A 60,948-nucleotide genomic window follows, 5' to 3' on the forward strand; every position below is an offset into this window, starting at 1 on the left:
AAAATGTATGTTGTAAAAATAGTTGCTAAAGTATTTTATTCGTGAAAATAGTTGATGAAGTGCTTCTTTTTTATTTCTGAAAATTTTGGCTAAATCATTTTATATTTGTGAAAAATACTGTTGTACTGTAAAATACTTTCCCATAAAGACAGTTTGTTAAAATACGATATTATTCATGATAAAAGTGGTTAAAGTATGATGCTACTTGTAAAAATAGTTGTTAAGGTATGTTGTTGCTAAAAATAGTTTTTGAAGCATGTTATTGTTGCTGAAAATACTTGTTAAATTATGTTGTTAGTTGTGAAAATAACTGTTAATATATGTTATTGTTGAAAAACATATCTTAAAGTAAGTTGTTACTCATGAAAATAGTTATCTAAAGTTCATTATTGCTGAAAATAGTTGTTGAATTATGTTGTTACTCATAAGGACAGTTGTTCAAGTACGCTGTTATTGCTAAAAATAGTAAAAATTAAACCTTGTGGCCCCACTTTTCCACCTCAGAGGAAACCAGGGCCCACTCAATTATTAACACTGCATTTTTCATCTTACTCCTTATTTTTATCATACTTAATAGTAATATCCAACATACTTGCAGCTTACAACCTTCTCAAATTATTTGAAACCATGTGTTGATTACAATTATTTTTATTCATTTAACACAGATATTAGGATTAGGTCAGGCTAATTATGAAAATAAGCACTAATGAAATATAGTGAATAAGAAGGGACTCATAGTGCTAAAATAAATAAACTCATTAATTAATTAATAATGAATATTTATCAACTAAATTAAAGTGCAAATGAAAATACAGCTTGACCTCTTTGGTCATATTGTTTGCGCTAAATAATCTTCTCTATGACTTTAGCTCCAGACTTCTTCTGTTTGTTTGATGTTTTCATTACTGCCACAAGTGGTGGGAAGGAGTATTGCAACTGAGTACGGCTGGGGCACATGCGAACCACAGCTGAGAAACAGATATTTTTTTCTGTCCCGCTAGGGGGCGCATGTTGCCCAACACTCTGGTAAAGAAAACTGTCATAGTACACTATTATTACTGAAAATACTTGTTTAAAGTATGTTATAAATGCTGAAAATTGTTGCTATACTGTATTATTATTGCTGAAAGTAGTTGTTAAAGCATGTTATTATTGCTCAATATACTTAAGATACAATATGTTTGCGTACATATTGTTAAAGTATGATATTACTTGTGAAAATAGTTCAAGCTCGTTGTTTACATTATCATTACAGCTGGATATATTGTTAAAGTGTCTATCTGTGTTGGCCCTGCGATGAGGTGGCGACTTGTCCAGGGTGTAAACCGCCTTCCGCCCGATTGTAGCTGAGATATGCACCAGCGCCCCCGCGACCCCAAAGGGAATAAGCGGTAGAAAATGGATAGATGGATGGATGTAATTTGTAAAAATTGTTGGTAAAGTAAGCTATTTACAAAGTTGTTTTAGTATGTTGTTATTCATGAAAATAGTTGTTCAAATGTGTTGTTTATGAATATAAATGTGCAATATATTTATATGTACAGTAATCTATGTATATGTGCACTTTATTTTGTAAATGCAAACACTCTGCACCTTATGGCTCTTTTATCCTGCACTACAACGAGCTAATGCAACAAAAGTTTGTTCTTATCTGTACTGTAAAGTTCAAATTTGAATGACAAAAAAAGGAAGTCTAACTCCAAGTCTAAGAAAATAGTAGTTAAAGTATGTTGTTATTTATGAAAATAGTTAAAGTATATTGCTATTTATGAAAATAGTTAAAGTGTGTTGTCATTTATGTAAATAGTCATTAAATTATGTTCCATCCATCCATCCATCTTCTTCAGCTTATCCGAGGTCAGGTTGCGGGGGCAGCAGCCGAAGCAGGGAAGCCCAGACTTAAATTATGTCAATTATGAAAATAGCTGTTTAAGTATGTTGTTATTCATGAAAATAGCAGTTAAAGTCTGTTGTTATTATGAAAATAGTTGTTAAAGTAAGTTGTTATTTATGAAAATAGTAGTTAAGATATGTTGTTACTTATGAAAATGGTTGGTGAATAATAATATTGTTTATGGAAATAGTTGTTTTAGTATATTGTTATTCATGAAAATAGTAGTTAAAGTATGTTATTTATGAAAATATGTATAGTAAAGTATGTTTTTTAATTTTGAAAAGCTGTTTTAGTATGTATTATTATTAAAATAGTTTTTAAAGTATGTTGTTATTTATGAAAATAGTTCCAGTATATTGTTATTTATGAAAATAGTAGTTAAAGTGTGTTGTTCTTTACGTAAATCGTCATTAAATAATGTTATTAATAAAAATTAAATCGTTAAAACTTGTTGTTACTTGTGAATTAATGTTAAAGTACATTATTATTGCTGGAAATATTGTTAAAGTATGTTATTTGTAAAAATGGTTGTTAAAGTAAGTTATTTATGAAAAGTTGTTTTACTACATTGTTATTCATGAAAATAGTTGTTAAAATATGTTGTTTACGAAAATAGTATAATGTGTTGTTATTTATCTAAATACATTCAGTTATGTTATTTATGAAAATGGTTGTTAATGTATGTTGTTATTCATGAAAATAGTTGTTAAAGTATGTTGTGATTCATACAAATAGTTGTTAAAGTTTGTTGTTATTATGAAACCAGTTGTTTAAGTATGTTGTTATTCATGAAAATAGTTGTTGACGTATAATGGCTGTTTATGAAAATAGTAGTTAAAGTATGTTGTTATTTATGAAAATAGTAATTAAAGTATGTTGTTATTCATGAGAATAGTTGTTGGAGTATATTGTTATTATGGAAATATTGATATTCCTGAAAATATGTTTTAGTATGTTGTTATTCATGAAAATAGTTGCTAAAGTATGTTGTTATTTACAAAAATAGTAGTTAAAGTATGTTGTTATTTATTAAAATAGTTGTTGAAGTAAATTATTTTTTATGAAAATAGTTCTTGAAGTGTATTGTTATTTATGAAAAGTTGTTTTAGTATGTTGCTATTCATGAAAATAGTTGTAAAATGTGTTGTGTATGAATATAGTCGTTAAAGTATATTGCTATTTATAAAAATAGTAGTTAAAGTGTGTTTTTATTTATGTAAGTAGTCATTCAATTATGTTATTTATGAAAATGGTTGTTAATGTATGTTGTTATTCATAAAAATAGTTTTTAAAGTTTGATGTTTTTATGAAAATAGTTGTTAAAGTATGTTATTCATGAAAATAGTTGTTCAAGTATACTAGTTAAAGTATGTTGTTTAAGAAAATAGTTGTTGAAGTATATTGTTATTCATTAAAATAGTTGTTAGTTTATGTTATTTATGAAAAGTTGTTTCATTATATTGTTATCCATGAAAATAGTTGTTGGATTATGTTATTTATGAAAAGTTGTTTCAGTATGTTGTTATTCATGAAAATAGTTGTTAAAGTATGTTATTTATGAAAAGTTGTTTTACTACATTGTTATTCATGAAAATAGTTGTTAAAATATGTTGTTTATGAAAATAGTATAGTGTGTTGTTATTTATCTAAATACATTCAGTTATGTTATTTATGAAAATGGTTGTTAATGTATGTTGTTATTCATGAAAATAGTTGTTAAAGTATGTTCTTATTCATAAAAAAATGTTGTTATTAAGAAAATACTAGTTAAAGTATGTTGGTATTTATGAAAATGGTTGTTATTTATGAAAATAGTTGTTTTAGTATATGGTTATTTATGAAGATAGTAGTTAAAGTATGTTATTTATGAAAATATGTATAGTAAAGTATGTTTTTAATTATGAAAAGTTGTTTTACTATGTTTTTATTATTGAAATAGTTTTTAAAGTATGTTGTTATTTATGAAAATAGTTCAACTATATTGTTGTTTATGAAAATGGTAGTTAAAGTGTGTTGTTATTTATGTAAATAATTATTAAATAATGTTATTCATGAAAATGAAATCGTTAAAACTTGTTCTTACTAATGAATTATGTTAAAGTACATTATTATTGCTGGAAATATTGCTAAAGTATGTTATTTGTAAAAATGGTTGTTAAAGTAAGTTATTTATGAAAAGTTGTTTTACTATATTGTTATTCATGAAAATAGTTGTTAAAATATGCTGTTTATGAAAATAGTATAGTGTGTTGTTATTTATCTAAATACATTCAGTTATGTTATTTATGAAAATGGTTGTTAATGTATGTTGTTATTCATGAAAATAGTTGTTAAAGTATGTTGTTATTCATACAAATAGTGGTTAAAGTTTGTTGTTATTATGAAAATAGTTGTTTAAGTATGTTGTTATTCATGAAAATAGTTGTTGGCGTATAATGGCTGTTTATGAAAATAGTAGTTAAAGTATGTTGTTATTTATGAAAATAGTAATTAAAGTATGTTGTTATTCATGAGAATAGTTGTTGGAGTATATTGTTATTATGGAAATATTGATATTCCTGAAAATATGTTTTAGTATTTTGTTATTCATGAAAATAGTTGCTAAAGTATGTTGTTATTTACAAAAATAATAGTTAAAGTATGTTGTTATTTCCAAAAATAGTAGTTAAAGTATGTTGTTATTTATTAGAATAGTTGTTGAAGTAAATTATTTTTTATGAAAATAGTTCTTGAAGTGTATTGTTATTTATGAAAAGTTGTTTTAGTATGTTGATATTCATGAAAATAGTTGTTAAAATGTGTTGTGTATGAAAATAGTCGTTAAAGTATATTGCTATTTATGAAAATAGTAGTTAAAGTGTGTTATTTATGTAAATAGTCATTCAATTATGTTATTTATGAAAATGGTTGTTAATGTATGTTGTTATTCATAAAAATAGTTTTTAAAGTTTGATGTTTTTATGAAAATAGTTGTTAAAGTATGTTATTCATGAAAATAGTTGTTCAAGTATACTAGTTAAAGTATGTTGTTTATGAAAATAGTTGTTTAAGTATGTTGTTATTCATTAAAATAGTTGTTGGATTGGATTATTTTATTTATGAAAAGTTGTTTCAATATATTGTTATCCATGAAAATAGTTGTTGGATTATGTTATTTATGAAAAGTTGTTTCAGTATGTTGTTATTCATGAAAATAGTTGTTAAAGTATGTTGTTATTTATGAAAGGAAGTACATTATTACTCGTGAAAACAGTTGTTATGTTGTCTTGTATAAAAGAAGTGGAAGGATGGTGTATAGAACTTTGAATAACTTTACTGCTATAGTTGTTTTAAAGACCTACTGAAACCCACTACTACCGACCACGCAGTCTGATAGTTTATATATCAATGATGAAATATTAACATTGCAACACATGCCAATACGGCCTTTTTAGTTTACTAAATTACAATTTTAAATTTCCCACTGAGTTTTTTGTTGAAAACGTCGCGGAATGATGACGCGTGCGCGTGACGTCTTGGGTTGGAGGGAACATATTAGCCCAGCACCAAACACGGCTAAAAGTCGTCTCTGTTCATCGCATAATTACACAGTAATTTGGACATCTGTGTTGCTGAATCTTTTGCAATTTGTTCAATTAATAATGGAGACGTTAAATAAGAATGCTATTGGTGGAAAGCGGTGTATTGCAGCTGCCTTTAGCACCGAAACAGACGATTTTTCTTAGTTTGTTGTAAAGCTTTAACACAGAGCGGTCAAGCGAACATGTTTCTCTACGTCAACCAGCAAGTTTTTGGATGGGAAAATTGTGATGATAAGTCAGCTCTTACCGGAGACTTCAGTGGATTATACGACCTCCTTCTGCAGCTCAAAAAGGCAGCTGTGATCTTGGCTCCTCGGCTTCTCTCAGAGACACTGGCGTTCACCGCAGCCCTCCGACTTTCAGGTATGACTTTACAATCTCACTAAAACACTATTAAAACAAGCAGATAGGGGATCTTACGGAATTATCCTAGTAAATTTGTCTAATAACATCTGAAACGGTCCCACTGCCGTCCCTTTTTTTTTTCTTTTCTTTTTTTGGTGCTTCACTCTAATTTTCCTCATCCATGAATCTTTCATCCTCGCTCAAATTAATAGGGAAATTGTCGCTTTCTCGGTCCGAATAGCTCTTGCTGCTGGAGGCTGATTATAAAAAATGTGAGGATGTGAGGAGCCCTACAACCCGTGACGTCACGCGCACATCGTCTGCTACTTCCGGTAAAGGCGAGGCTTTTTTATCAGCGACCTTAAAGTTGCAAACTTTATCGTTTATGTTCTCTACTAAATCCTTTCAGCAAAAATATGGCAATAACGCGAAATGATCAAGTATGACACATAGAATGGAGCTGCTATCCCCGTTTGAATAAGAAAGTCTCATTTCAGTAGGCCTATAAGCTGACTCCGTCATTTATGTTCCAACATGGAGGACAGCACCGTGCACGTGTGCCGATGTCAGGTGTGCACGCTACTAGTGGAAGTCAAATCTGCTCCTTCACCATCTCCCCTCCCCCAATTTGTTTGGAGCGCGGCTGACCCCCTCACCACCTCTGCCTGGCCCCGCCCACTCGACTCAGCGAGACGCCATGAGTGGCAGGAGTGGCAGAGACGCCATGAGTGGCAGGAGCTCCACCAATCAGGAGTTTCCCTTGTAAAGGTAGAGAACACGAGATAGTGTGGGCGGGGCTTACTACACTGATGGCTGCTTGTCATATACTGTGAAATTCTTTATAAATGTGTTCATGGTGTCGGACTAAAAAAATAAAGAAGCAGCACAAACTAACTGAACACATGAATCCATATTCAATACTGATGTTAAACTTGTGATGATATGAAGTATGAGCGCGGCCTGCAGCGGCGACATCGCTGCCCTGTGCACGTTCCCCTCCCCCACCATGCCGAGGATGCTGCTTTGCATTTCACGGCTGAGCGGTGAAAGTGTGCAAGGCTTTTCTTGGTGGAAATGCTTCAAATGGACTTGGACGCTTTCCATGGGGCCCTGGACAACATCAGCTCCAACACATGCACAGCCCAGTGGCTTACACGGCCCGCTGGGTTGCTCCAGATAAAAAAAAAGTCTGCACATACTTCAACGCCATGGTTAGTCCTCCAGGATGGCGCTAAAAGAAGAGTAAAACAAGAACCCAGTGATCCATACTTGTGTTCTTGTCCTTGCAGTTCATCCGTCTTATGAACACCAGCTGGTCAAAGGTCTCCTGCTGCCGTTTTGGACCCACGGCTCACTTCCGGGTTTGCCCGGCACCTGTTCCTGTTTGGCATGGCCACCTGGCTTCTTGGAAGCTTGGAGACCAGCCATCTGCCTCCAGACTTTTTATCATGCGTTTCTATTTTTTGTAATACTGCAGCTAAGATAGGCTGCAGCAACCCCCCGCCACCCTGAGAGGGACAAGCGGTGGTAAAATGGATGGACGGATGGAATACTCAGTGGCCTAGGTCAGTGGTTCTCAACCTTTTTTCAGTGAAGTACCCCCTGTGAACATTTTTTTTTTTATTCAAGTAACCCCTAATAAAGGGGTTGTACTTGTATAACGCTTTTCTACCTTCAAGGTACTCAAAGCGCTTTGACACGACTTCCACATTTACCCATTCACACACACATTCACACACTGATGGAGGGAGCTGCCATGCAAGGCGCTAACCAGCACGCATCAGGAGCAAGGGTGAAGTGTCTTGCTCAGGACACAACGGACGTGACGAGGTTGGTATTGGTGGGGATTGAACCAGGGACCCTTGGGTTGCGCATGGCCACTCCCCCACTGCGCCACGCCGTCCCCATAATAAGACCAAAGCATTTTTGGTTGGAAAAAAAAGAGATAAAGAAGTAAAATACAGCACTATGTCATCAGTTTCTGATTCATTAACTTGTATAACAGTGCAAAATATTGCTCATTTGTAGTGGTCTTTCTTGAACTATTTGGAAAAATATATATAAAAATAACTAAAAACTTGTTAAAAAAATAAACAAGTGATTCAGTTATAAATAAAGATTTCTACACATAGAAGTAATCATCAACTTAAAGTGCCCTCTTTGGGGATTGTAATAGAGATCCATCTGGATTTGTGAAATTAATTCTACAAAATTTTTCACAAAAAAAGAAATATTTATGGAACATGTCCACAAAAAAATCTAGCTGTCAACACTGAATATTGCATTGTTGCATTTCTTTTCACAGTTTATTTTTCTAAAGTATTATCCAATAAATATATTTATAAAGGATTTTTGAATTGTTGCTATTTTTAGAATATTAAAAAAAAATCTCACGTACCCTTTGGCACATCTTCAAGTACCCCCAGGGGTAGCGTACCCCCATTTGAGAACCACTGGCCTAGTGGTCAGAGTCCCCCCACCCCTGATATCGGTAGGCTGTGAGTTCCAACCTCGGCCTAGTCTTACCAAAGACTATAAAAATGGGACCCATTACCTCCCTGCTTGGCACTCAGCATCAAGGGTTGGAATTGGGGGTTAAATCACCAAAAATGATTCCCGGGCGCGGCCACCGCTGCTGCTCACTGCTCCCCTCAAAAGGAACAAGGGGATGGGGACAAATTTCAATACACCTAGTGTGTGTGTGACAATCATTGGTACTTTAACTTTAAAGGCCTACTGAAACCCACTACTACCGACCACGCAGTCTGATAGTTTATATATCAATGATGAAATATTAACATTGCAACACATGCCAATACGGCCTTTTTAGTTTACTAAATTACAATTTTAAATTTCCCGCAAGGTATCCTGTTGAAAACGTTGCGGAATGATGAGGCTTATGTTGAAGCGTGCTTGTGACGTTATTGGTTGGAGGGGACATTTTATCCCAGCACCACTTACAGCTAAAAGTAGTCTGCTTTAATCGCATAATTACACAGTATTTTGGACGTCTGTGTTGCTGAATCTTTGGCAATTTGTTCAATTAATAATAAAGACCATAAAGAAGAATGCTGTTGGTGGAAAGCGGTGTATTGCAGCTGCCTTCAGCAACCGAAACACGGCCGGTGTTTCTTTGTTTGTTGTGAAGATTTAATATGGAACAGAGCTGTCAAGCGAACATGTTTCTTTACCACATGTCAACCGGCAAGTTTTTGGATGAGAAAATTGTGATATTAAGTCAGCTCTTACCGGAGACTTGAGCGGAGTTTGCGTCCTCCTGCAGCAGCTGTCAAAAAGGCAGCGGTGACTTTCCTGGCTCCTCCTTATGGCTTCCCTCAGAGACACTGGCGGTCACCGCAGCCATCCGACTTTCAGGTATGACTTTATAATCTCACTAAAACACAAGTAACACAATAAGCAGATAAGGGATTTTCCAGAAATATCCTAGTAAATGTGTCTAATAACATCTGAATCGCTCCCACTGCCGTCGCCTTTTTTTTTCTTTTTCTAGTGCTTCACTCTGACTTTCCTCATCCATGAATCTTTCATCGTCGGCTCAAATTAATGGGGAAATTGGCGCTTTCTCAGTCTGAATCGCTCTTGCTGTTGTTGGCTATGATTATAAACAATGTGAGGATGTGAGGAGCCCTACAACCTATGAAGTCACGCGCACATCGTCTGCTACTTCCGGTACAGGCAAGGCTTTTTTATTAGCGACCAAAAGTTGCGAACTTTATCGTAGATGTTTTCTACTAAATCCTTTCAGCAAAAATATGGCAATATCGCGAAATGATCAAGTATGACACATAGAATGGACCTGCTATCCCCGTTTAAATAAGAAAATCTCATTTCAGTAGGCCTCTAACGAGGCCTTGTGCCTGTTTAAAGCTAAGGAATCCTTTAGCAGCTATCATGCAAATGAGTTGTTCAAATAAATCTGTGTTTTTGTTTAAATTAGTTATCTTATTTGGATAAAAAAAGAGGGAGATTATGGAAATAATATTTCGTAAATATTTCAGTTTTCCTCCCAGGGTTCTGTGCAAGGGCTTTACGGTGGCAGAGGGGTTATAGTGCGTCTGCCTCACAATACGAAGGTCCTGAGTAGTCAGGGTTCAATCCCAGGCTCGGGATCTTTCTGTGTGGAGTTTGCATGTTCTCACCGTGAATGCGTGGGTTCCCTCCGGGTACTCCGGCTTCCTCCCACTTCCAAAGACATGCACCTGGTGATAGGTTGATTGGCAACACTAAATTGGCCCTAGTGTGTGAATGTGAGTGTGAATGTTGTCTGTCTATCTGTGTTGGCCCTGCGATGAGGTGGCGACTTGTCCAGGGTGTACCCCGCCTTCCGCCCGATTGTAGCTGAGATAGGCGCCAGCGCCCCCCGCGACCCAAAAGGGAATAAGTGGTTGAAAATGGATGGATGGATGGGTCCTGTGCAAACAGACTGGTGTCGCCACCTGCTGGATATTTTGAAAAAAATTGCAGAGCCGGTATCACGGTTTACGTCAGGCCCCTTTCAGCCGCGGCCTAAACTCGCATGGGCGCATTGGCCACAGGCATGTAAATGGCATGGAGCATTGCAAAATACGCCGTATAGTTGAAATAAGCACACAGGGAATACTTTTTTACATTGTCAAAGTCAGGGGTCACTAACCTTTTTGAAACCAGGAGCTACTTCTTGGGTACTGATTAATGTGAAGGGCTACCAGTTTGATACACACTTAAATAAATTGCCAGAAATAGCCAATCTGCTCAATTTACCTTTTATATATATATATATATATATATATATATATATATTATATATATATATATATATATTCATGTTTGTCATTCCGTTGTACATTTTTTTTCCTTTACGGAAGGTTTTTTGTAGGAAATAAATGATGAAAAAAAACAACTTAATTGAACATTTTAAAAGAGGAGAAAACAGGAAAAAAATAAAAATTTAATTTTGAAACATAGTTTATCTTCAATTTCTACCTTTTAAAATTCAAAATTCTACCGAAAAAAATGAAGAGAAAAACTGGCTATTTCGAATCTTTTTGAAAAATTAAGAAAAAGAATTCATGGAACATCATTAGTAATTTTTCCTGATTAAAATGTATTTTATAATTTTGATGACATGTTTTAAATAGGTTAAAATCCAATCTGCACTTTGTTAGAATATGTAACAAATTGGACCAAGCTATATTTCTAACAAAGACAAATCATTATTTCTTCTACATTTTCCAGAATAAAAATTTGAAAAGAAATTCAAAAGACTTTGAAATAATATTTAAATTAGATTCTACAGATTTTCGAGATTTGCCAGAATATTTTTTTTGAATTTTAATCATAACAAGTTCGAATAAATATTTCACAAATATTATTCGTCGAAAAAACAGAAGCTAAATTGAATAATCAAATTAAAATGTATTTATTATCCTTTACAATAAAACATACTTGAACATTGATTTAAATTGTCAGGAAAGAAGAGGAAAGAATTTAAAAGGTGTTTAAAAATCCTAGAATCATTTTTAAGGTTGCATTTTTTTCTTTAAAATTGTCTCTCTGAAAGTTATAGGAAGCAAAGTAAAAAAATAAAATGTTTTTTTTAAACGAGTGAAAACCAAGTCTTTAAAATATTTTCTTGGATTTTAAATTCTATTTGAGTTTTGTCTCTCTTAGAATTAAAAATGTTGAGCGAAGCGAGACCAGCTTGCTAGTAAATAAATAAAATGTAAAAAATAGAGTCAGCTCACTGGTAAGTGCTGTTATTTGAGCTATTTTTAGAACAGGCCAGCGGGCTACTTATCTGGTCCTTACGGGCCACCTGGTTAACGCGGGCACCGCGTTGGTGACCCCTGGTCAAAGTGAACCGCATTAAAATCCTTACTGGCCCCTACTAATGCACGTCGCGAACAATGTCTGCTCCAGCGTGCTGACGTATGGACTTGTATCGCATGACGTCATTGAACTACAATTCCCAGAGGATCGCGGCACACACGCATGCGCAGAAAAGCGCCCGGGCAAACTCATGCGGATGTGTTGCTCCATGAAATGGCGGCGTGAGAGCCTCCTTTAAGTCACCGCAGTGCCACAGTTGATGCTTGTTCGTGTGCGAAGGCTCGCCAGGAGCGCTCCACCGTTACGAGGCACGACACGGCACGGGTGGCCTTTCTGCTTCCACAAAACGGTACGTCACGAGCAACAATCTGTTAGCCGTCTGGTGCTAATGTTAGCAGCTAGCTGTTGAGTGACAACACTGCTTTCCCGCACATTACACACCTGTAGCTTGTTATTACTTATGTTCTTCATTTAGTTTGCTTTTATCAATCAATCAATCAATTATTATTTATATAGCTCAAAATCACTAGTGTCTCAAAGGGCTGCTCAAACCACAACACAAACCACAACGACATCCGAACATAAGCTACCTATTTCGGACTAATGTGTGTGTGTGTGTGTGTGTGTGTGTGTGTGTGTGCAGCGTCGGTTCTGTTGGTTCCGGGCGAACCTCGGACCCACAGGTGACCTGGGAGGCAGGTGGGATGGCCAAGCGGATTGCTGACAAAGAGCTGACGGACAGGAACTGGGATCAGGAGGAGGAGGGCGAGGAGGTGACGTCATCTCCTCAAAGGCTCTGCAGGACTTGCATCTAACTCAACTTTTTGTTTCTTCAGGCCGGAACCTTCTCTGTGGCAAGTGTGGATGTGCTGAAGAATCGCGCCATCAAAAAGGCCAAGCGGCGAAACATCGGTGCTGAGGTAAGAACATGCGGATGACCTCATCCCCATGATCAGTGATAGTAACCTGCTTAGTGGTTAGTGTGTCCGCCCTGAGATCGGTAGGTTGTGAGTTCAAACCCCGGCCGAGTCATACCAAAGACTATGAAAATGGGACACATTACCTCCCTGCTTGGCACTCAGCATTAAGGGTTGGAATTGGGGGTTAAATCACCAAAATTGATTCCCGGGCGCAGCACCACTCCTGCCCACTGCTCCCTTTACATCCCACAGGGTGATCAATGGTGATGGGTCAAATGCAGAGAATAATTTCGCCACATCTAGTGTGTGTGACAATCATTGGTACTTTAAAGGCCTACTGAAATGAGATTTTCTTATTTAAACGGGGATAGCAGGTCCATTCTATGTGTCATACTTGATAATTTCCGCGATTATTGCCATATTTTTGCTGAAAGGATTTAGTAGAGAACATCCACGATAAAGTTTGCAACTTTATGTGCTTACAGAAAAGCCCTGCCTTTACCGGAAGTCGCAGACGATGACGTCACATGTTGATGGCTCCTCACATCTTCACATTGTTTTTAATGGGAGCCTCCAACAAAAAGAGCTATTCGGACCGAGAAAACGACAATTTCCCGATTAATTTGAGCGAGGATGAAAGATTCGTGTTTGAGGATATTGATAGCGACGGAGTAAGAAAAAAAAAAAGTTTAAAAAAAAAACGCGATTGCATTGGGACGGATTCCGATGTTTTTAGACACATTTACTAGGATAATTCTGGGAAATTCCTTATCTTTCTATTGTGTTGTTAGTGTTTTAGTGAGTTTAACAACACCTGATAGTTGGAGGGGTGTGTCCACGGGTGTGTTGACGCGCAGTGTCTCAGGGAAGTTGACGGCAGCTTTATGGGCGGCACAAGCTCAGCTGATCTCCGGTAAGAAGTGACTTTTTACCACAATTTTCTCACCGAAATCTGCTGGTTGACATCCATGTTTGCTGTGATCCATAGTAAAGTTTCACCTCCGTGAATTTTTAACAAGGAATCCCCGTGTGTTTGTGTAGCTAAAGGCTAAAGCCTCCCAACTCCATCTTTTTACTTGGACTTCTCAAATATTAATTGAACAAATTGCAAAGGATTCAGCAACACAGATCTCCAAAATACTGTGTAATTATGCGGTTAAAGCAGACGACTTTTAGCTATGTGTGTGTGCAACGCTCATATTTCCTAACAGCCCGTGACGTCAAGCATACACGTCATCAGTACGTGACGTTTTCAAGAAAAAACTCCCGGGAAATTTAAAATTGCAATTTAGTAAACTAAAAAGGCCGTATTGGCATGTGTTGTAATGTTAATATTTCATCATTGATATATAAACTATCAGACTGCGTGGTGGGTAGTAGTTGGTTTCAGTAGGCCTTTAACTTTTTAACTTTAACTTGATATGTGTGTGTGTGTTCCAGGGTGACGGGGCTGGAGCCTTCAAAGGCTTTAAAGGGTTCTCGATGAGCGCAGCAAGCGGCGGCTCAGCGGAACCTTCTTTCCCTGCTTTTGGAAATGGCGGCGGATTTAAAGGCCTCGGGGGTTTAACCAACGGAAATAGCATCATGCCATCTTTTGGTGGTTCATTATCATCATCAACTGCCTCGACTACACCCTGCATGACGCCTGGTGAGTCATGTGACCTCAGCACGCCATGGACGTCCTGGTCTCCATCCATTCATTTTCCCTCGCTTATTCCCTTTGTGGTGGCGGGGGGCGTTGGTGCCTATCTCAGCTACAATCGGGCGAAAAGCGGTGTACACCCTTGACAAGTCGCTATCTCATCACAGGGCCAACACAGACAACATTCACACTCACATTCACACACTAGGTCCAATTTAGTGTTGCCAATCAACCTATCCCCAGGTGCATGTCTTTGGAAGTGGGAGGAAGCCGGAGTACCCGGAGGGAACCCACGCATTCACGGGGAGGACATGCAAACTCCACACCGAAAGATCCCGAGGACTCCTCAGGACTTTCGTGAAGCCCTGTCCTGGTCTCATTAAAGTTAAAGTTAAGGCCTACTGAAATTAGATTTTCTTATTCAAACGGGGATAGCAGGTCCATTCTATGTGTCATACTTGATCATTTCGCGATATTTTCCATATTTTTGTTGAAAGGATTTAGTAGAGAACATCGACGATAAAGTTCGCAACTTTTGGTCGCGAATAAAAAAGCCTCGCCTTTACCGGAAGTAGCAGACGATGTGCGCGTGACGTCACGGGTTGAAGGACTCCTCACATCATCACATTGTTTACAATCATGGCCACCAGCAGCTAGAGCGATTCGGACCGAGAAAGCGACAATTTCCCCATTAATTTGAGCGAGGATGAAAGATTTGTGGATGATTACGGTAAGAGCCGACTTATTACCACAATTTTCTCACCAAAACCTGCCGGTCAACATGTGGTAGAGAACCATGTTTGCTTGACCGCTCGGTTCCATATTAAAGCTTCACAACAAACAAAGAAACACTGGCTGTGTTTGTGTTGCTACAGCCGGCTGCAATACACCGCTTTCCACCAAAATCTTTCTACTTTGACTTCTCCATTATTAATTGAACAAATTGCAAAAGATTCAGCAACATAGATGTCCAGAATACTGTGTAATTATGCGATAAAAACAGACTACTTTTAGCCATGATCGGTGCTGGAAGAACATGTCCGCTACCACCGGTGACGTCACACGCACGCGTCATCATTCCGCGACATTTTCAACAGGATACCTCGCAGGAATTTTAAAATTGCAATTTAGTAAACTAAAAAGGCCGTATTGGCATGTGTTGCAATGTTAATATTTCATCATTGATATATAAACTATCAGACTGCGTGGTCGGTGGTAGTGGGTTTCAGTAGGCCTTTAAAGTACCAATCACTGTCACACATCAGGTTCCTCTTCTTCCTTAGGGCTGGCATTCAATGGCTCCGCCTCTACGGACAACGGAGGGACGTCGTCCAAGGGCCCCGCCCCCGGCAGCAGCAAGGAGTACAGCCGGCAGCTGACGGCGCTCAACTGCTCCGTGCGTGACTGGATCACCAAACATGTAAACGACAACCCTCTGTGCGACCTCAACCCCATCTTCCGTGATTACGAGCGCCACCTGGCCAGCATCGAGAAGCAGTACGGCGGCGCCACCGCCGCTGACGGACCTTCGGACGAGAAGAAAGATGGTGGAACTTCGCCGACCGCCACCTCTTCTTCCGCGTCCAGCAGCAGCAGCAGCTTGGCCCCGTTTTCTTTCACCAAGCACAAAACGGAAGAGAAGGGCTCTCCGGTTCCGCCTGGCGTCACATTCAACATAGGTCAGAAGGTGGACGGCTCGGTTCTGGGCGCCTTAGGGTCCAAAACCACGCCCCCCACCTTGTTCACTGGACAGAGCTCCTTGTTTGGAAACTCATCCTTCGGTGGGACAAAGAGTGAGGACGCCAAGCCGGCAGGTAAACACAACACACACACACTGGCAGGAGCGGGAAGGTCATGTGATCATGTTTTTGTAGATGACAACGCCGGTGGTGACGACTCCTACGAGCCACCCAAACCAGAGGTTCAGGAAGTCAAGGAGGAAGACGCCTTCTACTCCAAGAAGTATTTGATGTCATGACACCATCCTTTGATTGACATCTTCTAACAGTGTGTGTGTGTTAGGTGTAAAGTGTTCTACAAGAAGGAGTCGGAGTTTAAGGAGAAGGGCGTGGGCACGCTGCACCTCAAACACACGACGGAGGGAAAAACTCAGATGATCGTTCGAGCTGACACGAACCTCGGTAAGGATGCACACTTCCTGTGTAATGTAATCCCTTCCTGACACGGCGGTCCCTGCGCAGGAAACATCCTGCTCAACATTTTCCTGCACGCCACCATGCCGTGCTCTCGGGTGGGCAAGAACAACGTGATGGTGGTGTGTGTCCCCAACCCGCCCGTGGACGACAAGGACCCAACCAGCCCCGTGCCGCTCCTCATTCGCGTCAAGACCACGGAGGACGCGGACGAGCTCCACAAGACCCTGGAGGAGAAGAAGGGATAAAGCCGAGCACGGCGCCGCCCTGCTGGCCACCACCTTCTCCCACACGTGCAGAGGGTTCTAGAAGATGGTCATACTGTGAAGCGCTAGGCGACATTCCATCCAGCTTCTATCCCACAGCGGTAAACTTTTACTTTTTTTTTTTTAATTTGCCGTTTTGTCGTGCAAATGTTTTTTGTGCCAGGGACATTTTTCTCCCATCATGGACTCTTATGTGGATATTGTTTTGCAAGTGTCCTTGGCTCCGCCCCTTGCTGTTTATTCCTAATGGGAATAAAAAGAAAACAGGAAATCATCGGCTCTTGTTTTTACTTTTAGTGTGTGTGGTTAAAAGAAGAATAAATTGATGCTCGTGTAAAACACTAAAAGTCTCACTGTGGACTTGAAATAAACAATCGTCACGTCTCCACACTAATAGTGCGTGTGTGTGTGTTGCTGTGACAAGGCCAAAAGCAAGAAGTGGCGAGAAATACGCTGCCACTTCCTGTTTGGCGTACGCTTGTTCTTCCCTTTTCAGCATCAGTGCTGGACACTCACGTCTGCTGGTTCCAAAGCAGCAGAATATTTACAGCACGTCACTTCCCGGTCAAAGCCCGCTGCCTTGTCACGCTGAGGTCAAGTGATCCTGGCGCCGTATCCGTGGAGATGAGCGGCAGGAACGTAAAGAAGACGAGGAGGCACTTCTTGGACAGCTGGTTTGTGGTTCTGGTGGCGGCGGAATCGGGGTCCGGATTCGGCGTGATGCAGGGAGGCACTTGCTGATGACGCGGGTGCGCCGCTACGCCATCAGGATGGGCTTCTGACGCACCTCCAGGATGTCTGCCCGTGCACGACATTGTCACATGGTTAGTGACCGCCACTGCTAGTGCGTAGGGGGGCGGGGCTTACCTGCGGTGATGCGGTGCAGAGGCAAGGTGACGTAGGTCAGGTGGGAGTAGAGCAGGAAGTAGTCCTCAGTGCGGTTCAGTTTCAGCCAAGACCCGACCAGAGAACGACCAGTCCCCGACAAGGAGCGTGAGCGCAGGTTGGTGGCGCTGTGGAGCTCTGACACACACACACACTCAGTCATCTCTCATGACAGAGAAACTCTTTGAACTTTCACCTTTACCTTCATCGTCATCCTCCCGGAAGAATTCCTCGCTGTCGTTGGCGGAGTGAGATTTCTTCATCTCGGCCATTCCGTGGCGAGGGATCTTGCGCCTGAGCGACGGCGAGAAGAAGGAGGGGCGGGTCCTCTCGGGAGTGGGAGGCGTGCTGAACGACGTCACCTGGAGAGCGAGCACGCCAACGTCCACACATGCTCAGAGAGTGGCGACTTGAGAATGTGGAGCGGGGGCCAGATGGCAGCTCACCCTCTCGTGCAGCGGCGTAACGTGATCCTCCTCGGTGTTGCAGGGCGAGGTGTCGCCGGTGGGCACTCTGCTGACGGCCATCTCGGCGTGACCTTTGCCCTGCGGACCCTTCATCCTCACAAACTCCATGTTGTTGTACTTGTAGAAGCCAAAGGACATACGCTGCGCCATCTTGGCCGCCACGCTCACCTGCACAGGTTGCACCTCCGTGTTAGCCCGGCTCCTGGCGTCACACTTGCCAACCCTCCCGGATTTTCCGGGAGACTCACGAAATTCAGCGCCTTTCCCGAAAATCTACCGAAATTCAGCAGAGCTGGAGGACACGCCCCCTCCAGCTCCATGCGGACCTGAGTGGGGACAGCCTGTTTTCACGTCCGCTTTCCCACTATATAAACAGCTTGCCTGCCCAATCACGTTATAACATCTACGGATTTTGATTAAAAAAAACTGCACACACAAGGAGACGAAGCAGAAGAACGAGGAAGTTACAGCCATTGCGACGCCGCCTGTAATAGAGTGATTCTATGTCATATGTCGCCATCTCCTGGTGAATGTTGGCTATAGCGTTATGGGGTTGCTTTTTGATTGGCCAACGATTTACGTGGCGTTGCCAGTACGCAAATGGCAGAACAGAGGTTACTCAAATAGTGAAAGGTAAGTGTTGTTTTTTTTTAGTAACCAGCAAGCACAGTACAGTTAGTAGAACTGTGTTTTTATTACTGTGTATTTGATAGGTGCCGTCTGAAATTCAACTATTTATTTTGTTTATATCTGTAATAAAATAAATATATATAGCTAGAATTCACTAAAAGTCAAGTATTTCATACATACATATATATATATATATATATCTGGGGTCGGCAACCTTTAGCATACAAGGAGCCATTGGAGCTCATTTCCCCCCAAATAAAACCCGCCTAGAGCCACAAACTTTGTTAGATTCCTAAAATGACGATAACACCACTTTTAGTTTCCTTACACCTGTGTTATAGGACTTATAAAATCACATATTTTATTTATTTCTGGGTATAACGAAGCAAATCATCAAATTATTTTGCACATTAGAAACAAAACACACTCTTCCTTCCCTTATTAATGAATAAAAAAATTAAAATCGACTCATTCCAATATTCTGGAGCCATACGACTACGGCATATTCATTTGACAAAAAATTTAAAAGAACTACTAAAAATGTAAGTAAATAAAATGTTTCTCTTTTTGATCCGTCCATTGCTAGGCGTTGACCGCTAAAAACAATTCAATTGCATGGCGGCAAGAGATGTCGCATAAGAGCTGTGACGTACATTTCCATCGACAATATATTCAAATGTGTTTTATTTTCCTATGACAAGATCCCAGAACTCTACAAAATAACTGTTAAATTCAAATGAACTAACTAAATAAAATTAAATGAAATAGATCAAGTAACCATTATTTGTTGACATTCGGTTTCAAAGCCAAAGGGAGCCACGGCAGAGGCATGAATGAGCTGTGGGTTGCAGACCCCTGATTGTATATATATATATATATATATATATATATATATATATATATATATATATATATATATATATATATATATATATATATATATATATATTAGAGATGCGCGGTTTGCGGTCTCATCCCCGGAGTCACCGGATAAACCGCGGGTCGGGCGGGTGACATGACGAAAAAATTGTTTTTAATTAGATTCGGGCAGGTGGAGGTTGAACCATCCAGAAATATTTGACATGCATGGTTCTGGGATCGGTATCCTTTACCGTTCAAAGAGCCATTTAAGACCCGTGTCACAAAGTGAAGAAGACAATAGGAGACGCTAATATTCTCTATAATGACTGCCGGCAGTCACCCAGATAATAAGTATTAGGGCGTGCTAGGAAATCATTTATTTTGTCGCATTCTACAACATGTACGATCTGCTTGTTAGTCCAGCAACATGTTGTGTGTGGCTTCCGCGGCAACACGCACACGACTGCAAGGCATACTGGGTGACACAGACTACACTAATGGTTGTGATATAAACAATTTTAACACTCTTAATAATATGCACCACGCTGTGAAGCCACACCAAAAAAGATTGACAAACACATTTCGGGAGAACATCCTCCCAGTAACACAACATAAACACAACACAACAAATACCCAAAATCCTTTGTATCCATGACATGCCCTGACTATTTATACACCCAGCTAGCAGCAAACCCTGCCCCCCCCTCTCCCTGCTTCGGTAAGGTGGGCGGGGTTGGGGGCACGGAGGTGTAAAATATATTCAGGATGTATCACGGATACAAAGGATTCTGGGAATTTGTTTTGTTGCGTTTATGTTGTGTTACTGTGAGGGTGCTCTCCCGAAATGTGTTTGTCAATCTTGTTTGGAGTGGCTCCACAGCGTGGCGCATATTAGCAAGTGTTAAAGTTGGTTATATCACAACCATCAGTGTGCTCTGTATCACCCAGTATGCCTTTCAATCTCCTACGTGTGATTGCGGAAGCTGCACACAACATGTTGCCGGACTAACAATCGGTTTGTACATGTTGTTGAAGGTATCAAAGGCAATGGCTTCACAGCACGCCCATATTCTTGTCATCAAGATGAACGCCATTGGATATTCGCGAGAACGTTAGCGGCTCCCATTGTCTTCATTACTCTGTGAAACGGGTTTAAATAGCTCTGTGAGTGGTAAAGGTGGCCGACCTCTGATGTATTTCAGCGGGCGGGTGGCGGGCGGTTGTGGTTCTGATAAAATGTTGGTTCGGGTGGATGACGAATTCGGTGATGCGGTTGCGGATGATATAATTGCCTATTCGCGCATCTATTATATATATATATATATATATATATATATATATATATATATATATATCAAATCAAATCAACTTTATTTATACAGCACATTTAAAATTTACCACAGGGGTAGCCAAAGTGCTGTACAATGGGCAAGTTAAAAGGTAATACGAGGACCGAGCAAAAAACACAACACAAACAGAACATGATAAAAAATAAATAAATAAAACATAAAAACAGGTTCACAGCAGGTGTCTAATGGGGCGCCATTGCAGGATGGATATCACTCAGTGTTAAAAGCCAAGGAATAAAAGTATGTTTTAAGAGAGATTTAAAAACAGGAAGAGAGGAGGCTTGTCTAACACTCAGAGGTAGGTGGTTCCAGAGCCTGGGAGCAGCAGCGGCTAAAGCTCCATCACCTCTAAGCTTCAGTCTTGTGTCAGGGACCGTCAGTAGCAGCTGATCGGCTGATCTTAGGGATCGGGTGGGGCAGTAAGGCTGAAGGAGGTCGGAGAGTTGGCGTGAGGTTGTTTAGACATTTAAAAGCAAATAGAAGGAGTTTGAAATTGATTCGATAACGCACAAGGAGCCAATGAAGGGATGCTAATATAGGGCTAATGCCTACATGCAGGGCATTGCAGGAGTCTAAACGATTCGAGATAAAGGCGTGGATGAATTTCTCGAGATCATGTCCTGACAGAAGCGGTTTCACTTTCGCTATTTGGCGTAATTGATAAAAGCTTGGACCGAACAACGTAACTTCTGTTTTGTCTTCATTTAGACTCAGGAATTTAGCTGAAAACAAGGCTTTGATGTCGTGCAGGCAGTCAATGAGACGTTGAACCAAGTTATTTTGTGCCATGAGAAAATATATATGTATGTATATGAAATATATATGAAATACTCGAGTTGGAGAATTGTAGATCAATCAATCAATCATCCATTTTCTACCGCTTATTCCCTATCGGGGTCGCGGGGGGCGCTGGCGCCTATCTCAGCTACAATCGGGTGGAAGGCGGGGTACACCCTGGACAAGTCGCCACCTCATCGCAGGGCCAACACAGATAGACAGACAACATTCACACTCACATTCACACACTAGGGCCAATTTAGTGTTGCCAATCAACCTATCCCCAGGTGCATGTCTTTGGAAGTGGGAGGAAGCCGGAGTACCCAGAGGGAACCCACGCATTCACGGGGAGAACATGCAAACTCCACACAGAAAGATCCCGAGCCTGGATTTGAACCCAGGACTGCAGGACCTTCGTATTGTGAGGCAGACGCACTCCACACAGAAAGATCCCGAGCCTGGATTTGAACCCAGGACTGCAGGACCTTCGTATTGTGAGGCAGACGCACTCCACACAGAAAGATCCCGAGCCTGGATTTGATCCCCAGGACTGCAGGACCTTCGTATTGTGAGGCAGACGCACTCCACACAGAAAGATCCCGAGCCTGGATTTGAACCCAGGACTGCAGGACCTTCGTATTGTGAGGCAGACGCACTAACCTATTTATATAGTCTTAAATCACAAACGTCTCGAAGGACTGTACAAACCATTACGACTACGATATCCTCGGAAGAACCGAGGATGTAAATATACTCCTCCCCTCTTAACCACGGCCCGCCCCGACCACGCCCCCAACCACAACCTCCACCCCCCACCTCCCGAAATCGGAGGTCTCAAGGTTGGCAAGTATGCCTGGCGTGCATGAGCTCAGCGCGAGGAGGCGGAGTCTCACCCGGTTGTCGTAGACTTTCTTCAGCGCCTCGTAGCGGATGGAGCCCTGGAAGATGACGCCCTGGAAGGTGTTGCTCTTGTCGCTCGCCACCAGCTCCACGCACACCATCTCTCCCTCCCCCACCGTCATGTCGCTGAACACCTGCGAGCGCACGCGCTTTCAAGCTTGCAATGTGCCCCCACCTGCACGCCTGGAAGCATTACTACCTCCTCGAAGTTGTCAATCATGAAGAAGATGTTCGGGTAGCTCATCTTCGACTCCTCCCCCTTGCTGTCCATGGCATGTTTGCTGGGAGACGCAAACACTTCCTGTACCACACGGGAAATGAAATAAGAGACTGGGAACTAACCGTGACAGGCGAGAACACGCCGGAACCCACCTGACATTTCTTCTTGTGGATGTGGATGTCGCCCGCGTCTGAGCGCGTGCACACGGCGCATGTCACCACGTAGTCCAGCTGTGAAGGCAAGTGCACGTCAGCTCATCAACACGTGTGTGTGTGTGTGTGTGTGTGTGTGTGTGTGTGTGTGTGTTTTGGCATCCATCCATCCATCTTCTTCCGCTTATCCGAGGTCGGGTCGCGGGGGCAGCAGCCTAAGCAGGGAAGCCCAGACTTCCCTCTCCCCAGCCACTTCGTCTAGCTCCTCCCGGGGGATCCAGAGGCGTTCCCAGGCCAGCCGGGAGACATAGTCTTCCCAACGTGTCCTGGGTCTTCCCCGTGGCCTCCTTAATGCTCACTTAACGGGGCGGCCCGGAGGCCATTCGCGGCCCGCCACTACAAACCCGGTTTCCATATGAGATGGGAAATTGTGTTAGATGTAAATATAAACGGAATACAATGATTTGCAAATCATTTTTAAACCATATTCAGTTGAATATGCTACAAGGACAACATATTTGATGTTCAAACTGATAAACATTGTTTTGTTTGCAAATAATCATTAACTTTAGAATTTGATGCCAGCAACACGTGACAAAGAAGTTGGGAAAGCTGGCAAAAAATACTGATCAAGTTGAGGAATGCTCATCAAACACTTATTTGGAACATCCCACAGGTGTGCAGGCTAATTGGGAACAGGTGGGTGCCATGATTGGGTATAAAAGCCACTTCCATGAAATGCTAAGTAATTCACAAACAAGGATGGGGCGAGGGTCACCACTTTGTAGGCAAATTGTCAAATAGTTTTAGAACAACATTTCTCAACGAGCCATTGCAAGGAATTTAGGGATTTTACCATCTACGGTCCGTAAAATCATCAAAAGGTTCAGAGAATCTGGAGAAATCACTGCACGTAAGCGATGATATTACGGACCTTTGATCCCTCAGGTGGTACTGCATCAAAAACCGACAGCTGTGTGTAAAGGATATCACCATATGGGCTCAGGAACACTTCATAAAACCACTGTCATTAACTACAGTTGGTCGCTACATCTGTAAGTGCAAGTTAAAACTCTACTATGCAAAGCAAAACTCATTTATCAACAACACCAGAAACACCGCAGGGTTCTCTGGGCCGAGCTCATCTAAGATGGACTGATGCAAAGTGGAAAAGTGTTCTGTGTTTTGACAAGTCCACATTTCAAATTATATTTGGAAACTGTGGACGTGGTGTCCTCCGGAACAAAGAGGAAAATAACCATCCAGATTGTTATAGGCGCAAAGTTCAAAAGCCAGCATCTCTGATAGTATGGGGGTGTATTAGTGCCCAAGGCATGGGTAACTTACACATCTGTGAAGGCACCATTAATGCTGAATGGTCCATACAGGTTTTGGAGCAACATATGTTGTCATCCAAGCGACGTTATCATGGACGCCCCTGCTTATTTCAGCAAGACAATGCTAAGCCACGTGTTACAACAGCGTGGCTTGGTAGTAAAAGAGTGTGGGTACTTTCCTGGCCCGCCTGCAGTCCAGACTTGTCTCCAATAGAAGATGTGTGGCGCATTATGAAGTGTAAATTACGACAGCGGAGACCCCGGACTGTTGAAGGACTGAAGCTCTACATAAAACAAGAATGGGAAAGAATTCCACTTTCAAAGCTTCAACAATTAGTTCCCTCAGTTCCCAAACGTTTATTGAGTGTTGTTAAAAGAAAATGTGATGTAACACAGTGGTGAACATGCCCTTTCCCAACTACTTTGGCACGTGTTGCAGCCATGAAATTCTAAGTTAATTATTATTTGCAAAAAAAATGATCAAAAAACATCAAATATCTTGTCTTTGTCGTGCATTCAACTGAATATGGGTTGAAAAGGATTTGCAAATCATTGTATTCTGTTTATATTTACATCTAACACAATTTCCCAACTCATATGGAAACAGGGTTTGTAAAAACATCAAAGTTTTCTTTGACAAAAGAGCATAAAACAAACAAAATAATAGTTCAAACGTAAAATCGATGGATTTTGATCCTGTAACTTGTGTTGAAAGTAAAAGAAAAACCTCATAAAAATGTGTCACACACATATAGTATGTGTGTGACAATCATTGGTACTTTAACTTAATTCTTTATTATTTTTGAGTAATCACAGTGAAAAGATGAATAAAATACCACTAGGGATCAAAAGGGTGCCCCACTCATAAAGTGATACATTTTTATTAGGGTCTTTTTTTTACTTTTAACACTTAAGTCACGAGATCAACTTCAGATATATCTGTCGATTTTACGTTTTAACTATTATTTTGTTTGTTCTATGCATTTTTGTCAAAGAAAACTTTGTTTTTATACGGCAACTGCACAATATATGCAATATTTACCACATAAAACATTTTAAAGTGACATTTTTTAACTAACTGGAGCTTGGAAAATAATTCTTTATGACATGGAGTTTTTTTGTCATTTTTTTTTTGTTTTAAGCGATGGCAAAAGAATAAATAATAGATTGATTGAAACTTGTAATTAGTAGATTGCACCGTTCAGTACACATTCCGTATAATTTACCACTAAATGGTAACACCCCAAAAAGTTTTTCAACTTGTTTTAAGTTGGCGTCCGCGTTAATCAATTCATGGTAAAGATGGTTTTTACACGGTAAAATAAAGACAAAAGAAAAAAAAAAAGCCTGCATGGCAGCTATGTGTCAACATTGCATCTTTTTCTCGATAGATTTCACCTCATTCCAATATTTTTAATGTTCTTTTTTTATTTTTGCAATGGCATTTCCAGAATGTGTGGGGGGCCGGTAAACAATTAGCTGCGGGCATCCCTGGACTAAGCGGTAGAAAATGGATGGATGGATGGATGAACCATATTAACTATTTTTCCCCAGGGTCCCCAGTAAGAAAGATCAGCACATTACTTCATCAATCCAGAGATTTAAAGACGTGTGTGTATGAGCTAACCGAACAGTGGGTGGCAAGGGTGGTCCCCACAAGTGATGATCAAAAACTTGGTCCCCATTCCAAATGATAACCAGTATGTGTGTGTGCATGTGTGTGTGTGTGTGTATGCGCGCACTTTCTGCAGGATAAGGTTGAGGTAGACGCTCTCCTCCCAGTCGATGTCCGGGTCTCCGAGGCCCGGAAGCTTCTTGGAGTCTCTCCTGTAGACTTCCACCTCCACCTGCAAAGCACCGGCAATCAACAAGATGCAGCAAAACCATCACGGACGCCAGCAAGAGCAGAACCATCCGCTGGTCTCAAAAGTTCTCTCCACCCGAGGGTTCAGTATGGATGTCACAGGGCACCCGAACATCGTCGACTAGTTAAGCAGGAGCATACCTGCCAACACTCCTGGATTTTCCGGGATACTCCCGAAATTCAGCGCCTCTCCCGAAAATCTCCCGAAATTCAGGCGGAGCTGGAGGCCACGCCCCTTCCAGCTCCATGCGGACCTGAGTGAGGACAGCCTGTTTTCCCGTCCGCTTTCCCTCAACGTGTCTGCCCAAGGACGTTATAACTGTAGAATGATCGAGGGCGAGTTCTTGGTTTCTTATGTGGGTTTATTGTTAGGCAGTTTCATTAACCTCCTCCTCCCAGCGCAGTAACAACACACAACAACAGCAGTCACGTTTTCGGCTACCGTAAAGCAGTTTGTCTGCCGTAAACAGCAATGTTGTGACACTCTTAAACAGGACAATACTGCCATCTACTGTACATGCATATGGTTAGGAAAATAGTGACAGAGAATAGAACAAGGATGGACAATTCAACCCTTAACTCAAAAATGAGTAGAGGAGTGTTATGTGTGTGCATATTTGTAAATAAATGACGCTGAAATATTTATTTTATATATATATATGTCTTGATTGGATTATCCAGAGAATAGTGCTCGATACCGTGGTAGAGCGCAATATGTAGGTGTGGGAAAAATCACACCTACAAAAATCACAAGTAGTCTTGTGATATTTCCCACACCTACATATATATATATATATACATATATATATATATATATATATATATATATATATATATATATATATATATATATATATATATATACGTATATATATATATATATATATATATATATATATATATATATATATATACGTATATATATATATATATATATATATACACACAGTATATGAAATATTTGGTTTGGTGAATTGTAGCTGTAAATATACTCCTCCCCTCTTAACCACGCCCCTGCCCCGACCACGCCCCCCACCTCCCGAAATCGGAGGTCTCAGGGTCGGCAAGTATAAGCGGGAGTCAGGTGACATCCTGCCGCTTGTTTGTGTGATGAACAAAAGGAGAACCAAACAAACGTGAGCCGACGCTCACCTTCTTGCCCTCCGTGTTGTCGGTGCCCACGTAGGCCAACTTTCGCCGCACGTAGAAGAGCATGTCGTCTTGCTGGAGAGCCCACTTCTCCATGAAGTAGGTGGAGAACATCCAGGTCCAGAACACGATGCGGTCATCCTTAAAACAACCTGCATGCACACACAGGAATCATTCATGTCAAAGGAGGCTGTTGCCAAGCGACCACGCAGAAGGGTAACGACAAGCTCCGCCCACTCGTGGCATGTTGACCCATCTCCGCACTTGCCAACCCTGGCGGATTTTCCGGGAGACTCCCGAAATTCAGCGCCTCGCCCGAAAACGTCCCGGGACAAATTTTCTCCCGAAATTCAGGTGGAGCTAGAGGCCACGCCCCCTCCAGCTCCACGCGGACCTGAGTGAAGACAGCTTGTTTTCACGTCCGCTTTCCCACGTTATAAAGAGTGTGTCTGCCCAATGACGTTATAACTGTAGAATGATCGGGGGCGAGTTCTTGGTTTCTTATGTGGGTTTATTGTTAGGCAGTTTCATTAATGTCCTCCCAGCGCAGTAACAACACACAACAACAGCAGTCACGTTTACGTCTACCGTAAGGCAGTTCGTCTGCCGTAAACAGCATGTGACACTCTTAAACATGACAATACTGCCATCTACTTTACATGCACTACAACACCTCCAGTCAACTTCAACCCTCCTCCATTCACATCCCGTCTCCCCGGATTGTAAATAACCTAATGTAAATAATCGAATGTATTTCTAATGTATATACTTGTTCTTATGCTATCTGAACTCACTATGTTCTCTGCTCGCTGTACATATCCTACTAAGTAAGACCTACACTGTTTTAATGTCCATTTATCTGATGATGCAATTCTTGATGACTGATATCAACCAAAACTCCTCATCCCACCCCCCGGATTGTAAATAATTCAATGTATATACACTATGATGATTAACTTGTGTGATGACTGTATTATGCTGATAGTATATATTTGTACCATGAATTGATTAACGTGGACCCCGACTTAAACAAGTTGAAAAACGTATTCGGGTGTTACCATTTAGTGGTCAATTTTACGGAATATGTACTGAACTGTGCAATCTACTAATAAAAGTTTCAATCAATCATGCATATGTGACAATAACATCTACGGCTTTTGGAAACTGCAGTGCACAACTGCGCACACAACAGCTGTAAATATACTCCTCCCCCTCTTAACCATGCCCTCCACCCCCTATCCCCCACCTCCCGAAATCAGATTTTCCGGGAGACTCCCGAAACTCAGTGCCTCTCCAGAAAACCTCCCGGGACAAATTTTCTTCCGAAAATCTCCCGAAATTCAAGCGGAGCTGGAGGCCACGCCCCCTCCAGCTACATGCAGACAGACCTGACTCAATGTTGTGACCCTCTTTAACAGGACAATACTGCCATCTACTGTACATAGAATAGAATGTAAATATATTCTACATTTAAGTGCAGTCAAGGAACATGCATTAGGGAGTCTGTTCTGAAGCTCACAGTAAAGAGACGTAACTTCATCACGTCGCCTGGTTATTGACTCCAACCCAATATATTACAATATATTACATATATCAATATACAATATATTACACCGTCGACGAGCAAAATGAAGAAATACGCTTGCAAGTTCCAGAACGATTGGAAACAAGAATTTCAGTTTATCCAGGAGAGTTCGAAGGGGAAGGGGTATATTGCCTGTAAATTTTGTAGAACAGACTTCTCCATTGAACACGGTGACCGAACGGATATTTAGCCATGAACGGTCAGTGAAGCACAAAGCGTCCGCAGCGCAGCATCGTTCACAACCCAGTGTTATGGACCACCTCTCAAAATGGAGACCCGATGGTGTATCTTATGCTTAAACAAAGATGGCTATGCTGATAGCTGGAAGCAACATCCCGTTCTCATTTGCGGATGTCTACAACAAATCCGTGAAGGATGTTCCCGGATTCGGAGATCGCTCGCTAATACGCAAATGGCAGAACAAAGGTTACTCAAATAGTGAAAGGTAAGTGTTGTTGTTGTTTTTTAGTAACCAGCAAGCACAGTACAGTTAGTAGAACAACTGTGTTTTTATTATTGTGTATTTGATAGCTGCCGTCAGAAATTCAACTATTTCTTTTATTTATATACAATGGGGCAAAAAGAATTTAGTCAGCTACCAATTGTGCAAGATCTCCCACTTAAAATGATGACAGAGGTCTATAATTTTCATCATAGGTACACTTCAACTGTGAGAGACAGAATGTGGAAAAAAAATCCAGGAAGTGACATTGTATGAATTTTAAAGAATTTATTTGTAAATTATGGTGGAAAATAAATATTTGAATGGTCAACCATTCAAAGCTCTCACTGATGGAAGGAGGTTTTGGCTCAAAATCTCACGATACATGGCCCCATTCATTCTTTCCTTAACTCGGATCAATCGTCCTGTCCCCTTAGCAGAAAAACAGCCCCAAAGCATGATGTTTCCACCCCCATGCTTCACAGTAGGTACGGTGTTCTTGGGATGCAACTCAGTATTCTTCTTCCTCCAAACACGACCAGTTGAGTTTATACCAAAAAGTTCTATTTTGGTTCCATCTGACCACATGACATTCTCCCAATGCTCTGCTGTATCATCCATGTATCCATTTTGGTATAAACTCAACTTGTCGTGTTTGGAGGAAGAAGAATAGTGAGTTGCATCGCAAGAACACCACACCTACTGTGAAGCATGGCGGTGGAAACATCATGCTTTAGGGCTGTTTTTCTGCTAAGGGAACAGGACGATTGATCTGTGTTAAGGAAAGAATGAATGGGGCCATGTATCGTGAGATTTTGAGCCAAAACCTCCTTCCATCAATGAGAGCTTTGAATGGTTGACCAAATACTTATTTTCCACCATAATTTACAAATAAATTCTTTAAAATTCCTACAATGTGAATTCCTGGATTTTTTTTTCACATTCTGTCTCTCACAGTTGAAGTGTACCTATGATGAAAATTACAGACCTCTGTCATCATTTTAAGTGGGAGAACTTGCACAATCGGTGGCTGACTAAATACTTTTTTGCCCCACTGTATATAATATATATATATATATATATATATATATATATATGAAATATTCGAGTTGGTGAATTATACGTCACCCCTCTTAACCACGCCCCCCACCCCCCGAAATCGGAGGTCTCAATGTTGGCAAGTCTGCCCATCTCATTACGTCACTTTCAGTGGGAATCCGGTGACAGCACGTGATCGCGATGACATGTTGCAGCGAGAGTGACGTCATCGTCAGTAGTCACGTGACGGGCGGCGCTAACGACAATGCTACATGAAATAATGGCGGTAAAAGAGACAATAGCATAAAACAGGGCTGACCCAGGCCGCTGGTTTCCTGCCGGATGTTGAGTCGGTTCCGTTCGTCGGCGATGGCCTTCAGCATCTGCTGCAAGGACCCGTCCCGTTCGGCGGGGTCCTCCTCACACAAGCCCGGTACAGACGCCATCTCCGCGCTGGGACCATGACAGGAAAGGCCCGAGCTGCGGACCGGCGGGGAGGCCGACGTCGTCTATACAACACCCGGCAGAGGCGAGCTGCCGCCGGTAACGGGACCGCTTTCCGCGCTGCTGGAGGTGGTTCTGTTGTGTGGATCAGCTGGAACCACCCCTCCAACTTCCGGTAACACGACGGTCTTAAAGGGGACACCCTCAGCTATAACGTGTGCAATAATCACAAGACTTCTTATTTCATAAACGTTATTGTTTTGTACATGTATTCACTTTGGTTGCACTCTTTTACATTAAGTTTCGAACGTTTTTCGTCGTAAATTAATTTCAAATGTTTTAACTTTTCACATAAGCGAATAGGACAAGCGGTAGAAATGGATGGATGGCCCGCAGGTAATTATTTAACGGCCCCATGGCGCATTTGTACCATGAATTGATTAACGTGGACCTCGACTTAAACAAGTTGAAAAACTTATTCGGGTGTTACCATTTAGTGGTCAATTGTACGGAATATGTACTGTACTGTGCAATCTACTAATAAAAGTATCAATCAATCAATTTTAAAAATACTGTAACGACCTGCTGATGTTGATTTTGTGTTCTTGAGTGAGTGATATTCAGAATTCCGATTGTTGTGAACATAGCACGCCTGTAAGTTGATTGGCGAAGAGGAAGGTTGTTGTTTCGGAAATTTAAAAAAAAGGATAGACGTGCATGTGAAGGGAACAAGATAAGTTGAGCTGTGTTAGACAGGTCGCTCAATAAAAGTTAAAAAAAAGAGCGTCAGACTTTGCGTGCACTTCTTCTGGACGCTACAATTTATATAAATAGACATACACATTTCTTTTCAAAAATGTACCAAAATGGATAAAAAAAAAATTTTTGTACAATTGTTTCTGTAGGAGGACAAACAAGGACAGAAAATCAACATCAGCAGGTCGTTACAATACTTTGGAAAAAAATATAAATCATAAAAAGTGTTACAAAAGAGCAAACTAGGTGAAATGTAACAAGAACATGTTGCAATGTTTACTCTAATAACACAAAGCTGCCATTCAGGCTGTTTCTTTCTTTAAAAAAAATAGTGAATCAAAATCAATTATGAATTATTGACCAATTCAAGGCTCTAATTACGTCACATTATTGACATATTTTTGGGGGCAAATGTTGCATACCGTATTTCCTTGAATTGCCGCCGGGGCGCTAATTAATTTAAAACCTCTTCTCACTCCTGCCCTTACCAAAGGCATTCGGTAAAAGTAAGCATGCGCTAATTATTTTAAAACCTCTTCTTACTTCGGCACTTACCAAAGGCATGCAGTAAAAAATTGAGTGTGATGTAAGCTTGGACCTTAAATCCTACTGAATAGCTCTTAATATTCTTCCCCTTAATGCGATTTCAAATTATTGAAATCAGCCTCCTCCATTTTGAAAATGATGACAGGGGAAGTGTCACTCGTGACGTTACGAGTTTGACCAGGCGGTAATACTAAGCATGCACTAATTAATTTGCGAAGCGAGTTTGACCCGGCAGTAATTCAAGGCAGGCGCATACTATATGCCCTGCGGCAATTCAAGGAAATACGGTATTTTGTGTTTGCCATACAAAAAACTGAGCTGGGTCCTGCGATGAGTTGGCGACTTGTCCAGGGTGTACCCCGCCTTCCGCCCGATTAAAGCTGAGATAGGCGCCAGCACCCCCCCGTGACCCCAAAAGGGAATAAGCGATAGAAAATGGATGGATGGAAAACTGAGCTGTTTTTTTTTTTTCAATGGAGCGCCTATAACAAACACACAAAAAACTACAAAAAAACGTATAATTGACGAATAGATCTGAAGTTGATCTCGAGACCATTGTGTTAAAAGTAAACAGTAAAAAAAAAAAAAATCTATTTTTTAACACTTTAAATTTAGAGTAGGACCCCTTAGTTTTAGTGTGTTTTGTTTGTAGGTGTCATTGCACAAAAAATAATAGTGAATTAAAATCAATGGTGTTTTGAGTTGTTGACATTTTTACGGCACCAATTATATAATCTCAAATATTCTACTTAAAAATGTTATTGGGTGAAAATATTGCATATTTTGTGGGGTTTTTTCCATAAAAAAACATTGTTTTCTTTGACAAAAAGAGCATACAATTTAAATATTTAAAAATGTCATATTGACAGATAAACCTAATGTTGATCTCGAGATTTAAAACTTGAACAATAATAAAAATAATAACACTGAATAAAGACACATTTTTTACATTTTATTTTTACCAAAACCCTTTGGGGTCCCCGGGATCAAGCCTGAGTGGAGGCCTAAATGTATATTTTTTATTCATATATTGTATTGTTTTTTTAAAATAAATGCCCCCCGCTTGTTTTGATTTTTCAGTGTATGGCCCTCAGTGGAAAAAGTTTGGACATCCCTGGCATACAGCAGTTGGCGTTGTTGCTGTGAGGTGCAGATGTGAAACTTCCGGTGTTTCTACAGTATTGAATCAAGCGAACCCCACACTGGTTTAGTTCCCGCCCGCCTCAGCCATTTACTAACATCGGTGTTAGCCTAGCTATGTACTAATCTACGTTTTTAAACACTTTTTCCAATATCTTCCATGTGGACGCAACACTAACATGAACCTCATTTTACATTTCAAATAAATATCCTGCTCTTCTCTACAACGGGACATCTTCTACAACTGTTCCTGCTGTCAAATGGGAACTTATGGATGACATGGTGTGAGGAAACGAGTGGTCCTTCTCGGACAAAGGATGACGTCAAGGTTTGTAAACGTACATACACGTCATGTAAAGTGAAGTTTATTATATTTGTATAGCGCTTTTCTCTAGTGACTTAAAACACTTTACATATTGAAACCCATTATCTTAGTGACATTTAAAGTGTGGGTGGCACCCTGGCATTGGAAGCAGTTGGGAACCTGTATGGGTGGCACTAGGAGCGGGTGGGAACCCGTGTGGGTGACACTGGAAGCGGGTGGGAATCCGTGTGGGTGGAACTGGAAGCGGGTGGGAACCCGTGTGTGTGGCACTGGGAGAAGGTGGCACACTGGCATTGGAAGCAGGTGGGAACCTGTATGGGTGGCACTGGGAGCGGGTGGGAACCCGTGTGGGTGGCACTGGGGGAAGGTGGTAACCAGTGTGGGTGGCACTGGGGGCGTGTAGGAACCAGTGTGTGTGGTACTGGGAGCAGGTGGCACACTGGCATTGGAAGCATGTGGGAACCTGTATGGGTGGTACTGGGAGCAGGTGGGAACCCGTGTGTGGCACTGGGAGCAGGTGGCACACAGGCATTGGAAGCAGGTGGTGACCTGTATGTGTGGCACTGTCAGCGGGTGGGAACCCATGTGGGTGGCACTGGGGGAAGGTGGAACCTGTGTGGGTGGCACTTGGGGCCGGTAGGAACCCGTGTGTGTGGTACTGGAAGCAGGTGGCACACTGGCATTGGAAGCAGGTGGAAACCTGTATGGGTGGGACTGGGAGCAGGTGGGAACCCGTGTGTATGGCACTTGGGGCGGGTAGGAACCCGTGTGTGTGGCACTGGGAGCAGGTGGCGCACTGGCATTGGAAGCAGGTGGGAACCTGTATGGGTGGCACTGGGAGCGGGTGGGAACCCATGTCGGTGGCACTGGGAGCGGGTGCGAACCCGTGTGGGTGGCACTGGGAGCAGGTGGCGCACTGGCATTGGAAGCAGGTGGGAACCTGTATGGGTGGCACTGGGAGTGGGTGGGAACCCATGTCGGTGGCACTGGGAGCGGGTGCGAACCCGTGTGGGTGGCACTGGGAGCAGGTGGCGCACTGGCATTGGAAGCAGGTGGGAACCTGTATGGGTGGCACTGGGAGCGGGTGCGAACCCGTGTGGGTGGCACTGGGAGCAGGTGGCGCACTGGCATTGGAAGCAGGTGGGAACCCGTGTGGGTGGCACCAGGAGCTGTTGGGAACCAATGTGGGTGGACCTGGAGGCGGGTGGGAACCAGTGTAAGTGGCACTGGGAGCAGGTGGGAAACCTTGTGGGTGGCGATGGGAGCAGGTGGGAAGCAGTGTGGGTGGAACTGGAGGCAGGTGGGAAGCAGTGTGGGTAGCACTGGGAGCAGGTGGGAACCCGTGTGGATGGCACTGGGAGTAAGTGGCACCCAGTGTGGGTGGCACCCAGTGTGGGAACCAGTGTGGGTGACTCTGGAGTCAGATGAGAACCAGTGTGGGTGACACTGTAGGCAGGTGGGAACCAATGTGGGTGGCACTGGAAGCAGGTGGGTAAAGTGTTTTGTCCAAGGGCACAAAAGCTGTGACCATTGTGGTGGAATTGGGACTCGAACCTGGAACTCTCAAGTTGCTGGCACGGCCGCTCTACCAAATCAACCTTTCAGCCCAACAAATAAATGGTTTTCAAAGATATATTACTTTTACCCGACATCATAAATTAAAGTGATTGAAATCAAGATGTAAACTTACAGAATTAGGTTGAGGATGAGTTGAACTATTTCAAGTGAAATGTTTAAAGTTTAATAACATAAGGCACAAAGCATTGTCATTCTTGAAAAAAAAGAAGCAACATTTGCTGACAAAGTGCTTTTTAACGTCAGCATGCTGACGATGCAAGGGATCATCAAGATGATGTCAGCAGCTCGCCATCAACCACACGGCCGTGGCGCCGCTGTGTGAAGCGTTGCTATGAGCATCTCGTCACGTTGAGGAGCCGCCATGGTTTGCTGTCTTGCAAACAACCATCGGCCGCTGTTACACAAGGCCAGGCTCGGTCAGATGAAGCCTCGTCTGACGTCGGCGGGCCGCACGCTTCCTGGCGGTGGCCGGGGGTCGCTGCGTCGCCGCCGCCGCTCGCTGTGCAGCGGGCCATGGAGGGGTGGACCGATCGGGTCGTAGCGAGGTGTGGGCAGCACGCCGTAGGGGATGGCGGGTCTCTGGTCGTATACGCCACCGATGATGCCGGGCAGTGGCGAGTATGGAGGGGGGACAGGGCTGAAGATTTGGCGATGAATGAGAGGGAGGGAGCAGGGCCGGTCCACACATCCTGGTTTGTGACGGAACTTGTAGAAACTTTTGTAGAGCTGCACACACACACACACACATTGGCGTTGATGACACACACACACACATTAGCGTTGATGTTGGGATGTGACAATGACAGAAGACTGACCTCCTTCCAGTTGGTTTCTCCCTGCCAGTTGTGATCTAAACAACAAAAGGTCACATGACAACATGGTCGTCACATTTCCACTTAAGATGGTGTGGTCTCACCGCTGAAGTCGCGTCGAACAAGGTTTCTCCAGAGCGCCGGGTCGTCGGTGGAGGCTTGCAGGTACTTGCAGACGGCCGACAGTCTCACCAGCGACCGCACGTCCAGCAGGCGCAGCACCAGCAGGAGGAGCTCGGGAGGGAGCGCCGCCAAGCCGAACGCCACGGGCAGAGACAAAGCTGCCGACGCTCTCATTGGTCACAACTTGGGCTTGGAATAAAAAGCCAGCTTGGCGACGTAGGCGTGCTCTTACCTTCGCGTGTAGCGGCGATCAGCGGGTACACCAGCTGGTCTTTGAAGACTCGCGACAGTCGACTCAGAGCCGTAAAGGCGGCTGCTGCGCTTGCCCCTAAAAGACATAAAGGTCACTGAGGGGGAACGCCACACTCCTACGGCGCATCTACCAACCCCGTTTCCATATGAGTTGGGAAATCGTGTTAGATGTAAATATAAATGGAATACAAGGATTTGCAAATCCTTTTCAACCCATATTCAGTTGAATGCACTACAAAGGCAAGATATTTGATGTTCAAACTCATAAACTTAATTTTTTTTTTGCAAATATTAACTTAGAATTTCATGGCTGCAACACATGCCAAAGTAGTTTGGAAAGGGCATGTTCACCCCTGTGTTACATCACATTTTCTTTTAACAACACTCAATAAACGTTTGGGAACTGAGGAAACTATTTGTTGAAGCTTTGAAAGTGGAATTATTTGCCATTCTTGCTTGATGTACAGCTTAAGTTGTTCAACAGTCCGGGGTCTTGTTGTCGTATTTTACGCTTCATAATGCGCCACACATTTTCGATGGGACACATGTCTGGACTGCAGGCGGGCCATGATAACGTTGCTTAGATGACAACAAACTGTATGTTGCTCAAAAACCTGTATGGACCATTCAGCATTAATGGTGCCTTCACAGATGTGTAAGTTACCCATGCCTTGGGCACTAATACATCCCCATACGGGCGGTATAGCTCGGTTGGTAGAGCGGGCGTGCCAGCAACTTGAGGGTTGCAGGTTCGATCCCCGCTTCCGCCATCCTAGTCACTGCCGTTGTGTCCTTGGGCAAGACACTTTACCCACCTGCTCCCAGTGCCACCCACATTGGTTTAAATGTAACTTAGATATTGGGTTTCACTATGTAAAGTGCTTTGAATCACTAGAGAAAAAAGCGCTATATAAAAAAATATAATTCATTCATACCATCACAAATGCTGGCTTTTGAACTTTGCGCCTATAACAATCCGGATGGTTGTTTTCCTCTTGGTTCCGGAGGACACCACGTCCACAGTTTCCGAATATAATTTGAAATGTGGACTCATCAGACCACAGAACACTTTTCCACTTTGCATCAGTCCATCTTAGATGAGCTCGGGCCCAGCGAAGCCGGCGGTGTTCCTTTGTGTTGTTGATAAATGGCTTTCGCTTTGCATAGTAGAGTTTTAACTTGCACTTACAGATGTAGCGACCAACTGTAGTTGCTGACAGTGGTTTTATGAAGTGTTCCTGAGCCCATGTGGTGATATCCTTTACACACTGATGTCGTATTTTTGATGCAGTACCGCCTGAGGGATCAAAGGTCCGTAATATCATCGCTTACGTGCAGTGATTTCTCCAGATTCTCTGAACCTTTTGATGATTTTACGGACCGTAGATGGTAAAATCCCTAAATTCCTTGCAATAGCTCGTTGAGAAATGTTGTTCTAAAACTGTTCGACAATTTGCTTACAAATTGGTGACCCTCGCCCCATCCTTGTTTGTGAATGACTTAGCATTGCATGGAAGATGTTTTTATACCCAATCATGGCACCCACCTGTTCCCAATTAGCCTGCACACCTGTGGGATGTTCCAAATAAGTGTTTAATGAGCATTCCATACCTTTATCAGTATTTATTGCCACCTTTCCCAACTTCTTTGTCACGTGTTGCTGGCATCAAATTTTAAAGTTAATGATTATTTGCAAAAAAAAATAAAGTTTATCAGTTTTAACATCAAATATGTTGTTTTTGTAGTACATTCAACTGAATATGGGTTGAAAATGATTTGCTAATCATTGCATTCCGTTTACATTTACATCTAACACAATTTCCCAACTCATATGGAATTGGGGTTTGTACCAACTGACTGCTCTGACCTGGCCACGCCTCCGTCACATAGCTGGAGGGGTCCACGCACACCTTAGCTGCCATGCTGGCGCTGTCGGCCACCTGCAGAATGGCTGCGAGCACAGAGGATGATGACTATCAGGGTCTTCATCAGTGAGGAGTGTCAACGTGTCCGACTCACCTTCGATTACGAGCACAGGGCTCATGCGCACCGCCACCACGGTGACCACGCCCCTTTCACACAGCGGGTGCGTGTACTGAAGTCTGTAGGCTCCACCCTCCGACCGCCATTCAAACGGCATCTGAGCGGACTTCACCTCACTGCCCTGGACACACGACAACATGCCAACATCGCAACTTGCAAGCGTCACTTCACAATAGGCTCCTATATCAACACACTGATAACATGTCATAACACACCACATCTCAACATGCAAAATTGCGAAAACGCTAACTTTGCAACAATCAATCGTCACGTCACAACACACTGACATGTCATAACACATCACATCTCAACACGCAAACATTGCAAAACGCTAACTTTGCAACAATCAAACATCACGTCACAACACCACATCTCAACATGCAAACATTGCAAAACGCTACGATTATGTCATGTATACATGTTTGTTATTGCACACATTTCATTAATGTTGCGTAATGTTATGTATGTCGAATCACTGTTTCCAACAGATGGTTGCCCTGACATTTTGTAGTAATGTTCTTCATACAATGAAAATACATTATATGCCTATGTTACACCAAAACCTGCTAACACTAAACCTCAACACCTCTACTAATATGTAACATTAACGGGTTTGTTACTGCAAACTACGACTAGACCATTATGGCAAAAATAACTAAGTATGATTATTTTGATTGATATTGAAATCACAATTAATAACATGATTGAATATTCATTCATTTGAAAATATAACTATTTATTGTACAACCAAAGATCCACTTTGAAGGCCTACTGAAACCCACCACGCAGTCTGATAGTTTATATATCAATGATGAAATATTAACATTGCAACACATGCCAATACGGCCTTTTTAGTTTACTACATTGCAATTTTAAATTTCCCGGGAGTTTCGTCTTCGAAACGTCGTGTAAAGATAACGTGTACGCAAGACATCACGGGTTCTAAGGAAGTATGAGCGCTGCACGCACACACAGCTAAAAGTCGTCTACTTTAACGGCATAATAACACAATATTTTGGAGATCTCTGTTGCTGAATATTTTGCAATTTGTTCAATTAATATTGGAGCAGTCACAGTAGAAAGATGGAGTTGGGAAGCTTTAGCCTTTAGCCACACAAACACACGGTGATTCCTTGTTTAAAATTCCTGGAGGTGAAGCTTTCCTATGGATCAGAGCGCGGTCAAGCAACCATGAATCACGACGGAATGTCAACCAGCAGGTTTCGGTGAGAAAATTGTGGTAAAAAGTCCCTTCTTACCGGTGAAAAGCTGAGCTTGTGCCGTCCATAAAGCTGCCGTCGACTCCCCTGAGACATTGGCGTCAAGACACCCGTGGATGTACACCTCCGACTATCAGGTAGTACTTAACTCACTAAAACATTAGCAACACAATAGAGTGATAAGAGATTTCCCAGAAATATCCTCGTAAATGTCTCTAAAAACATTGGAATCTGTCCCAATGCAATCAAGTTTGTTTGTTTTTTAGTTTTTTTTTTTTTTTCTAGTCCGTCGCTATCAATATCTTCAAACACAAATCTTTCGTCCTCGCCCAAATTAATGGGGGAATTGTCGTTTTCTCGGTCTGAATAGCACTTTTTGTTGGAGGCTCTCATTAAAATCAAAGTGAATATGTGAGGAGCCCCCACACGTGTGACGTCATCGTCTGCTACTTCCGGTGTGAGGCAGGGCTTTTGTCTTAGCACCGAAAGTTGCAAACTTTATCGTGGATGTTCTCTACTAAATCCTTTCAGCAAAAATATGGCAATATCGTGAAATGATCAAGTATGACACATAGAATGGACCTGCTATCCCCGTTTGAATAAGAAAATCTAATTTCAGTAGGCCTTTAAATACAATTTAAAAGAACAATAGATTTAAATGAGTAACAAACAATTAATGACAAATTAAATAGTAACAACAAAAAATAAAAAAATAAATATAAACTTATTTTACCAAAAGAGTGTGTGGTTATAGTGTTACGAATAAAACATAATAAAGGGAAAAATCTGAACATTTCCTGATGCAATACATATTTGACCAATATTTTAGGTCAAAGAATAATAATATTTTCAAATGTATCAATAAGTATTTTAAGTGCAATTGGCTTGGTGTAAGGTACTTTTTTTTTTTAAACCTTTACTTTCAGTCAGACCGGATGTTGTGCACAGCACTGTTATTGTGAAGGGGGCTAATGTGCTGCTGTTCTGAGTTTGACAATTTCAGAGACAACTTGAGGCTGTCAAAACAAAAAAACAGCTAGACTCTCAAGTGGCAAATGCTGTCCTGTTTGTTACATTGATCTTACATTGATGATGTTCACAACCACAAGACATGTTCTGGGTGTATGGATTGTTCTTGCTAGCTCTAGCCGGTGTTTCAAGTGGCTGTCTCCACATTGTTTAGTTCAGGGTCGGTGTGGAGTGTTTGGGGATCAATGAATGGTACTGGACACAAGAAAACATTTCAGTCAAATTATGTCAAATTCCGTGATACCCTGCATTAATACCTAGTACATGGTACCTGAACACTTCTATGTTAGCGACTTCTTTTTGTTTATAGTTATATATTTTCTGATGGATCTACTTTCTTTATGCTGCAGCTGTGTACATGGTAATTGGGATGTTATGTATTGTATATAAATTGTCCCCAATATTGTATATTGGGGACAGCGTGGCAAAGTTGGTAGAGTGGCTGTGCCAGCAATCTGAGGGTTACTGGTCCAAACCCTACCTTCTACCATCCGAGTCACGTCTGTTGTGTCCTTCGACAAGACACTTCCCCCTTGCTCCTGATGGGTCCTGGTGAGCGCCTTGCATGGCAGCTCCCACCGTCAGTGTGTGAATGTGTGTGTGAATGGGAGAATATGGAAATACTGTCAAAGCGCTTTGGGCTCCTTAAAAAGGGGTGGAAAAGCGCTATTCAAGTACAACCCATTTAGCATTTACCATATATTATATATATATATATATATATATATATTATATACAAATATATATTATTATTTTATATGTATATATATATATGTATACACATATAAAATATTATACATATAATATATTATACACATATATATATATATATACATACATACATACACACAAACATACACATATATATACATACATACATAAATACATATAATATTATACATATAATATATATAATATTATATATTATTCATAATATATCAGTATATATTATTTACTGTATATATTATACGTAAATATTAAATATGTGATATTTTATACTGCTACTATGGTACATTTTTTGTCAACTTTATAATTTTTGTTTTTGCCCTTGTGTGCATTATCCTTTCCATCGTTAACCTTTTCATCCTTTGAAACTGAGCTACTGTGTGAAACAACACCTTGTTTGTCTAAGTCTAAAGTCATCTGACAGCAGATTCCGTTTTATCGGCCAATTCGGTGATTCCGTCCGCTGTTAGGTTACTATTTGCAACTATTTGTTACTTTTTTTCCAAGATGGCGCCGCTGTAGTGGCTGCTGTAGGCAGGAGCTCTGTGCTCTTGAGTCATCATTTTGTTTCCCTCTTGTTTGCACACATACACATACACACATATATATATATATATATATATATATATATATATATATATATATATATATATATATATATATATATATATATATATATATATATATACACAGCTGTGTTGGATCCGCTTTGGACTGGACTCTCGCGACTGTGTTGGATCCATTATGGATTGAACTTTCACAGTATCATGTTAGACCCGCTCGACATCCATTGCTTTCCTCCTCTCCAAGGTTCTCATAGTCATCATTGGCACCGACGTCCCACTGGGTGTGAGTTTTCCTTGCCCTTATGTGGGCCTACCGAGGATGTCGTAGTGGTTTGTGCAACCCTTTGAGACACTAGTGATTTAGGGCTATATAAGTAAACATTGATTGATAGATATATATATATATATATATATATATTTAATTTTTTTTTTGCGCTTTTTTGTGGACTTCTGGATCTGCCTCCCGGGAGCCTTTTGGCCATGAAGACCAGCTGCTGGGTGTCTGCCACACCAGAGTCAGTTTGGAGTGACTGGAGGAGATGTGGATGAAGAGACAGGGCTGCGGAGCTAGCACTGAGCGCCGGGACAGACAAGCTTCACAGTGTCTTGGCTGAATGAGCAGGTATCGGACACCTCAGTCTCCTTGGACGCATCCTCGCTCATCCATGCGGACGGGACACTGGACGAGAGTAGAGTCGGCTCTCTTGTTTGCTTTGTTGGGTCTGCTCCTGTCTCTGGCCATGCTCACTCCACCCCAGCAGACGACGGCGTGAACACCCCAGAGGCCACCACAGTGGATATGTTTCTATTACTTTTTATTCATAGCTGTAAGTAGAAGTGGCTGGTTGCATCAGCTCCGCTACTTTAATGTCTTTCATGTCCTTTGTGGTCTTTGATGTTTGATGTTTCGCTCTTACACACATGTAAGAGGGATGTGTACTATGGCTATGAGTTGTTTTTTTCCCTTGGCCTCAGTCTGGACCCCCTTTCCAGGGGCCCAGGCTTAGAACAATTTATTTTATTTTACTCTACCATTCCCTCCCCAATTGTTTACCTGTATCTCAACTTTTTTGTAAGGGGCGCCGGAAGTTGGCAGACCCGTCTGCGATCCTGTTCTGGCTCCCTGTAATGTTTGTCTGAATCTTGAATGGGATTGTGCTGAAAATTTTAATTTCCCCTCGGGGATTAATAAAGTATGTCTGATCTGATTCTGATTTGAGTACAGTGATTATTGATTAGGCATTGTGTCAAATAAAAAGTAGCAACCATGGTGAGATCCCAAACTTCTAGTAGGTCTTTTTTCCACTCATCTGTTTCACTACTACAAGTTCAGGAATTTACATGCACATTGCGTAGCCTCATTAAACGTTTTTTTCTGATTATTGTGTTTTTATGATCGTAAAAAGCCAAAATTCAATTAATTGTCCAGCCCCTACTGCAGACTAATTGTTGGTTACATTTTCTTTTGTTAGGAATGTTTGGAGAGAACCTGATACCAACTTATTGCAGTTGCTCTGTCCTTTTGTTGTAATGTTCTTTATACAATGAAAACAAATCTATCATACCAACATCACAACGTGTCAACATTTGAAAGTCTAACCTGCGGCGTGAAACCCGTCTCCAGCATCAAGAGGTGGGCAGCCACCATGATGGCGTCGCTGGGACTCGTCACACAGGCGTTGTGATAGAGCAGTTCCAGAGACCGCGGCGCTTGGCCTTCGCCGGCCTCGCCACACAGCATCGGCTCCCAGCTGAGGACAGGAGGCGCTCGGGGGCCACAGGAGCCCGATGGCTCTGATGGGTCAGGAGTTGCAGGCCTACAGGACTGACAAATATGATCGCTAAGATGACTTATGATACGTTAACAGGTGAAGACATGACCTTTTGGGTTTCCATCACTCACCCCGCTGGAGGTCATGGCGGTGGGTTCGGCCAGGGGCATCCAGGCTGCGTCACCGTTCTCGAGGGAGGCGTTCACGGCGACCGGAAGCAACACACGGATGAGGTCTCCAGGGACCACGCCGCAAGATGACAGCGTCTGACTCGTGTCAGATAGGAGCTCGGCGCCACTCAGGGAAAGACCGAACACCACGTCCTGGCTGGGGACAAATAAAGTTTGTTATCAAACTTTGTGCAGCTGAGACAGCCTCCAGCACCGAACGGGACAAGCGCAGTAAATGTATGGATCAAACTTTGTTCAGTGTGCGTGTGTTCATCTTCATTGCCTTCAAAGAACGCCACATGTCTCATTTTAACTAATGCTAACATGAACAAAGTGTTAGCAAATGCTAATGTTATCATGAACAAAGTATCCTAATGTTAGATTTACTACTACATTGATGAGGTGCCTTATGAATCAGTGACGTAATGACGCGTGACACAACAATGAACAAAAAACCACAACCCTTGTTTAATGTTAAAGGCCTACTGAAAAGAGATTTTATTATTTAAACGGGGATAGCAGGTCCATTCTATGTGTCATACTTATCATTTCGCCATATTGCCATTTTTTTGCTGAAAGGATTTAGTAGAGAACATGGACGATGCGTGACGTCACTGGTTGTGGAGCTCCTCACATCCTCACAGTGTTTACAATCACGGCCACCAGCAGCGAGAGCGATTCGGACCGAGAAAGCGACGATTTCTCCATTAATTTGAGCAAGGATGAAAGATTTGTGGATGAGGAAAGTGAGAGTGAAGGACTAGAAAAAATAAAAAATGAAATAGACGGCAGAGCGATTCAGATGTTATTAGACAAATTTTCTAGGATAATTCTGGAAAATCCCTTATTTGCTTATTGTGTTACTAGTGTTTTAGTGAGGTTATATGGTCGTACCTGAAAGTCGGAGGGGTGTGGTGACTGCCCGTATCTTTCAGGGAAGCCACGTTTCTCGACGAGGCGAAGGCCGCCTTTCAGGCCAGAATGAGATTTTTTTTTTTACCTCCAACAACGGTGGAAGCAAGAGAGTCGCAGCTGCCTCTTTGACAGGTGCAGGAGGAACAACGCAAGCTCGCCGCTCATGTCTATGGTAAGAGCCGACTAATTGGCACCATTTTCTCACCGAAACCTGCCGGTTGACATGTGGTAGGGAACCATGCTCGCTTGACCGCTCTGTTCCATAGTAAAGCTTCACCGTCATCTTTTGGAAATGTAAACAAGGAAACACCGGCTGTGTTTGTGTTGCTAAAGGCGGCCACAATACACCGCTTCCCACCTACATTTTTCTTCTTTGACGTCTCCATCATTAATTGAACAAATTGCAAAAGATTCAGCAACACAGATGTCCATAATAATGTGGAATCATGCGATCGGGTCTCCCCATGTCTAGCATTAAAAGATTACAGTTGGTACAAAATGCGGCTGCTAGACTTTTGACAAGAACAAGAAAGTTTGATCACATTACGCCTGTACTGTATATACCTTTATATACATATATACATACATATATACCTATACTGGCTCACCTGCACTGGCTTCCTGTGCACTTAAGATGTGACTTTAAGGTTTTACTACTTACGTATAAAATACTACACGGTCTAGCTCCATCCTATCTTGCCGATTGTATTGTACCATATGTGCCGGCGAGAAATCTGCGTTCAAAGGACTCCGGCTTATTAGTGATTCCCAAAGCCCAAAAAAAGTCTGCGGGCTATAGAGCGTTTTCCGTTCGGGCTCTAGTACTCTGGAATACCCTCCCGGTAACAGTTCGCGATGCCACCTCAGTAGAAGCATTTAAGTCTCACCTTAAAACTCATTTGTATACTCTAGCCTTTAAATAGACTCCCTTTTTAGACCAGTTGATCTGCCGTTTCTTTTCTTTTTCTTCTATGTCCCACTCTCCCTTGTGGAGGGGGTCCGGTCCGATCCGGTGGCCATGTACTGCTCGCCTGTGTATCGGCTGGGGACATCTCTGCGCTATTGATCCGCCTCCGCTTGGGATGGTTTCCTGCTGGCTCCGCTGTGAACGGGACTCTCGCTGCTGTGTTGGATCCGCTTTGGACTGGACTCTCGCGACTGTGTTGGATCAATTGTGGATTGAACTTTCACAGTATCATGTTAGACCCGCTCGACATCCATTGCTTTCCTCCTCTCTAAGGTTCTCATAGTCATCATTGTCACCGACGTCCCACTGGGTCATTATTGTCACCAATGTCCCACTGGGTGTGAGTTTTCCTTGCCCTTATGTGGGCCTACCGAGGATGTCGTGGTGGTCTGTGCAGCCCTTTGAGACACTAGTGATTTAGGGCTATATAAGTAAACATTGATTGATTGATTGATTAAAGGGACGACTTATAGCTGTGAACGGTGCTGGACCAAAATGTCCACTACAATGCGTGACGTCACGCGCACGCGTCATCATACTGCGACGTTTTAGCATGATACTTCCGCGGGAAATTTAAAATTGCAATTTAGTATACTAAACCGGCCGTATTGGCATGTGTTGCAATAATAAAGGCCTACTGAAACCCACTACTACCGACCACGCAAACTGATAGTTTATGATGAAATCTTAACATTGCAACACATGCCAATACTAAATTACAATTTTAAATTTCCCGCTGAGTTTCCTGTTGAAAACGTTGCGGAATGATGACGGGTATGATGACGCGTGCTTGTGACGTTATTGGTTGGAGGGGACATTTCCGCCAAGCACCACTTACGGCTAAAAGTTTTCTCTTTTCATCGCGCAATTACACAGTATTTTGGACATCTGTGTTGCTGAATCTTTTGCAATTTGTTCAATTAATAATGGAGACGTTAAATAAGAATGCTGTTGGTGGAAAGCGGTGGATTGCAGCTGCCTTTAGCAACCGAAACACAGCCGGTGTTTGTTTGTTGTGAAGCTTTAATACAGAGCGGTCAAGCGAACATGTTTCTCTACGTCAACCAGCAAGTTTTTGGATGGGAAAAGTCTCTTACCGGAGACTTGAGTGAATTACGCGACCTCATCCTGCAGCTCAAAAAGGCAGCTGTGATCTTGGCTCCTCGGCTTCTCTCAGAGACACTGGCGTTCACCGCAGCCACCCGACTTACAGGTATGACTTTATAATCTCCCTAAAATACTATTAACACAATAAGCAGATGAGGGATTTTCCAGAATTATCCTAGTAAATGTGTCTATTTACATCCGAAACGCTCCCACTGCCGTCGCCTTTTTTGTGTGTGTGTGCTTCACTCTAACTTTCCTCATCTTCAAATACTTAATCCTTGCTCAAATTAATGGGGAAATCGTCACTTTCTCGGTCTGAATTGTTCTTACTGCTGGTGGCTCACATTATAAACAATGTGAGGATGTGAGGAACCCTCACACCGGTGACGTCACGCGCACATCGTCTGCTACTTCCGGTAAAGGCAAGGCTTTTTTTATTAGCGACCAAAAGTTGCGAACTTTATCGTCGATGGTCTCTACTAAATCCTTTCAGCAAAAATATGGCAATATCGCGAAATGATCAAGTATGACACATAGAATGGACCTGATATCCCCGTTTAAATAAGAAAATCTCATTTCAGTAGGCCTTTAAGATTTCATCATTGATATATAAACTATCAGACTGCGTGGTCGGTAGTAGTGGGTTTCAGTAGGCCTTTAAACTTGTGAAAAACTTTTAAAAGGTGTTTTAAGGCACACCTGAGGCCGTGGGAGGGCAGCAGGACGTTCTGGATGTGTTCCGTCAGGTCCTTAATAGTGGACTCGGGTCCAAACAAGTCCACTTTGTTGGTCTGCTTGTAGATGCGAACACGAAGCTTCATCCTGACACAACAACACATCATGTTTGTACACAATACATCGCGTTTATCACGTTAATATGCTTAACCTACTACTCCATCTTGTTTTTTGATGAGTCATTAACGTGGCTTTCATCGTCAGCGAGCCCCACCAGCATAAACTCGACTGACGTCGTTGTTACACAACAGTTTATGAAATGAATATTTTCAAATGCAAGTCATATTAAAACAGAAACGTAAATTTAACATACGTGAGACTATGTTTTCACTTCAACCGTATAAAACCTCCTAAACTTCACAGCCAGTTGATTAGCAAGCTAACCATTGCAAATTCTACGGTTTAAAATTGATAACAAATATTCAATAAAACATTTATTTACCTGACGATAGGACGACACGCACGACGTTTTTGAGTCGTATCTTCTTCCGCCAACAACATCCGGATTTACAAAATAAAAGTGTCGATATACTTTTTAATGGGAATAACCGGTAAAAAAAAATGATGGATGGATGGAAGATTAAACGTGTATTATTTTGAGGCAGTTGATTTCTGCCTGGTTTACAGATAAACAGGTTTGCATACATTTTTTCTTTTACAAAAAACATGTTTCTGAGAAATGTTGTGCTTTTGTTTTGAAGGACAGCCACATTGTGACGCAGTTGTTTCCGACGGCAAGAAATACTAAAATAAAGTTAAATAAGGAAAAATACAATCCACAATACTTTGCTAAAGCAAGAATAGTTTGAGTAATTTCATTTGCAAAGTAGTACATAAACAGCGAACGAGTTGTACAGGTTTAAGCGTTTTAAATGCTGCCGAGCTTCCGTAGCACCCCGGCTCATGCCATTTAGGTCCTACGCGACAGCGGCTGGCGTGCGTCATTATACTCGCTTTTCTTTGGGAATAAACAACAATAATGAGTAGAAATTACAACGACGAGCTGCAATTCGTGGACAAGATTTCCACAAACTGCTGGAGGATTAAAAAGGGTTTTGTCCCCAACATGCAGGTAGATATCGTAGCTGTTAGCTACTTAGCTATGCAGCATTATGTTCACATTCTTTTGTAAGTGTTTTGTTTACTACTAGGCGTTACTTCAAATTACGACTTTGGTATCAATTATATGCAGAGACATACGTACACGAAACCATATATATCTTCCTATGGTTTCATGTACGTATGTCTGCATATAATTGATGCCAAAGTCGAGCTTGCTTTGATTTTTCAGTGTGCTGCCCTCAGTGGAAAAAGTTTGGACACCCCTGGCTTAGATAATATATATTTATATATGTATATATATATATATATATATATATATATATATATATATATATATATATTAGGGGTGTGGGAAAAAATCAATTCGAATTCGAATGAAATACATTGCGCGATTCAGAATCGATTCTCTTTTTTTTTTTTAAATCGATTTCATTTATTTATTTATTTTTTCAATCCAACAAACCACTACACAGCATTACCACAACAATGCAATCTAATTCCAAAACCAAACCTGACCCAGCAACACTCAGAACTGCAATAAACAGAGCAATTGAGAGGAGACACAAACACGACACAGAACAAACCAAAAGTAGTGAAACAAAAATGAATATTATCAACAACAGTATCAATATCAGTTATAATTTCAGCATAGCAGTGATTAAAAATCCCTCAGACATTATCATTAGACATTTACACACTTGCAACGCATCTCATAAGCTTGACAACACACTGTGTCCAATATTTTCAAAGATAAAATAAGTCATATTTTTGGTTCGTTTAATAGTTAAAACAAATGTACATTATTGCAATCAGTTGATAAAACATTGTCCTTTACAATTATAAAAGCTTTTTAAAAAAAATCTACTACTCTGCTAGCATGTCAGCAGACTGGGGTAGATCCTGCTGAAATCCTATGTATTGAATGAATACAGAATCGTTTTGAATCGAAAAAATATCGTTTTTGAATCGAGAATCGCGTTGAATCGAAAAAATCGATATATAATCGAATCGCGACCCCAAGAATCAATATTGAATCGAATCATGGGACACCCAAAGATTCGCAGTAAATATATATATATATATATATATATATATGTATATGTGTGTGTATGTATGTATGTCTTGATTGGATTATCCAGAGAATAGTGCTCGATACCGTGGTAGAGCGCAATATGTAGGTGTGGGAAAAATCACAAGACTACTTCATCTCTACAGGAACCCCTCATGAATCAGTTCTGTAGAGATGAAGTAGTCTTGTGATTTTTCCCACACCTACATATATATATATATATATATATATACGTATATATATATATATATATACACATAATCCAAGCCAAACTTTTTCCACTGAGGGCCGCACACTGAAAAATCAAAGCAAGCTCGGGCCATTTTGATATTATTTATTTTAAAAACCAGTACAATATATTTATAAAAAAACATACATTTAAGCCTCCACTCAGGGTTTTGGTAAAAAAAATATTAAAAATGTGTCATTATTTAGTATTATAATTATTATTATTATTATTAATTATTATAGGCTTAAATCTCTAGACCAGTGGTCCTTAACCGTGGTTCGATCGAACCCTAGGGGTTCGGTGAGTAGACCTCAGGGGTTCGGCGGAGATCAAAACACATCCGACTCTTCCTGTAGATACAAACTTCTCCCTGTTGGTATATTATAGATACGGCAACAGCTGACTAATTTGCAGGTGTGTAGTTTGTTGTGAGTTTAGTCTTAGTTTTAATGTTTGAACAAGGTGATGTTCATGCACAGTTGATTTTGTGCACCAGTAAAAAAACATGGTTACACTTTAGTATGGGGAACATATTCACCATCAATTAGTTGCTTATTAACTTGCAAATTAGTAACATATTGGCTCTTAACTAGTCATTAAGTAGTAATTAGACCTACTCAGTGGCCTAGTGCTTAGTGTCCGCTCTGAGATCGGTAGGTTGTGAGTTCATACCAAAGACTATTAAAATGGGACCCATTGCCTCCCTGCTTGGCACTCAGCATCAAGGGTTGGAATTGGGGGTTAAATCACCATAAATGATTCCCGGGCGCAGCACTGCTGCTGCCCACTGCTCCCCTCCTTTCCCAGGGAGTGATCAAGGGGATGGGTCCAATGCAGAGGACAAATTTCACCACCCTCTAACCCTGACCCTAACCAAATAACTTTGAGTTAAGTTTTTGTTACTTAAAATATGTTCCCCTAGTGTCCAAATAACTCTGAATTAAGTCTTTGTTACTTAGAATATGTTCCCCTATACTAAAGTGTTACTAAAAACATACAACTTTATCTTGAATTTGAAAATGTTTATTTTTTATTTTTCACTAAAGGGTTCGGTGAATGCGCAAATGAAACTGGTGGTGTTCGGTACCTCCAACACGGTTAAGAACCACTGCTCTAGATCAACATTAGGTCTATCTGTCAATATAACATTTAAAAAAAAAAAGGAAAAAAAGTTGTATCCTCTTTTGGTCAAAGAAAAACTTTTTTTTTTTTTTTTTAATAGAAAAACAAAATATGCAATATTTTCACCCAATAACATTTTCAAGTGGAATATTTTAGATTATATAATAAGTGTAGCTTTAAAAAGGCCAATGAGTCATAACATTGATTTTAATTCATTATTATTTTTTGAGCAATGACACTTAAAAAAAAAAAATCACACTAAAATTATTGGGGATCTAAAAGGTTCCTACTCATTGAAGTGTTAAAAAATAAATTATAATTATTTTGTTTACTTTTAACACAATAATCTCAAGATCAACTTCAGATTCATCCGTCAATTATAACTTTTATTATTGTTGTTTGTTTTTTGTTTGTTCGTTTTAAAACAAAAACGTGTGGCAAACACAAAATATGCAACATTTTACACAAAAAATATCTCAAAAGTGGGACGTAATTGGAGCCTTAAATAGGTCAATAATTCTTAATGACATTGATTTTGACTCATTTTTTCTAAAGAAAGAAACTGCCTGCATGGCAGCTTTGTGTTATTAGAGTCAAAATTGGAACATTTTCTTGTTAAATTTCACCTGTTTGCTTTTTATGCCACTGTTTATGGTTTGTATTTTTACAATGTGCCGTTGGGCTGTAAAAAATTCCCTGCGGGCCGCACTTTGGACATCTCTGATGTAAGCAAATATGTTATGTTTATATGTTTTAAACCAAATAGTGAAATGACATGTTCCAGGTGGAAGGAATCTTCTACGTCAATGACCCCTTGGAGAAGTTGATGTTCGAGGAGCTGAGGAACGCTTGTCGAGGAGGAGGTGATTTCCACGCTCAGCATCTGAAAAACCTCTTTTCTATGACTCATCAACACGTCTTCCTGCCTGGTCCTCAGGTTTTGGCGGCTTCCTTCCGGCCATGAAACAAATCGGGAACGTGGCAGCGCTCCCCGGGATCGTCCATGTGAGTGTGCGCTGTTCGAGCTTAGAACAGCGCGCTCGCCCGACGATAAACATTTTTGTCTCGTTGCACCACAGAGATCCATCGGCCTCCCGGATGTCCACTCTGGATATGGCTTTGCCATTGGCAACATGGCCGCCTTCGATATGAACGACCCAAGTGCCGTGGTGTCTCCAGGTGAGCACGCACACACACAGCCATTTAGGATACAAATTAAAGACCTACTGAAAGCCACTACTACCGACCACGCATTCTGATAGTTTATATATCAATGATGAAATATTAACATTGCAACACATGCCAATATGGCCATTTTAGTTTACTAAATTGCAATTTTAAATTTCTCGCGAGTTTCTTGTAGAAAACGTCGTGGAATGATGAGGCGTACGCGTGACGTCACTGACTGTCAGGAAATATTAGCAGCTGCACCACTCGCGGCTAAAAGTCGTGTGCTTTAACCGCATAATTACACAGTATTTTGGACATCTGTATTGCTGAATCTTTTGCAATTTTGTTCAATTAATAATGGAGGCCATAAAGAATAATGATTTTGGTGGAAAGCGGTGTATTGCAGCTGTCTTTAGCACCGAGACACAGTCTATGTTTCTTTGTTTGTTGTGAAGCAGAGCGGTCAAGCGAACATGTTTTCTATACGTCAACCAGCATGTTTTTGGATGGGGAAATTGTGATATATATTTTACCGGAGATATCATTGGATTATTCGTCGTCCTGCAGCAGCGGCAGCTGTGAGCTTGGCTCCTCGGCTTCTCTCTGAGACACTTTAAAGTGTTCACCGCAGCCATCCGACCTTGAGGTATGTCCTTACAATCTTTAAAATCCCTCTAAATTTGTTCTCCCTTTCTCTCTCCTTTTAGTCTCTTTCTGTTTTTGGTGTTGTATGGGTGTATGTGTGAATGTGTGTGTCTTTGTCGTCTTACTTGTTGTTTGTGCCATGTGTCCCTGGTTGGTTCGACCTGAGTGGGGTGGAAGGGTGGGTGGGTGGGTGGTTTTAGGGGTAAAGGTATGAAGAATTCACTGACTTTAAAATTGTACTGTTTCGACTTGCACCTTTTTTCTGTATATGTGAAAAAGTCAATAAAAAAAAGTTGGATTAAAATCTCTCTAAAACACTATTAAAACAATAAGCAGATAAGGGATCTTCCAGAATTATCCTAGTAAATGTGTCTAAGTACATCTGAAACGCTCACACTGCCGTCGCCCAGAGCAGTCACTTTTTTTTTTTTTTCTATTCACTATCAATATCCTAATTCAAAAATCTTTCATCCTCGCTCAAATTAATGGAGAAATTGTCGCTTTCTTGGTCCGAATTGCTCTTACTGCTGGTGGCTCCCATTAAAAACAATGGGATTATGTGTGGACCCCTGCAACCAGTGACGTCACGCGCACATACTTCCGGTACAGGCAAGGCTTTTCTATTAGCGACCAAAAGTTGCGAACTTTATCGTCGATGTTCTCTACTAAATCCTTTCAGCAAAAATTATGGCAATATCGCGAAATGATCAAGTATGACATAGAATGGACCTGCTATTCCGGTTTAAATAAGACCATCTCATTTCAGTAGGCCTTTAAGCATGTCTTGCTTTTGAAGGTGGCGTGGGTTTCGACATCAACTGTGGCGTCCGTCTGCTGAGGACAAACTTAGACGAGCGAGATGTGGAGCCCGTTAAGGAGCAACTAGCCCAGTCGCTCTTTGACCACATCCCAGTGGGAGTCGGCTCGAAGGGCGTCATCCCCATGGGCGCTAAGTAAAGCACGCCACTGCCAGGCCTGATCTGGTTCTCTATCTCAGCTCTGAGCCTTGGTACGCATGTGTGTGTAGGGACCTGGAGGAGGCGCTAGAGATGGGCGTAGACTGGTCCCTGAGGGAAGGCTATGCGTGGGCGGAGGACAAGGAGCATTGCGAGGAGTACGGCCGGATGCTGCAAGCAGACCCCAACAAAGTGTCTTCAAAGGCCAAGAAGAGGGGCCTGCCTCAGGTACCGCTTCATGTTCCTGCCCTTTCACAATAAATTCCAGCGCTCACGCCCATTGTTTTGTAAAAGTTAAAGTACCAATGATTGTCACACACACACACTAGGTGTGGCGAAATTATTCTCTGAATTTGACCCATCACCCTTGATCACCCCTTGGGAGGTGAGGGGAGCAGTGGGCAGCAGCGGTGCCGCGCCCGGGAATCATTTATGGTGATTTAAACCCCAATTCCAACCCTTGATGCTGAGTGCCAAGCAGGGAGGCAATGAGTCCCATTTTTATAGTCTTTGGTATGACTCGGCCGGGGTTTGAACTCACAACCTACCGATCTCAGGGCGGACGCTCTAATCACTAGTCCAGTGGTTCTCAACCTTTTTTCAGTGATGTACCCCCTGTGAACATTTTTTTAATTCAAGTACCCCCTAATCAGAGCAAAGCATTTTTGGTTGAAAAAAGGAGATAAAGAAGTAAAATACAGCACTATGTCATCAGTTTCTGATTTATTGCTCATTTGTAGTGGTCTTTCTTGAACTATTTGGGGGAAAAAAAAGATACAAAAATAACTAAAAACTTGTTGAAAAATAAACAAGTGATTCAATTATAGAGATTTCTACACATAGAAGTAGTCATTAACTTAAAGTGCCCTCTTTGGGGATTGTAATAGAGATCCATCTGGATTCATCAACTTAATTCTAAACATTTCTTCACAAAAAAAGAAATCTTTAACAGAGAGGGTTGGACTCCGCCAAGGCTGTCCTTTGTCACCAATTCTGTTCATAACTTTTATGGACAGAATTTCAAGGCGTTGAGGGGTTCCGGTTTGGTGGCCGTGGGATCAGGTCTCTGCTTTTTGCAGACGATGTGGTCCTGATGGCTTCATCTGGCCGGGATCTTCAGCTCTCACTGGATCGGTTCGCAGCCGAGTGTGAAGCGACCAGAATGAGAATCAGCACCTCCAAGTCCGAGTCCATGGTTCTCGCCCGGAAAAGGGTGGAGTGCCATCTCCGGGTTGGGGAGGAGACCCTGCCCCAAGTGGAGGAGTTCAAGTACCTAGGAGTCTTGTTCACGAGTGGGGGAAGAGTGGATCGTGAGATCGACAGGCGGATCCGTGCGGCGTCTTCAGTAATGCGGACGTTGTATCGATCCGTTGTGGTGAAGAAGGAGCTGAGCCGGAAGGCAAAGCTCTCAATTTACCGGTCGATCTACGTTCCCATCCTCACCTATGGTCATGAGCTTTGGGTCATGACCGAAAGGATAAGATCACGGGTACAAGCGGCCGAAATGAGTTTCCTCCGCCGTGTGGCGGGGCTCTCCCTTAGAGATAGGGTGAGAAGCTCTGCCATCCGGGAGGAACTCAAAGTAAAGCCGCTGCTCCTCCACATCGAGAGGAGCCAGATGAGGTGGTTCGGGCATCTGGTCAGGATGCCACCCGAACGCCTCCCTAGGGAGGTGTTTAGGGCACGTCCAACCGGTAGGAGGCCACAGGGAAGACCCAGGATACCTTTGGGAGACTATGTCTCCTGGCTGGCCTGGGAACGCCTCGGTATCCCCCGGGAAGAGCTAGTCGAGGTGGCTGGGGAGAGCTTAGGCTGCTGCCCCCGTGACCCAACCTTGGATAAGTGGAAGATGATGGATGGACGGTCCACAAAAATCTAGCTGTCAACACTGAATATTGCATTGTTGTATTTCTTTTTTACAGTTTATGAACTTATATTTTGTTGAAGTATTATTAAATAAATATATTTATAAAGGATTTTTGAATTGTTGCTATTTTTAGAATGTTTAAAAAAAATACCCCTTGGCATACCTTCAAGTACCCCCATCTGAGAACCACTGCTCTAGGCCACTGAAGGGGTATTTGTGTCACAGCTCGGAACTCTGGGAGCAGGAAACCATTACGCCGAGATCCAGGTAGTGGACGAGATCTACAACGACTATGCCGCCAAGAAGATGGGCGTGGACCACAAGGGACAGGTGTGCGTCATGATCCACAGCGGCAGCAGAGGACTGGGACATCAGGTGGCCACAGGTAGCGAGTCCTTTCCCGTGTCCCCGTCCTGTGCCGTCTTGACGTAGGTGTCCACCTTTTCGAAAGATGCCCTGGTCGCTATGGAGAAGGCCATGAAGAGGGACCAGATCGTGGTGAACGACCGGCAGCTGGCCTGCGCTCGCATCACTTCCCAGGAAGGACAGGACTACCTGAAGGGGATGGCGGCGGCTGGAAATTACGCTTGGGTCAACCGCTCTTCCATGACCTTCCTCACCAGACAGGTAGCGCCGCCACACGTACTTTGTTAACCAGTTAGCGCCAACACTGCTCGTGCGGTTGCAGGCCTTCTCCAAAGTCTTTGCCACCACCCCCGACGACCTGGACATGCACGTCATCTACGACGTGTCACACAACATCGCCAAGGTGGAGGAGCACATGGTGGACGGAAAGCAGAGGACGCTGCTCGTCCACCGCAAGGGATCCACTCGTGCCTTCCCTCCACACCACCCTCTCATCCCCGTGGACTACCAGGTATAGTCACGTGTGCCCTCGTGTTTGGACCTACGTGTGACATGTCTCACCTTCATCAGCTCACGGGACAGCCGGTGTTGATCGGAGGAACCATGGGAACTTGCAGCTATGTCCTCACGGGGACAGAACAAGGCATGACGGAGACGTTTGGCACCACCTGTCATGGAGCGGTATGGGGGTTTACCTTCTGGTTATGGCAGCAAAGGGTTAAAGGCCTACTGAAACCCACTACTACCAACCACGCAGTCTGATAGTTTATATATCAATGATGAAATATTAACATTGCAACACATGCCAATACGGCCTTTTTAGTTTTCTAAATGACAATTTTAAATTTCCCGCGGAGTTTCCTGTTGAAAACGTCGTGGAAAGATGACACGTTATTGGTTGGAGGGGACATATTAGCCCAGCACCACTTACGGCTAAAAGTCGTCTCTTTTCATCGCGCAATTACACAGTATTTTGGACATCTGTGTTGCTGAATCTTTTGCAATTTGTTCAATTAATAATGGAGACGTCAAATAAGAATGCTGTTGGTGGAAAGCAGCTGCCTTTAGCAACCGAAACACAGCCGGTGTTTCTTTGTTTGTTGTGAAGCTTTAACACAGAGTGGTCAAGCGAACATGTTTCTCTACGTCAACCAGCAAGTTTTTGGATGGGATAATTGTGATATTAAGTCGGCTCTTACCGGAGACTTGAGTGGATTACGCGACCTCATCCTGCAGGTCAAAAAAGCAGCTGTGAACTTGGCTCCTTGGCTTCTCTCAGAGACGCTGGCGTTCACCGCAGCAATCAAACTTGACTTTATAATCTCACTAAAATACTATTAACACAATAAGCAGATAAGGGATATTCCAGAATTATCCTAGTAAATGTGTTTAATTACATCTGAAACGCTCCCACTGGAGCAGTCGCCTTTTTTTTTTTAAGTGCTTCACTCTAACTTTCCTCATCCACATATCTTTCACTCTCGCTCAAATTAATAGGGAAATCGTCACTTTCTCGGTCCGAATTGCTCTTACAGCTGGTGGCTCACATTATAAACAATGTGAGGATGTGAGGAGCCCTCACACTGGTGACATCACGCGCACATCGTCTGCTACTTCCGGTACAGGGAAAGCTTTTTTTATTAGCGACCAAAAGTTGCAAACTTTATCGTGGATGTTCTCTACTAAATCCTTTCAGCAAAAACATGGCAATATCGCAAAATGATCAAGTATGACACATAGAATGGACCTGCTATCCCCGTTTAAATAAGAAAATCTCATTTCAGAGATTTTCTTATTCAAACGGGCCTTTAACATTAAAGGCCTACTGAAATTAGATTTTCTTATTTAAACGGGGATAGCAGGTCCATTCTGTGTCATACTCAATCATTTCGCGATATTGCCATATTTTTGATGAAAGGATTTAGTAGAGAAAATCCACGATAAAGTTCGCAACTTTTGGTTGTTAACAGAAAAGCGCTGCCTTTACCGGAAGTAGCAGACGATGACGTCACATGTTGATGGCTCCTCACATCCTCACATTGTTTTTAATGGGAGCCTCCAACAAAAAGAGCTATTCGTACCAAGAAAACGACAATTTCCCCATTAATTTGAGTGAGGATGAAAGATTCGTATTTGAGGATATTGATAGCGACGGACTAGAAAAAAAAACGCAATTGCATTGGTGCGGATTCAGATGTTTTTAGACACATTTACTAGGATAATTCTGAGAAATCCCTTATCTTTCTATTGTGTTGCTAGTGTTTTAGTGAGTTTAATAGTACCTGATAGTCGGAAGGGTGTGTCCACGGGTGTCTTGAGGCCAGTGTCTGATGGAAGTCGACGGCAGCTGTATGGACGGCACAAGCTCAGTGTGAGTGGCGACTTTTTACCACAATTTTCTCACCCAAAAACTGCTGGTTGACATTTGGTCAGGATCCAGGTTCGCTTGACTGCTCTGTTCCATAGGAAAGCTTAGCCCCTGGGAATTTTTAAACAAGGAATCACTGTGTGTTTGTGTGGCTAAAGGCTAAAGCTTCCCAACTCCATCTTTCTACTTTGACTTCTCCATTATTAATTGAACAAATTGCAAAAGATTCAGCAACAAAGATGTCCAGAATACTGTGTAATTATGCCGTTAAAGCAGACGACTTTTAGCTGTGTGTGCGCAGCGCTAATATTTCCTTAAGCGTACACGTCATCATTTAGCGACGTTTTCAACAAGAAACTCCCGGGATATTTAAAATTGCAATTTAGTAAACTAAAGCGGCCGTATTGGCATGTGTTGCAATGTTAGTTTATATATCAATGATAAAATATTATCAGACTGCATGGTCGGTAGTAGTGGGTTTCAATGGGCCTTTAACAATGAGCGATAAATAAAAAATATTATTAAAAAAATATAATTAATGGTGGATGTACTTCCTGGTGTTCAGGGCCGCGCTCTGTCTCGTGCAAAGTCCCGCCGGAATCTGGACTTCCAGGATGTTCTGGACCAGCTGGCCGACAAGGGCATCGCCATCCGGGTGGCGTCGCCCAAGCTCGTCATGGAGGAGGTGAGTCCTAGCGCCAATCTTTACCCCATATGCTGTCAAAGCGTGTTCACGTTTTTTTTGTTGTTCTTTTCAGGCTCCACAGTCCTACAAAAATGTGACAGACGTGGTAGACACATGTCATCAGGCGGGCATCAGCAGGAAGGCCATCAAGTTGCGACCCATCGCTGTCATCAAAGGCTAAAGACCCCCTAATGACATCATTAATAAAACATTAAAATTATGATTCGGCTTTTTTCTTCGTCCTTTGTGCGTCTCACGGGCCTGTGACGTCACAGACGCGTCAAAGCTTTGCTCTTTAAAGCGGTGCAGCCGCAAGGTGGGAGGTAGCGCGTCAAGCGTGCAAAGTTGAGTGCGGCAAACATGGAGGACGTTTACAGGGTTCATGCGGAGCTCGTCCTCCCAATTGTGCGGAACCACCTGAAGCGGGTTCTGGCGGCCCAGTGGGTCATGCTGGCCTCGGGGACCACAGACACGTCCACGCATGTCTTGCTGGCCGACATGTGCACGCACGCCACGCACAAGCTGTGCGTGCACGCGCTGCGCTTCATCGTGGCCGAGCTTCGAGAACCCAAGAGGAACTTCAAGATCCACGTAGAGGGCGGTCTCGGTACCGTGTTGGGCTCGGCGCTCAACGTGCCGGACCAGCCGAGCATCAGCGCGCAGAAGCTGGACTCTCTGGTTGAGGAAGAGGTGTGTCACCGCGTCAACGTCTCCTTGGCTCCCTGGCCCGTGACCACGCCCCTTTACGTGCCGACCTCCTTCACCAAGACGGACGTCCTGGCCAAGATGGTCCTGCTGGCCTGCGGCGCGCTCAAGGTCTACTTGAGCAAAGTGACGCCGCATGCGCGCTGCGTCCGCTCGTGTTGGCGCCAACTCGTCAGCATCGAGGAGCCCAAGAGCATGGTCACGTGTCAGCTGAACCACGAAGAAACCATCGAGTCCGTGACCCAAATCCTCCGCAAGTGGACCAACACGGACCACGTTATCCCTAAGCAGGAAATGGCAAAAGTAGCAAGTGGAATTGTGGAGATGATCATCAAAGACCTGCACTACACCGACTCCCCCGAAGGGGCGCGTAGTTTTCCACCCAGGCCTCACTTCAATCTGGCTCTGGTCAAAGATCTGCTTGGCCGGTACTTCCGCTCTGCCGGCGTGGATCCAGCCGGCAGCGACGAGTCCTCCCGTCAACGCAACTTCCTTAACTTTTGTCACAAGAAGTTTGATGAGCTGATGTGCGAGTTGGAGAAGGTCCGTCATCAGTGCATGATCCAGGACCAAGCGACCCAGATTTCCCAGCCCAATTTCCTGCTCACCTTCCACGAAATCCGTTCCCGCATCGAGGACGTGTTCTGTGACGGGGCCGTGCCGGAGGGGGACGGAAGCATTGACGTGGATGGGCTTGAACCTGAGGCCAACAGGTACTCCCAAGAACTGGCGAACAAAATGTTTTGCTACATGACCATGAACCGGACCCCAGTCCAGTCCATTGAGGTGTGGAGGCGTGTCTTGGAACCCATTATCTTGGAGGTGGACCAAAAAATGTTGGACAATCTCCAAATTCTCATGAAGTTTCTGGAAGATTCCGCTAAAAGATTTGTGCAACAGCTGCTCTTCTGGCTAAAAATGGAACCAGCGACCAGACGGAATCGCGCCAATAAGTTGTGTGGCTGCTTGACCGATATTCACACACTCGTCACTGGAATCGCAGGCACCCGAAGACGGTCGGAAGACTCCTCCCAGGGGCCGGACAGCCTGACCTTAGATGCTATTGGCGATTCTTTTCCCCGTAGAGAATCCAACTCCAGAACCTTGAATCCAGAAAATATAGAGGTCCATCTGCAGGACACCTCCCGTGATTTCAGCACAGACGACGAGGTCACCTCCTGGACCATAAGTC

The 60,948-nt window shown here is 42.3% G+C and overlaps 4 protein-coding genes across 5 annotated transcripts; 2 read left to right on the forward strand and 2 right to left on the reverse strand.

Moving 5' to 3' along the window:
- Positions 1–11,806: 11,806 nt before the first annotated feature.
- nup50 (nucleoporin 50) lies at positions 11,807–16,901 on the forward strand. Its single transcript, XM_061914394.1, has 8 exons — positions 11,807–11,998; positions 12,293–12,422; positions 12,486–12,569; positions 14,010–14,217; positions 15,495–16,025; positions 16,086–16,173; positions 16,234–16,352; positions 16,413–16,901. The coding sequence occupies exons 2-8, from the start codon at positions 12,354–12,356 to the stop codon at positions 16,610–16,612; spliced, it is 1,299 nt and encodes a 432-aa protein (XP_061770378.1). The 5' UTR covers positions 11,807–11,998; positions 12,293–12,353; the 3' UTR covers positions 16,613–16,901.
- An 8-nt stretch (positions 16,902–16,909) lies between these two features.
- kiaa0930 lies at positions 16,910–30,906 on the reverse strand. Its single transcript, XM_061914395.1, has 10 exons — positions 30,606–30,906; positions 27,225–27,373; positions 25,951–26,055; positions 22,872–22,949; positions 22,699–22,800; positions 22,493–22,633; positions 17,962–18,150; positions 17,718–17,877; positions 17,498–17,653; positions 16,910–17,428 (listed from the first exon to the last, which is right to left on the reverse strand). Exons 1-10 carry the CDS (start codon positions 30,730–30,732, stop codon positions 17,388–17,390), a joined length of 1,248 nt encoding a protein of 415 aa, XP_061770379.1. The 5' UTR covers positions 30,733–30,906; the 3' UTR covers positions 16,910–17,387.
- A 2,595-nt stretch (positions 30,907–33,501) lies between these two features.
- fbxo7 (F-box protein 7) lies at positions 33,502–48,093 on the reverse strand. 2 transcript variants are annotated; one of them, XM_061914393.1, is made up of 11 exons: positions 47,955–47,993; positions 47,668–47,740; positions 47,477–47,599; positions 43,750–43,945; positions 43,447–43,671; positions 38,282–38,426; positions 38,130–38,213; positions 36,243–36,338; positions 35,992–36,168; positions 35,891–35,925; positions 33,502–35,801 (listed from the first exon to the last, which is right to left on the reverse strand). In XM_061914393.1, the coding sequence occupies exons 3-11, from the start codon at positions 47,596–47,598 to the stop codon at positions 35,493–35,495; spliced, it is 1,389 nt and encodes a 462-aa protein (XP_061770377.1). In that variant the 5' UTR covers position 47,599; positions 47,668–47,740; positions 47,955–47,993; the 3' UTR covers positions 33,502–35,492. The 2 variants fall into 2 exon arrangements, with proteins under 2 accessions (XP_061770377.1, XP_061770376.1); XM_061914392.1 differs by lacking the exon at positions 47,668–47,740 and having other exon boundaries at positions 47,955–48,093.
- Positions 48,094–48,241: 148 nt separating this feature from the next.
- On the forward strand, positions 48,242–59,271 carry rtcb (RNA 2',3'-cyclic phosphate and 5'-OH ligase). Its single transcript, XM_061914391.1, has 12 exons — positions 48,242–48,584; positions 51,779–51,857; positions 51,932–51,999; positions 52,074–52,173; positions 53,606–53,762; positions 53,837–53,993; positions 55,858–56,017; positions 56,084–56,259; positions 56,321–56,509; positions 56,569–56,679; positions 58,932–59,051; positions 59,125–59,271. Exons 1-12 carry the CDS (start codon positions 48,492–48,494, stop codon positions 59,230–59,232), a joined length of 1,518 nt encoding a protein of 505 aa, XP_061770375.1. The 5' UTR covers positions 48,242–48,491; the 3' UTR covers positions 59,233–59,271.
- The last annotated feature ends 1,677 nt before the right edge of the window (positions 59,272–60,948 follow it).

The sequence above is a fragment of the Nerophis ophidion genome, linkage group LG10, assembly GCF_033978795.1.
Source record: "Nerophis ophidion isolate RoL-2023_Sa linkage group LG10, RoL_Noph_v1.0, whole genome shotgun sequence".
Taxonomy (NCBI): Eukaryota; Metazoa; Chordata; class Actinopteri; order Syngnathiformes; family Syngnathidae; genus Nerophis; species Nerophis ophidion.

Bases quoted from the DNA above. Each gene is read 5' to 3' on its own strand.
- kiaa0930 (XM_061914395.1), bottom strand. From the start codon at position 30,732: ATGGCGTCTGTACCGGGCTTGTGTGAGGAGGACCCCGCCGAACGGGAC. The intron at 22,634-22,698 runs GTAGTAATGCTT...GTGCGCTCGCAG, and splicing joins TGATTGACAACTTCGAGGAG to GTGTTCAGCGACATGACGGT. The intron at 17,878-17,961 runs GTGAGCTGCCAT...CTCGCTCTCCAG, and splicing joins TTACGCCGCTGCACGAGAGG to GTGACGTCGTTCAGCACGCC.
- fbxo7 (XM_061914392.1), bottom strand. From the start codon at position 48,013: ATGTTGTTGGCGGAAGAAGATACGACTCAAAAACGTCGTGCGTGTCGT. The intron at 47,600-47,954 runs GTAAATAAATGT...TTGTTGTGTCAG, and splicing joins GCGTGTCGTCCTATCGTCAG to GATGAAGCTTCGTGTTCGCA. The intron at 43,946-47,476 runs GTGTGCCTTAAA...ATTTGTCCCCAG, and splicing joins CTGCCCTCCCACGGCCTCAG to CCAGGACGTGGTGTTCGGTC.
- nup50 (XM_061914394.1), top strand. From the start codon at position 12,354: ATGGCCAAGCGGATTGCTGACAAAGAGCTGACGGACAGGAACTGGGAT. The intron at 12,423-12,485 runs GTGACGTCATCT...TTGTTTCTTCAG, and splicing joins AGGAGGAGGAGGGCGAGGAG to GCCGGAACCTTCTCTGTGGC. The intron at 16,174-16,233 runs GTATTTGATGTC...TGTGTGTGTTAG, and splicing joins GACGCCTTCTACTCCAAGAA to GTGTAAAGTGTTCTACAAGA.
- rtcb (XM_061914391.1), top strand. From the start codon at position 48,492: ATGAGTAGAAATTACAACGACGAGCTGCAATTCGTGGACAAGATTTCC. The intron at 51,858-51,931 runs GTGATTTCCACG...CCTGGTCCTCAG, and splicing joins GAACGCTTGTCGAGGAGGAG to GTTTTGGCGGCTTCCTTCCG. The intron at 53,994-55,857 runs GTACCGCTTCAT...TTTGTGTCACAG, and splicing joins AGAAGAGGGGCCTGCCTCAG to CTCGGAACTCTGGGAGCAGG.